The following is a 72,089-nucleotide window of genomic DNA, read 5'->3' on the forward strand; positions in this document are numbered from 1 at the left end:
GAAGAACAGGCAGAAACAAGGTAAGAAAACAATTAAGAAACTGAATATCAATTAAAATCAATCAATACAAGACTTCCTTTAATCAAGGAATTCATACTTAAACGGTAAAAGCTATTTAGGGAAATGAATCAAATAAATATCTTGTGCAAAGTAGGTAATTAGGGGTAAATATATAGGGGTTTTAATTAAGGGAAGGATTTTGAAATACGCGGTTAAAACAAATAAGGTAAGGATCCCCAGTATGCAGTAAATCAAGTGGTCAAAGATTATGTAAGTATTGGTCCATAAATGACCCAGGTCAGAAAAGCTAAGGAAAACCTTTAACTTAAACTCGAGTCACAGGGAAATCGACAAACAAGGAAAGAAATCAATCAAACATATACAGAAGGAAGTCTGAAACTAATCAAAAATTGACAGCCCTTTAGAAGGGAAGTTCAGCACAATAAAGAGTACACAAGTATCAGACATGCGAGGCTGAATTTAGGACAAAGAAAGGTGTCATGCAATTGCAAAATCAGTGAACTATAGGAGCATGGTAGTCACATAGTAACTCAGCAAGAGAGATTATCAAATAACATGCAGAGGGTCCAGTAGAAAGACCTTAGAAGAGTTTAGCAGGGAACCAGAATCATATAAAGAAACAAAGGTCAAAACAAAGATTTCGAAGCTCAATCGAGCAGTAGCTGAAACAACTTCAGAAACTCGACTAGGTCCAAAGAAGTTTAGGGTTTTGAAATTGAACAAGTTTAGAGATGAAGAACAAGCAAATCACACAGTAAATGGTCTCAAAACTCAAATGAATCCCTAAATTTTAGGGTTTTACCATCAATCGAGCGTAGAGATTAAAGGACGAGTAAATCAGGCAGCAATACTAATGAAATAAGTTCAGAAATCCCAAAAAGGGAACTAAGACTCTTAGTATGCGTATTCCAGTAGAAGAACATAAGAAACACAGTAGGGAAGCAACATAAGAAACATGATAGAAGAATCAACATAAGAAACATAGTATAAGAAACACATAAGAACATAAGAAATACAGTAGGGAAGCAACATAAGAAACATGGTAGAAGAATCAACATAAGAAACACAGTAGAACATGCTAAAGATCATAGAAACTTCTAAACAACTCAACAAAACCCTAGATCGGAAAAGATAAAAGTTTTGAAAGCAGAGTTTTGAAAGAAACTTTGAGAAAATGTTTGAAAGCTTAGGGTAAGCATAGATCTACAACGGATCTAAAAGAATCAGAAAAACCTCGAAGGTTAGGGTCTCAGAAGAAACCTAGAGGGTGAGAGAGGCTTGGAAATCATCGATCTAAGCAGAAGAGGTCGAGATCAAGCTCGAATAAACATAGCTGGCCGGAACAAGGTCGAAAATGGCCGGAGATAGCCATAGCACTAAAAGCATCCGAGGTCTGGACCAAGCTTCTTCATGGTCAGACCTTAAAACTAGAGCGACCAGGCGTCTAGGAGTTATAGGAGGCCAGTATAGGGCTTCAATGGCCTTGGAAGCCATGGATTTTGGCGATTTTAGGGTGGAAGCATAGGGAGGCAGCTAGGGTTTGATAGGGGAGTTGAGAGAGGAGGGAGTTTGAAGGCGGCTACAGGTGCAAATGACTAAGGTTTGGGGGGTAGGTCAGGATTAATTTAGGAAAGGTTAAATGGTGGTCGTTGATCATTTTGATCAACGACCTGGATTGAATATGGATCCGTGCGGGTTATTCAAATGGGTTATGGGTCGGGTAGATTTAGGATTTAGGCTGGGTAATTGGATTTGAGATTGGGTTCAATTAGGGGTTCAAATCTGGCCAAAATTGAAATACAAATGGGCTATCATTTAAATAGCCATTTTTCCTTTATTTATTTTATAAAAAAATAGAAAAATGATTTCTATAAATAAATTAAAAGCACTAAAATAATTAATAATACATAATTATCACATTAAAAATACTAAAGTTAATTTTATAAATATAAATACAATTAAATCTTAAAAGAGGCCAATATTACAATTATATGCAATTTAGATTTAAAGATGACAAATAAATTTATAAAACATATGCAGAAAATTATGTTAGCTATATTTAGTATAAATATGAGAATCCAATAAATGAATCACCAAAATGATAATTTTGGGAATAATTACTGGGTTTTTCTTGCTAAAATAGGGCAATAAATTGATTTAAAAATCCTTAAAAATTAAGAAAAAAATATTTAAACCTTGGGACATACTTACATATGCATATGCATGCTATTTTGAAAGGTATTTTGTACATAAAAATACAGGAAAAAATTGGGTATCAGCACAGCGTAGGTTGGAAAGGTTTGGTAGACTTCAGCCTCCGACTTTCAGTGGTGCAGAGGGTGAGGATGCCCAGGGTTTCTTGGAAAAGTGTTAGAGGATTCTTCATACCACGGGTATTCTGGAGACCAGCGGGGTCTCTTTTACTACTTGTCAATTTTCTGGAGCTGCCTTCACTTAGTGGGAGGCTTATGAGAGGCGTAGGCCTATTGGTGTAGTACCCCTTACATGTCAGCAGTTCTCCATTCTCTTTTTGGAGAAGTATGTGTCACAGTCTCGCAGAGAGGAGCTACATAGGCAGTTCGAGTGATTGTGTCAGGGAGAGATGACTGTGACGCATTATGAGATGAGGTTCTCGGAGTTAGCTCATCATGTTGTTTGGTTGGTTCCTACGGAGAGAGAGAGAGAGGATTAGGAGGTTCGTTGATGGCCTCATATATTAGCTTCGTATTCTCATGACCAGGGAGAGGGTGTCTAGTGCTACTTTTGAGGAGGTTGTAGACATTGCTAGCGAGATTGAGTCAGTTCGTCTCTAGGAGCGAGATGAGAGGGAGGACAAGAGGCCTCTGTGATCTGGTAGTTATGGTGGTGCTCCTTTGAGAGGTCAGTTTCAGCACGGCAGAGGTCGTCCATTCAGGCATGCTCAACTAGCTCGCCCAGGTTATCGTGGGGGTCATCGGGTCATGGTTCTCACAGTTCTCATCAGGGCCAATCATCACTCAGTACCCTTCCAACCCAGAGTTCATCCTGTGCTCCATCAGTTCAGGTCTCTTCTATGCCAGGTGCATCTGCTAGTCATTCTGGTGCTAGGGGTTCCCTTCAGTCCCCATCTCCAGCACTAGGGAGTTGCTATGAGTGTGGAGAGTTTGGTCATATGTGGAGGTAGTGTCCTCATTGTCTTGGGGGTTTATCTCAGTAGAGGGTCAGCCATCGGCTTCAGCGCCAATTACTTTACCACCACTCACCCAGCCAACTAGGGGTGGAGGTCAGTCAACTAGGGGTTGCCCTAGAGGGGGAGGTCGATCAGGTGGTAGTCAGGCCAGTTTCTATGCACTTCCAACTAGACCCGATGATATTGCTTCAGATGTTGTGATCACAAGTATTGTCTCAGTTTTCCACAGAGATGCCTCTATATTATTTGATCTCAGTTCTACTTATTCTTATGTCATCATACTTTGCTCATCATTTGGATACTCCCCATGAGTCTCTTATTTCATCCATTTGTGTATCTACTCTGGTGGGCGATACTGTTGTTGTAGACCGTGTGTACCCGTCGTGTGTGGTGACTATTGGGGGTCTGGAGACCTGAGTAGATATTTTGTTGTTATATATGGTAAATTTTGATGTTATATTGGGCATGGAATGGCTATCTCCGTGTCGTGCTATTTTGGACTGTCATGCTAAGACAGTGACATTGGTTATGCCACGTGTGCCACAGATTGAGTGGCGAGGTTTGACGGATTAAGTTCCCAGTAGGGTAATTTCATTCTTGAAGTCCAAGTGGATGGTTGGGAAGGGTTGTCTTTCTTACTTAGCCTTTGTGAGGGATGTCGGTGTAGAGACTCCTAGTATGGATTCTGTTCCTATTGTGAGGGATTTTCCCAATATGTTTCCTGCAGACCTGTCGGGCATGCCACCGGACTGGGATATTGATTTTGGTATTGATCTGGTGCTGGGCACTCAGCCCATTTCTATTCCACTGTATCGTATGGCACAGCGGAGTTGAAGGAGTTGAAGGAGCAGCTTCAGGAACTCCTTGATAAGGGGTTTATTCAGCCTAGTGTGTCGCCTTGGGATGCGCTTGTTCTATTTGTGAAGAAGAAGGATGGCTCGATGAAGATATGCATTGATTACAGGCAGTTGAACAAAGTAACAATCAAGAACAAGTATCCTTTGCCTCGTATCGATGATTTGTTTGACCAGCTTCAGGGAGCGAGAGTGTTCTCCAAGATTAATCTCCGTTCAGGTTATCACCAATTGAAGATCAGGGACTCAGATATTTTTAAGACAACTTTCAGGATCCGATATGGTCATTGTGAGTTCTTGGTGATATCTTTTGGGCTGACCAATGCCCCAGCAGCGTTCATGCATTTAATGAACAATGTGTTTCGGCCTTATCTCGACTCATTTGTCATAGTTTTCATTGATGATATTCTGGTGTACTCGTGTAGTTAGGAGGAGCACGCGGAGCATTTGAGAGTTGTGTTGCAGAGATTGAGGGAGGAGAAGCTTTATGCAAAGTTCTCCAAGTGTGAGTTTTGGCTCAGTTCAGTGGCTTTCTTGGGGCACGTGGTGTCCAGTGAGGGTATTCAGGTTGATCCAAAGAAGATAGAGGCGGTTCAGAGTTGGCCTAGACCGTCCTCAGCCAAAGAGATTCAGTTTCCTTGGTTTGGCAGGTTATTACCATCGGTTTGTTCAGGGATTTTCATATATCGCATCACCCTTGACCAAGTTGACTCAGAAGGGTGCTCCATTCATGTGGTCGGATGAGTGTGAGGAGAGCTTTCAGAAGCTCAAGACTACCTTGACCACAACTCTAGTGTTAGTTTTGCCATCAGCTTCAGGTTCATATACCATGTATTATGATGCTTCGAGAGTGGGTATTGGGTTTGTATTGATGCAGGAGGGTAGAGTTATTGATTATGTTTCTCGTCAGTTGAAGCCCTATGAGAAGAACTACCTTGTTTACGATTTGGAGTAGGCTACCATTGTTCACGCGTTGAAGATTTGGAGGTATTATTTGTATGGTGTGTCATATGAGGTGTTTACTGATCATCGTAGCCTCTAGCACTTGTTCAAACAGAAGGATCTCAATTTGAGGCAGCGGAGATGGTTGGAGTTGCTAAAGGATTATGATATTACTATTTTGTACCATCCGAGAAATGCTAATATGGTGGTCGATGCCTTGAATAGGAAGGCGGTGAGTATGGGGAGTTTAGCATATATTCTAGTTGGGGAGATACCTCTTGCAGTTGATGTTTAGGCCTTGGCCTATCGGTTCGTGAGGTTGGATATTTCGGAGCCTAGTCGGGTATTGGCTTGTGTGATTTCTCGATCTTCCTTATTTGATCGCGTTAGAGAGCGCCAGTATGATGATCCTCATTTGCTTGTCCTTAAGAACAGAGTTCAGCACGATGATGCCAGAGATGTGACTATTAGTGATGATGGGGTGTTGAGGATGCAGGGCCGGATATGTGTGCCCAATATATATGGGCTTCGGGAGTTGATTCTTGAGGAGGCCCATAGCTCATGGTGTTCTATTCATCCAGGTGCCGCGAAAATGTATCAGGATCTGGGACAGCATTATTGGTGGAGGATAATGAAGAAGGACATTGTTGGATTTGTAGCTCGGTGTCTCGATTGTCAGCAGGTGAAATATGAGCATCAGAGACCAGGTGGCTTGCTTCAGTAGATGGATATTCCAGAGTGGACGTGGGAGCGAATCACCATGTACTTTGTAGTTGGGCTCCCATAGACTTTGAAGAATTTAGATGCTATTTGGGTGATTGTGGATCGGCTGACCAAGTCTGCGCACTTCATTCATATGTGTACTACCTATTCTTCAAAGCGGTTGGCAGAGATCTATATCCGTGAGATTGTTCGTTTGCATGGTGTCCTAGTTTCCATCATTTCAGATAGGGGCACGCAATTTACTTTACAGTTTTGGAGGTCTGTACGGCGAGAGTTTGGTACTCAGGTTGAGTTGAGCACAGCTTTTTACCCTCAGACGGACGGGCAGTCCTAGCGCACTATTCAGATATTGGAGGACATGTTGCGCGCTTGTGTCATTGATTTCAGAGGGTCATGGAATCAGTTTCTACCACTTGCAGAGTTTGCTTATAATAACAGTTACAAGTCGAGTATTCAGATGGCTCCATATGAGGTTTTGTATGGGAGGCGGTGTAGATCTCCAGTTGGATGGTTTGAGCCGGGTGAGGCTAGACTATTGGGTACAGACTTAGTTCAGGATGCTTTATACAAGGTGAAGGTGATTCAGGAGAGGCTTCGTACAGCGCAGTCGAGACAAATGAGTTATGCTGACAGGAAGGTTCGAGATGTGTCATACATGATTGGTGAGAAGGTCATGTTGAAGGTTTCACCCATGAAGGGTGTTATGAGATTTGGGAAGAAGGGTAAATTGAGTCCTCGATTCATTGGGCCTTTTGAGGTGCTTCGGAGGATTGGGGAGGTGGCTTATGAGCTTGCTTTGCCACCCAACTTATCGAGTGTGCATCCGGTATTTCATGTTTCTATACTTTGGAAGTATATTGGTGATCCATATCATGTTTTTGAATTCAGCACGGTTCAGTTAGATGATGATTTGACTTATGATGTGGAGCCAGTAGCTATTTTAGAGCTTCAGATTCGAAAGTTGGGGTCAAAGGATATAGCTTCAGTGAAAGTGCAGTGGAGAGATCAGCCTATGGAGGAGGCTACCTGGGAGACCGAGCGGGAGATGCAGAGCAGATATCCTCACCTATTTGAGGCTTCAGGTATGTTTCTTGACCCGTTCGAGGATGAACGTTTGTTTAAGAGGGGGAGGATGTAATGACTCGGCCGGTCGTTTCAAGTGTTACCACTCCATTTTCCCCATTTCTGCTTCTTATTGTCTTGTTTAGTGGTATTAGGTGTTATCAGGTTGGTTGGCTTGGGTTCGGAAAGGTGTCGGTAAGGTTTGATACACTTACTCTCTTTTGAGTAAGCTTAAGTTAGAAAAGTCAACTGGATGTTGACTTGTGTGAAAAGGGCTCGGATGTGAATTCTGATGGTCCGGATAGCTTCGGAAGATGATTTGGGACTTAGGAGCGTGATTGGAAGGTATTTCGGAGGTCGGTAGTAGATTTAGGCTTGAATTGGCAATGTTGGAATTTTGGCGTTTTTCGGTTGATTGGTGAGATTTTGATATAGGGGTCGGACTGGAATTTCGAGAGTTGTTGTAGGTCTCTTGTGTCTTTTGGGATGTGTGTGCAAAATTTCAGGTTGTTCGGGCGCGGTTTGATAGACTTTTTGATCAAAAGCGGAATTTGAAAGTTTTTAGAATTCTTAGGCTTGAATCTGATGTGATTTGGTTGTTTCGATGTTGTTTGAGGTGTTTTGAAGATTAGTATAAGTTTGGATGGTGGTATCTGACTTGTTCGTGTTTTTTGGTTGAGGTCCTGGGGGCCTCGGGGTGATTTCGGAAGGTTGGAGGAAAATTTGGAGTTGAGTTTTGGCAGCTGAAGCATTTTCATTGTTGTCATAACCGCACCTATGGTTGGGAGGCCGCAGGTGCGATTCCCGCAGAAGTGGAAGGCAAGCCGCAGATGCGGCCAAGAGGAAAATCAGCTGGAACTGCGGAAGTGGCTAAGGGAGCGCACCTGCGATAGCGCAGGTGTGGGCATTGCATCGCAGATGCGGAAAATGGGCTCATAAGTGAAAACCGCAGATGCGGTATCTTGGACCGCAGATGCGTTGTATGGACCGCAAGTGCGAAAAGCCTGGGTCAGAAAGTATAAAAGATTTCCCTCGCGATTTTTGAGTTATTCTTCACCATTTTCATGCGGGTTTGAGCTTGAGGGAGCTATTTGCAGAGGGATTTCAAGGGGATTTCATAGAGGTAAGGTTTTTGAACCCTAAACTCGTTTCCATGGTGTTATTTCACTGATTTTGCTTGAAATTAATGGAAATTAAGGGTTAAAAATTAGGAATTAGGGCTTGAGATTGGAGATCTTTGAGTAAGGGTTTGAGGGGTGATTTGTAGTCGGATTTTGGTACTTTTGATAAGGATGAACTCGTGGGATGATAAGGAGTTTATTGATGTAATTTTATCGGATTTCGAGACGTGGGCCCGGGGGTCGGGTTTTGGCTAATTTCAGGATTTATGTTGTAAATTGATTATTTTTGCATGGGCTTTGTTCCCTTAGCATATTTTGACATCATGATTCTGATTTTAAATAGATTCGACGCGAGTTGAGGCTGATTCGAGGGGCAAAGCCATTGCGGGCTAGAGTTTGGACCGGATAATGGTGACTAATAATTGTAAATGTTGTCCTGAGGGTATGAAACCCCGGATTTCACATTGTTGTGCTATTTCGAGGTGACGCACACGCTAGATGACGAGCGTGGGGTCGTGTACTGTTGGGGATTGTGACTTAGTCTGTCTCGAATAACTGCTTTACTGCGTATTTGATTGAAAATTGTTTGTTATCATCATGTTTTAGGTTGAATGCCATATTTGGGCCTCGTGCCAACTGTTTTGGACACTTAGAGGATTTTTACTACTATTCCTCACTGTTTTGACTTTATACTTGTACTCAGTCATGCCATATTCTACTGTTTTCATAACTCAGCCATGTTTACTCTGTTTTAACATCTTAAATGATATTTTGAGCTGAGCATCATATTTTACTGTGTCCGAGTGGCTTTTAGAGATTTCTGACTGAGTAGAGTCGAGGGCCTGTGTTGTGAGGTTAATATGGGACCGGGTTGCGCACCGCAACGATATTGTGTTGATTCATAATTATGAGGTCGAGGGCCTGAGTTGTACACCACAAGGTGGCTTGATATGAGGCCGAGAGCCTGTTTGATTATGCCACGAGATGGCTTGTTATTGCGCTTGGGCCGTAAGAGGCCCCTCCCGGAGTCTGTACAACCCTAGTGAGCGTGGGTACCCAGTGTGAGATATGTTATGGCCCAAGGGGCTGATGTTGTTCCATGCTATTGCCCGAGGGGCTGATACGAGTGATTGTGAGATAGCCCAAGGGGCTGATTCTGTTGGTACTTTGTCTGAGGGGCTGGTTTTATGTGTATATCTTTTCTCACTGCTTTTCATTCACTCGTTTAACTGTTAAAAAATGTTTTAAAGAAGCTTATACTGAACTAAGGTGTTTTTATAAGTTTTCGTTGTTTTATTGCATTGTATTGGTTTTACACTGCCTCTTTGTAGCATTTTGCTGTGTTTTACGTGTTTTCTTATCGCTCAGCTGCCTTTACTTTTATTACTCACTGAGTTGGCGTACTCACATTACTCCATGCACCCTATGTGCAGATTCAGGAGCTTCGGGTCCCGCTAGCGAGGGCTGATTGCTTCCAGCAGGCTGTTCGGAGTTCACTAGGTAGTTGCTCGGCGTTCGCAGCCTAGTGTTTCTCCTTCCTATCCTTATTTTTATTTGTAGTAGACTATGTAGTCTCTTCCTACTCTTAGACGGATGTTTAGATGCTCATGACTGGTGACACCCCGATGTCGGGCTGTGTTTATTTTCGCACTTGTTCTATTTTACTGTATTTTGGGGTTTATCACTTATTAACGACTTAAATTGAATTATTATAACTGTTTAAATGGATTGGGGGTTTATGTCGGCTGGCCTTATTTTACGATAGGCATCATTACGACCGGGTCAGAATTTAGGGTTGTGACATCATGAGGTCAGTGGTCGAAAAAGGCCATGCCGAGATAAACTCCACAAGCTTGACCTGGTATTGGAGAAACAAAGGAAAACTTCCCTTAGATCCAAAGGAATCGAGGGCCCTGTGCACAAAGGATGCCCGATTTAGCTTGTCTAAAGATGGAACCTTAATTAGTAGAGCATTCGACGGTCCGCTAGCAATATGTCTGGGACCGGGAGATACCGAACATGTTTTGAGGGAAGTCCATGAAGGCACATGCGGGAACCACTCAAGCGCTTAATCATTGGTCCGAAAGGTGATCAAAGCCGGCTATTACTGGGTCGATATGGAAAAAAATGCGAAGGAGTTCGTGTGAAAATGTGACAAATGTCAAAGACATACTCCGATGAATCATCAACTCGGGTAGCTTCTGCATTCGGTTCTATCGCCATGGCCATTTATATAATGGGGGATGGACATGGTCGGCCCTCTTCCATCAGCCACAGGTAAGGCTCAATTTGTTTTATTTATGACTGACTATTTCTCTAAATGGGTTGAAGCACAAGCATACCAAAAGGTCAGGGAGAAGGAATCATCCACTTCATTTGAGATCACATCATATGTCGATTCGGAATACCATCCGAAATTGCATGTGACAACGGAAAAACAGTTTATTGGCAACAAAGTGACCAAATTTCTCGAAGACCACAAGATCAAAAGGATCTTATCAATACCTTATCACCTTAGTGGGAATGGACAAGCTAAATCAACCAATAAAACCATAATCCAAAACCTTAAGAAAAAGTTGACTGACGCCAAGGGAAAATGGAGAGAAATTTTGCCCGAAGTCCTTTGGGCATATCGCACAACTTCGAAGCCCAGTATTGGGGCCACCCTGTTCTCTTTGGTTTACGACGCCGAAGCTTTAATACTAGTCAAAGTCGGGGAACCGAGCATCAAATTCCGATATGCGACAATGGAATCGAATGACGAGGCAATGAATACGAGCCTAGAGCTAATAAATGAACGGCGTGAATATGTTTTTAGTTCGATTGGCTTCCCAGAAGCAACGGATTGAAAGGTATTACAATTGAAGGGAAAATCTTCTATATTTTAATATCGGGAACTTAGTGCTGAGGAAGGTCACGTTAAATATCTAAAATCCAAATGAAGGGAAATTGGGACCGAACTGGGAAGGGCCATACCAGATTCTTGAGATCACAGGGAAAGAGTCATATAAACTCGGAACGATGTACAAAAACCAGGTACCGACCAATTGGAACGTAACTCATCTCAAATGATATTACTGCTGAGGTACGAATCTATTTTAATTTTTTCTATTTTTTGACTAATACTTGCATGTTAATCTACAAAGAGCGGCATGAAGCCTTTAAGTCTGAAAGCTCGCGTTGCACTCTTTTTTCATTGAACGATTTTTGTCCCAATTGGGTTTTTCAACAAGGGTTTTAATGAGGAAATAGTGGATCGTGCTAACTTAGAATTGAAGGCCGATCACGAATCGGTGTCAAAGAAAGCATTAACAATATTCGAGGTTCTTTTACAATCAACCTCGAATACTGGGGGGGCATTGCCCTCGGATATTGAATTTTTCTAGCAAGGAAATTATTTCGAAATGGAAGGGTCTCAATAGGTAGGATTTATTGTAAGGGCCAAACGGTCAAAATGAACCGTGCCCACATAGATTGCTCGAGCCATGACATAAAACATGTACACATGTATGACTATTTTTGACAAGAATAAAGAGAAGTACTTTCCTTGCAACTATCTTATGTCTTGGAAAAATTTCCACTTTACGATCCCATACTTTCGATCTCTTAAGAAAATGGGCTCAAGGACCAATTATAAACCAGAGTTCGGATAATCACTCCCATACTCAGGGATTGTCGTCCGAAAAATAAAACTAAAATAGATCGAACTACTAAGCTTTGGGGACGAAAGACCTAATAGGCAGCTCCCCAATCTCTAAAGGCCATGGCCACCCCATTCAGGGATTGTTATCTCGGGCAAGGCCAGATAAAAATAAAACGGGAAAACTAGCCCAATGGGCAGATCCCGAACCAAAGGCTGTGGCCAATTTAACAAAGTTCAGAGACGTCCGAAATTCGTAACAAAAATAGGCCTTTGAAAAAGAAAAAATTCTTTCACAACCGATTCTAAAGGCTACCCTCGGTAGAATCTTAAACTTAAGATATTTTTGGGAAAACCGTCGATAACATCAAACTCCGATAATGCCTTGAACAGAAAGGCAATAAAGGCTAGGGTTTGTTCGACCCCTTGAACACAACTTTATTATCTCATGCTAAGTCATCCCAAACCTTTACGAACACGAATGATAAAATAAAGGAAAAAAGTTTTTTGAGACGAAAAGGGTAAAAAGCCTTATATATATATATAGACAATCTTTTTACAAAGTCCAGATCGGCCAAATACAATATTTACAACGGCCAAAATGGCCTCAAAAAAGATACAAAAGAAAGAAAAAATACAAAGGCTCAAGGGCTACTTTTACTTCAAGTTCGAGAGATCATCCTCGCTCGATCATAAAGCTTAAAGGCTACTTTGATTCGGATTTGAACAAATCATCTCATTTTGTATCTACATATAAAGCCTAAGGGCTATCTTATTTCGAGTTCGAGCAGGTCCTCACTCGATCATTAAGCTTAAGGGCTACCTCAACTCCAGTTCAAATAATCATTCGGGGTCCATCGATCAGACACAGTCGAGGGCGGTATTTATTATCGGTCCTTACCATCCCAAACTATGGACATTTGAATACAACTTCATAATTTTATGCTAAGGTGCTCTGGCACATACATAAATTAACAAAAAAACAACAGATTCAGAAGCCATGGAAGGGAAAAAGGTTTCATATATGCATCAAAGCCTTTTTACAAGGGCCATATGACCCGATTGAGGGTTCTTTACAAGGGCCAATCGACCTCAACATAAAAGCAAAAAAACTACAAAAATTAAAAGCCTAAATGGCCTGGTCATCTTCGAGAGTGGCATCTCCGTCCTCGGGGTCTTCTGCACTTTCAGATCCGCTCAAATTTTCATATTCGTCATCATCGGGATAAGCTAATTTCTCAGCTTCAGCCTCAAGCTTCTTAGCGTTCTCGATCTCGGTTGAAAGATTGAAGCCCTGGGCATGGATTTCCTCGAGGGTTTACCTTCGAGATTGACATTTGGCATGCTCGACAATTCTCTCTGCTCGAATCTGAGTGGCCTCAGCAACCTTCTTTGCTCAGACCTGAGCAGCCTCGGCATCAACCCAGTAGATAGCCACCACAACATCAATGTCAGCTTTGGTTTTCTTAACCTCCAATTTGGCCGCTTCAACCTCCGTGAACACGTTGACCCGAACAGAATCTGCTGAACCCAACTGGGACTGGAGTTCATCAATTTTCTTGGCTTGCACCAAGGTCCTCTCTTTTATATTTTGAAGCTGTATTTCAGTCCAGGCTAGCTGGGCCCCGGCAATCTCCTTTTCTAAGGCCAAGTGATCCATGTTCTTTTTCCACTTTTCGGCCTCAGTCTTTACAGTTTCTACTTCCTCGTGGAGTTGCAAGATCATATCGAGCTTTTGTTGGACCTACGGATTCGGACCATTAGTCACCATGACCGAGTCATCGTCACTAACTTCAAAGATTCTTCTTACCTACTTGGCCAATTCAGTGTGTTCTTTCTGAACCATTTCTAGCTCAGCACGGAGGCCATTAGCTTCCCCTTCTCTTTGCTCACTGAGAATCTTGAAGGCATTTTTCTCCTTAGTAAGCCCTTGGACCTCGACCTCATACTAACTCAGATCCCCTTGGGATCAGAGAAAAGCCTCGTGATGAAGCATCGAATCGTACAAACATAGAGAAAAGAGTTATATAAAGGGAAAAAAGTCTAAGTACAAAAATTACCATCGACAAAGGAAATCTGGGATTACCCGGTTTAGAGCCTGTTGAGCTTTGTTGAAAAGGCAGGGTGTTCCCACCTCATCCATCCTAGTTTGGTCTTCTTAGGTGACCAAGCATCAGAGATAGCTAGCAACCCCTACGGGGGCAAAAAGAACCCGATCATCCTCCGGGATCGAGATGATGATTGATCGCTTACGCTCGGGGTCGACACTAGGGGCTGGGAACTAATTGGTCAGTTTAAGGCTTGAGGAAGTCCCACAAGCTTTGTCTCGGTATCTCTAAATCACCTAAGCTGGTGACATCTTCCACTCTGATGAAGTAACCATGAAAAGGGTCCTCTGTTTCGTGGACCCCTTCATCGTGGCTAGTCTCCACCGCCTGAGCTTTCTTGATCATTGATTTAGTAAATGAAGGAAACAAAGGGTAATCCTCGGCATCTATCACCCCAGGAAAACCCTTTAGGGCATCGACTTCATCTCGTGAAGCTCGAGCATAGTTTATATATCAGCATCAACCGCCTTCTCGATAGCTTTGCCTCGAGGCTCAGGGACTTCGACCAAGGCTTCCCCCTCAATCTCATCAAGTTGAGGTAGAGCAGTTTCAGCTCCCACTGGCTTAGTAGTTTCTCAAATCTCGGTGTCAACTCGCACACGGGCTACTAGCTCGGAGTCTTCTTCTTCTTCTTTCTCTTCGGGCTCATCCCTTAGCCGTTGGACCGACTCCAAAGGCAGAGGGATGATGTTCCCCTTGGCTTTACGGGTTGCCTTCTTTTTGGGCTTTTTGCCCTCGGAGTTCGTTGAATCCAAAACCCTTTTCCTCTTTTCCTCCCTCACCGGCTTCGAAACGGATGGTTGGAGAGGGATTTCTACATCATCAAACGGGGGCCTCATTGACCCGTCTTTCCCGAGACCTACAAAAGAAGGAAGATAAGCAAGATCAGGAAGGAATTCAAATAATAACAAAATCATAAAGTCAGAAAGGAAATTTTACCATGGCTACATGCCTCCCATGGACCCTTTGCTAAATCGCCCCATGCGCGCTCAACATATGTTTGCTGTGACACGAGGCCCATGACCCAATCCTCGAGTTGGGGAACCGCACCCGGCATCTAGGCAACGACTGCATCAAATAAAACACTAATAAGAGAGGGGGAAAAACAAAGTCAATAAACAGAAATTAAGGATGGAACTATACTTACAATTCATATTCCATTTCTCAGGAAATGGAATACTTTCAGCCGGGATCAGGTCCGAGGTCTTCACTCGAACGAACCGGCCCATCCAGCCACGATCTTTAATCCTCATTAATGCTCGAGAAAGGTGCCCTGGTGGCCCGCCGTTGAAGCTTTATTAGTCCTCCTCGATAAAGTCGAGGACTATATAAGCGTATAAGATGATTGAGGGTGAAAGGACACCCGTCGTTTGCTTACTAAAAATAGAGTAATAGTACTATCCTCCAGAATAAGGGGTGGATCTGACCAAGGGTCACTTCATATTTTTTACAGAAGTCTATAATTATCGGATCCAAGGGACTCAACGTGAAGGGATAAGTGTAAACACTTAAAAATCCCTCTACGTGGGTAGTGAATGACTCATCGGGATCAGGCACCACCACATGTTTATTACCCCAATTGCAATCTTTTTTAACCTAGGAGATGAGGTTATCAGATATCGAGCACATGTATCTCGATATCGGCTCGCATCAGCCCAGAACCGAGGAAGCCTTTTCAACCTTGAAGTCGGAATCAATGACGCACCCTCCGAGAAAGAACTCTCCAGGGCGTGGCCCCGTCACTGATTCCTCGTCGACCGGACAGGACGAGGAAGAGTTTCCTTTTTGTGGAACGGTTTTTGATGTTTTAGACATTTTTACTTTTATGAGTAGAGAAGAATAGAAATTGAGAAGAAGTACTTGGTTTGGTGATAGAACACGCAAAAAAACACAAAAATCTGAAAACACAAGTCTTTGAGGAAGGCAAAGGATTGTGGAGATTGGAGTGTAAAAGATGCGAAAGTAAAGTTTGAAAAAGAAGAAGGAGGGTATTTATAATGACTCAATGACGGTTCAAAGCCGGTAATGGCCGACCATCGATTGATGCGTATTAAATGCCTGGGAAACCATACCGACAAGACATTTAGATTACCTCAGCTGCTTGCGTCATAAGATTTCGAGGTAAAGATCAAGGGCTCAAAATCGTTTCTTGTCATTACTCTCCAAAAAATAGGGGACTATCTGTATACGGTCAAAATTGGGCTTGCTTTTTTTTTTTATGATTAATCGAGATCGGGGCGTGGTAGGTCGAGGTTCGACCCCATGTCGTACCGAACCTTGACACGAAGTTAGGATGCCGAGCTCGAGACCCTGAGACTGATTAAGATCGAGACCAACCAAAATCAAGACCGACCAAGATTGAGATCGGTCAAGATTGAGATCGAGTAAGATGGAGATCGAAGGAAGCTTATTGGGTCGAATAACGGAAAGATGAAATATTCGCAATCGGGCGAGGATCACGGCGTAAATTTTGGCACGTATCAAGAAGAGGCCGATTAATTAGCCAATCATGGAATTTCTTACTATATTTAGAATTGTAACAAGAGTAGGATTCCCCTACTATATAAAGGGGGTCTGATCATTTGTAAGTCATCATATTCACGTCACATAAAGCAATATATTCTCTTTTTCTTAAGCTCTCAATACTCTGTTACTTTGTTCATTTTTTCCAGTGAGATACTTGTTTGGTTTATTACTCTGTTACTTGTATCAAGTGAATCTTCACTTGGTTCAAGGGTGATCAAATTCGAAGGCCAAGGCTACTTGATTTATTTGATTTGCTTTAATTCCTATTTACTGTTAATTTCAATATCAATTTACATTTTTCTCATTTTATGCTTCACATATTCTTAAAACCACAATACAAATTCAATTGTTATCCATTTTTAGGATAAACATATTTGAAAATGTGAAGAGATTTTGGTTATTTATAAATTTATATTGTTTGTGAGACTGGTAACGAGAATTGAGATAAATAGTCAATTTACATGTAAATTGGTTGTTTACCTGGAGTTCATACACAGGTGATTGTACAAGAACTCCATAATTTATAATGTATTTAAAGATTAATCAATTTGTTCAAATTTCAGGTCTAATCATTCTAAATTTTTGAACTCCTAATTTGAAATTCATGACTTAGTGTCCCGATTTTTTGAGTTGCTAATTTGAAATTCAGGACTATGTATCATAAATTTCTAAACTGCTAATTCAAAATTCATGACATAAGACTAGAATTTCTGGACATAATTTTCGAACTTTAGGACATGATGTTTTGAGTTTGAACTTTGAGGTTTAAATTTCAAGACATTGTATTCTGAAATTTGAGCGAATTAGCTAATCTATAAATACATTATAAACCATGTATATATGCTAAACGAGATGCTTAAAAGTGGTTACCTGGTGTTATTTTCACCTTCATCTCTGTTGTTGGTGAAAATAGTACGGGCTAACCAATTTTCGGACTGGTAATTGAAAAATAGACAGTGTTTGCAAAGTCATTAAAAATAACCATTATTTTGTTGCAATATGGAAAGTTCCAACGTAATATACTAAAGATTGGTGCACATGTGTATGAACTTCCAGCATATTATGCTGGACCTCCAACACACGTGAAGTTACAGCATAATATACTAGAGATTAGAGCACCTGCGTATGAATCTGGACTAATATATTATGCTAGAACTCCAGTATATTATGCTGGAAGTTTACATGTAAAAAATTCAAACTCCAGTATATTATGCTAGAATATTTTTTGAATTTTGAATAGTATTTTCGTTCAAATTTATCTTTACATGAAAAGTGGCTAAATTTCTATTATTTTTTAAATTGTGACTATTTTTTGTTAACACTTGTAAATTTGTCTATTTTTAAATTTCAACCGTGTATTTGTACTTGAAACCGGATCCGACCCGACCCCTTTCTCTCTCCACTCCTCGATCTCTTTTCACCTGAGAGCAAGAAGAAGAAGAAGAAGAAGAAAGAAAAAGGTCAGGTGAAATGGGTATTAGGAATCCATTCATTTTCTTCTTTTTCTTGTTCACATTGCATTTTAGTTCAGCTGAATCTTTGAATAAAGAAAGAGAGGTAATAGAATTGAAAGGAGGACCAAAAGATGTAGCATGGGTGGTTCAATTATCTGATCTTCATTTCAGTGTTCATCATCCTGAAAGGGCCCTTAACTTCTCCAAAATTGTGGGTCCCTCTCTTTCCATGATCAATCCTTCTTTGGTCTTCATCACTGGTGACCTTACTGGTATTATTCCCTTTTTTTTACAATTTTATCTTACATTGTCTTTTATTTGATATTGGGATTTATGGGTTTTCTATAAAAAAAAAAAAAAACAATTTTTAACAAAAAAAATTGTTCTTTTTGTTTCTTGAAACTTTTGGGTTGGAAATTGAGGTTGGTGGGGTTTGGGGGGAGGGGGGTGTGTAAGGGGGTAGGAGTGGATGTTAAAACAAGTTGCTCCTTTTTCTGGAGAAAAGATTGAATTTTTATCAATGTAAAGTAGAAAGAGAATTTATGATGCACTGGTGCTGGTGGGAGCTAGCAATTGTATGGTAAAGTAGTTGATATGCGTGCATGCTGGCCAGGACCCAACTATTATAGAAAAATGGTGATTGAGGCTTTTCCTAGAAATTGAGGAAAAGGGAAACTAAAAAAGTGATCTTTTTGTTTCTTGGAGGAAAAGGATGAATATTTATTCATGTGAAGTAAAGAAGAAGAAAAATTGACTGAAAAGTATATAAAAAAAGAGTAAAGATTGTCGTTACTGCAGGTTGTTCTATAAATTTTAGGTTGAGCTCTGCACCTAAAAGATATATTTTGATTATTATATTTGGTTCTGATTGATTTGTAAGTCATAATTGAGATGATTGACCACTGGTTAGAGTTTCTGAACTGCTGTTTAAGGTAGATCTCTGATGTTCTCACGTCTTACTTTGTGTTGTGGACCAGAAAATGACCTGTAAATTATTCAGATGCTTGCTAGATTTTTCTGGCCTCCGTTGTTGTTACTATTCTATTGTTTCTTTTCATCTTCTTGAGTTGAGGGTCTATTGGAAACCTCTCTGCTCCCAGGGTAGGGGTAAGGTATGCGTACACACTACCCTCCCCAGATCCCACTTCCGGGATTATACTGAGTTGTTAGTTGTCGGTAGATATAATGCATTTCCACGCTAAAGTACTTTCCAATTTGTCGATTGCTAATCATGTTATAATAAAGTTTCGTAAAAGTACTATGAGGAGTTTCAGTGCTCTTTGCTCGTATACCACTGATAATTTGAACTGTCACCAGATGGAAAGAGCAAGGATTTACTAACAATGAAGCAAGATGAAGAGGAGTGGCTGGAATACCAGAAAGTCCTTGAAGATGTCATTAAAAGGAGTGGACTGAAGAAGAACATGTTTTATGATCTCCGAGGAAATCATGATGCTTTCGGTGTACCTGCCTTTGGGGGGAAATTTGATTTTTACTCAAATTATAGCATTAACGGGCAGCTAAAAAGAAGTGGACTGGTCAATAGTGTCACTATTCAGGTATCTGTTAGCTTCTTTTGTTGGATACACACTATTTTTCTTAACTTTTCAAGCTTACAATAACCTTTCAAGTGAAACTAATTGGAATGGAAAACCAAAGGAGTAGAAAAGATGCTTAAGAAATTTCCATAACAGGGAACAAGGTAGAGGGAAACTCTTTAACATTGGCAACGGGGAAGAGTGTAAAATCCATGTAGGGAATAAGCATATCTCTGTATTCAATATTTTATGAATTCTATTTTGGTACCTGTCACAAGATTATATAAAGGAAAATCTTAACGATCAAAGAAATTCATAAATGCTATTATAAAGTTTGACCCAATTTTTTTTTATAATCTTTTGATTCCGTGTGTTAGAACTTTCTCCTTATTAATGTAATCTCTCCAAATAAAACCGCTATCAGCGTAATTATTATTATGTTATCACCATCATTATTAAGACACCCGTAGCCTTCAGAATGAAGGTGAATTATCACTGAACTATCATATAGATCAGTCAGCTAAGCATCGACCTAAACATCACAAACTATATGATGCGGTAATTTGAGCTTTTTCACTTAATATCTCATACTATCTGCTTCAACCTCTTACGATGACTATTCACTCTTATGATCCAGACTGGTGAACGCAGTATTCTGTTCGTTGGATTTGACAGCTCTATGTCTTTAGGTCTTCGGGGACCAACCAATCTATTTGGTCATCCCACTGATCAACTATTAGATGATATAAGCTCTGAGCTCTCGGCACTAGATTCTCAACCCGTAAAATCTGTTATCAAGATTGCTTATGGGCATTTCCCACTTTCATTTTCTGCAGCATCACATTCTGGTAGAACCCTGAAAGATACATTTCTGACGCATAACTTGTCAGCTTACTTATGTGGGCATCTGCATACAAAGTTCGGTAAGAATTTAAAGCGGCGTCATGAGTCAAATCAACATCCCTTGTACTCTCACAATTTTTTCCAGTTGAATGGACATGGATCACATCCGGGTAATTTGAAAACTTGTTCAGATGGGGCAACTGAATTTAAAGAGTTCTGGGAGTGGGAAATGGGTGACTGGAGAAAAAGTCGAGCAATGCGCATATTGGCCATTGATAGAGGGTGGACGTCTTTTGTTGATGTTGACTTAAGATTGGGAGCTAAGAATGTTATTTTATTGCCAACATTTCCTCTGGACTCTCGCTTTACTTTGGAGAGGTCGTTTCACAAATGCAAGATGGATCCTTTATACTTCAACAGTGTCAGAGCTCTTGTATTTTCTTCTTCGCCGATTGTATCAGTCGTGGCTAGGATCTACGACTCAAGTCCTGGAAATCTCGTTATGGTGTTGGAGACTCCTATGAAAAAAAATGGGGATGCTTCATCTAGGGCAGACCTTTATACATGTCCCTGGAACTTTAAAGCATTCGAAGATCCATCTCCCGATAGATTTTTATTGCAAATAGAGGCAGTTGATATTAGAGGCAGATCAACTTTGACTGAACTAAGGCCATTCTCTGTTGGTGGTCTTCGTGCTAGGCTTTCATGGAATTGGAAAGAGTTTATGGTTATGGGTTGTCAGTGGGACGCTCTATATTACCCCATATTATGGTCCTTTTATTTGTTAATTCTTTCCATCCTTCTCATTCCAAAAGCTATCTCTTTAGTTTCTAATAGGCAGTATACTTACAAGAATTTCATTAGTAATAAAGGACTGGTAAGTTGTGCTGCGTGGATTCTATCGGAGCTATACAATGTTCCATTAGTATGGCTCTCAATGATTGTTTACTTGTTTTACCTCATTTTATGTCCTTGGCTTTCTGGCCAAGTTTTCACCGAAGGAGGAGAAAGGGGATACATGACCTACAGGGGTTGGGTGCTGAGATTAAACAAGAGGGCGAAGCTAGACTTTCACGGATATCCAGATATAATGGTGGTTGTTCTTCCGCATCTTTACTTAGTTGTGTTGCCTACAGTAATTGTAATTGGGGCGTTGGTGGCTGAGAGGGCAATATTCCAAGATCATCTTCGAGCTCTTTCTGCAAAAAAGGAAGATGATTATTTGGTGACAAATAAGGTATCTGCATCTACTCATGGAAGAAATAAGACACTGACACTCCTCCATAGGCGGTGGATTAGGAAAATACTCCTGTTAATTTCTTCAGCAATTTGTTGGAAGCATTTTTTGGTAAGTTTTCAACTGTTCAATTTGATGTCCATCTTTATTCTAATTTAATGTGCCTTTTTCTTACACAAAATATGTTTATTTTACTTAATAGACTGGAGAGCTGTTTCTGTTCCAAGTTCCCACCGTTCTTTTTCCGCTCCTTACCTTTCACTTAGACTGCACTATCTTTAGTGAACTCATTTGAAATCACTTACATCCTTCAGATAAGGTCTCCAGTTCTTTTCCAAATTATGGGAAGTACTTTCACAAAGATAAGAGGAATGGTCAAAATCCTTCATATTCTGCTTGTTTAGTTATTCAGTTTTATTCATTCACGGGTTCAAGCCGTGGAAATAGCCTCTTGCAGAAATGCAGGGTAAGGCTGCATACAATAGACCCTTGTGGTCCGGCCCTTCTCAGGACTCCGCGCATAGCGGGAGCTTAGTATACTGCGCTGCCCTTTTAGTTATTAAATTTTATGTTAAACATACATGGTCAACAGAAGAGGATAAAGGTTGTTTAAAATATCCCATTTCCAGAGTTTTACATTCTGCCAATGTCTTTTTCAACGAAAACTATTTGACCATCATCGCATATGTTAGGACGTTTTGTCAGATATCCTCTTACTTATGTTTATGTGGAATACATAGCCTCCTGATTGTTCCAACCAAGTGCCAATAGTTTCAATTTGTTTCCAGTAAACATACAGAATAATACCTTTAGAGCGTTGCAGGATAATGTGTTTTTTTCAGTTCTTCGTTTTCATTGCCTTACCTTGCTCAGATCAGCATACGCAAAGCAAAATACTAGTAGCTTTTTGTGGTTCACTTTTTAACAATCCATTTCTTGCTAATTTTGTTCTTTTACGATGCAGAACTGCAGAGCTCTTATCAAAGCTTATGCAATGAACCCATTAATCCATTTCCCAATATATAGCATGTCGATTCCTCTCTTTTTGGCCTATACTATCTACAAAACCAGCAGAGCTGAGTAGAATTTTCGGAAGTGAACTGCATGTAAAGCCATAAGTTTACTACAGAAGCCTGCGAAACATCCACCGGCTTATTAGTAAAGAAGGCATGAACAGATTGCAGCTCTCTTTAGTATCTAAAGCATCTCATGAGGGGCAATATGAAAGCTTCAAATTCCAGTTCATAGAATAGTGGGAAGCATTAAACATGCTTTGTTATAGACATGGAAATGCTGGTACTAGAATTCAGTCGTTATGTCTGTGTTACAATTTTGTTGAAATGCAGCATCTTGTTGCAGCAATGTAAAACTTCAGATCCATGTAAAAGTATTATACATCATATGAGCTAATTGAGGAAGTTAACAAGCAACAAAGAGAAAGTGATTGTTGAATAGATTGCTGGCTAAAGCTTCCTATTTTATTCATTGCACATCTTGAAATGCACCAATCAAAAAAACAGAAGTCAAGTCAATAAATTTCCCTTTGAAATTATTAAAAGGTGCATGTGTTTGTTGGAAGCAGCCACTAATCTTCTCGGCCTTTCCCCGGATCCTGCATGAATGCGGGATGTCTTGTGCACCGGGCTGTCTTTGAAAGCACAATCTAGAATCTGAAATAAGATTCAGCAGCTATGATGTCCAGCTTATTCGTGGGGTGTGATGAATGATCTGCTATCTTTTACATTAGAAGAATAAATACCATGCAAAGTAAGATGAACCAATGAGAATGAGTGTAAGCTTTGTTTTCCCTTCCTCTTTTCTTCTTCTGTTTAGTTTAACCATCTGGTATCCTAAGCCAACAGGACCAACTACTCCGGATTCAGTGTAAACATTGTCGTCTTTTCCTCTTTTCTTCTTTCCCATCCAATATTGAAGCCAACATGGCCGACTAATTTAGATTCATGTCAGATAATCCACTGAGATAGGAAAAAAGCACTCTTTACCATATTCCATTAGAGGTGCCAAAACCTTGGGAGGATCCCAACATTTGCACCACAATCCTAGGTGTTCTCCTTCCTTTTTTTCACTTATTTCCTTGACAACAACATCTACAATAACAGCTAACTCAGTATAATCTTACAAGTGAGCATAAGTGGGAATCTCAATCGAAAGATGGATTTCACTTATTTCCTTATATAAATGAAATCTAGCTTTGGAAACTTTCCCTAAAAGCTAGAACAATGCAAACAATTGAGAGTGCAATATAGTAAATGAAACAGATACTATGGAGATCGATTTAATGGTGAATTGCAAATGTTCTTTTAGTTATATGTGTTACATCTCGCGATTTCGTACGTTAAAGTTTCGTCTTCAGATAATCGACGTAGACTCGGGATGAGATTATCTTAAGGTTATAAGCATTTATGCCATTTACAACAAGCAATAAGTAAGTGTCGTGAAGGTTAAAAGGGTAAACGAATCAAAGAAAATGAGTTTCATTGAAGGTTGTCAATTTGGGATATAATACGATCCAAGCCGTAATATCCGGTATTTATGGACTAATATCATACTAGTGCCATAAAGTGTATTAAATGAGTAGTATTTTAAGTAATTTGAGATAATTCTTAATTATGTGAATAATTGATTAATTATTGCCTAATGGGGGAATTTACAAGTTAATTAAGGATTAGTGGGGGCTTAATTAAGGCTTTGGATAAGCCTTAACGTGGTAGCTCCCCCATTTCAAAATTGGGACTCTTAAATTATGATTGAGATGTGGCACACCTAAGTAGATTATGTGGCTTAGTCATTAGTATGTGGAGCCACACCATATAAAGCATAAGACCTCTCTAATTCAAAGAGAGGTGCTTATATCAATTGGTAAGAAACGGATCTTCAACAAGAATTCAAGCAAAAATGTCTTATCATCTTAGCAACGTGACATTTCTGCAATTCTAAAGAAGTCCGGTATAATCTTTCTCAAGAATATTATACGGATTTTTTTCTACTCCGATCTTGTCGTTACGTGTTTTGTATTGTCGTGGGTTAGAGGGATTGTCAAGAAAATCGATTCAGGTATGTTAAGGTTATCCCTTCTTTCTTTTTGGCATGATCCATACAATACAAACAAAACGAGCAAATGCACAACTTTCATAAACGACTCTATTCATAGAATTACTAAGGATGCCTATGTTCTTGATTTCCCATGTGAATTATCATTATATTATGTTCATGGGTCTCAGAAAAATACTTAGTTGATAAAGTTATCTGAATGGTATAATAATCTTATAACATTCCGAGAAAATCTTATTAACGTATTTCTTATGTATTTCATTCATTTATACATGTACATTGACCCATAACCAGATGGTGTTATATATGCGTATATTATATGTATATGGGATATGGGAAAAGGTTACGACGTTATATACGCACCACCACCTGATCAGCTGGTATATGTTGATGATTTTGCCCACAGTGGCCGAGATGATATGATGGGATGCCCTCAGAGGCTTGATGATGTTATATACGTCTATACATATGCATGACACGACATTTATACGCACGTGCATGACATTATAAATGTTTCAGGATTTACAAAGTTATTTAGACTTGCATACGAAATTCTTTATTTCATGTTTCATCTATGTCTTTTATATATTGATATGCCTTACATACTCAGTACATTATTCGTACTAACGCCCTATTTCTCGGGTCCTGCATTTCATGCCCGCAGGTGCAGGTAGACAAGCTGACAGCCCCCTTTCTCAGGATCCTTGATCAGCGAGAGTTGGTGTGCTCCATTTGATCCGGAGCTGCTTTGAATTTTGGTACGATATGTTTGTATACATATATGGGTAAGATGGGGTCCAGTCCCGTCCTTGTATAGTTGTATATTCTGTTAGAGGTCTGTAGATAGTCGTGTATAGTTGGGTAGTATGTGGCCTTGTCAGCTTCTAGTTTTGGATATATAGTTGTCTATAGTAGCCTTGTCGGCTCGCCCTACGTATTTTGCACGTGTATGTATATACGTCTTTTAGACAGTTTTCCTTCACGCATGTTATTCTCGTAGTTCAACAGATGTTATTCATGTTTATATCTTAGGCGCATGCTTAAGGGTGTTCGACATGTAGGACTCGGGTACTCGACATGGCCCATTGATTTGGGTCGTGACAATATGATTATGTTCACATGATTGGCAAAATAATACACATGAAATCTTTGTCGGTTCACTTTCTTCTAGGATTGTAACTCATCATAAGAGATCATTTCTTTAGAGTTACTAGCATTATGTAACAACAATAACAACAAATACAGTGTAATTATACAAGTGGGGTCTGGGGAGAGTAGTGTGTAAGCTGACCTTACCCTCCTCATCCCCCCCCCCACACACACCTTGAAGGTAGAGATTGTTTCGGATAGACCCTCAGCTCGCGAAAGATAAAAAAAAAAGTAGTAGCACCAAGCAGTAACAATGACAATATAGCAAGAAAACAAAGTGAAAGGAACAACAAATAATACTAAAAAATATCTGACAATAATAGAATACAAGACTAACACTAATACTCCCGACTACCTACTAGTCGTCTACCTTATTCTCGACTTCCACACCTTCCTATCAAGGGTCATATCTATAGTAAGCTGAAGTAACGTCATATCCTGCCTAATCACCTTTCTCCCCAATACTTCTTTGACCTACCTTTACCTCTTCTCAGCCCCTCCAGCGCCAACCTCTCACACCTCCTTGTTGGGGCATCTGTGTTTCTCTCTTCACATGCCCAAACCATCTAAGCCTAGCTTCCCGCATCTTGTCCTCCAGCGGAGACACTCCCACTCTAGCCCGAATATCTTCATTTCTGATCTTATCCATCCTGGTATGCTCACACATTCATCTCAATATCCTCATCTCTGCTACTTTCATCTCTTGACATGCAGTTTTTTGAATAGCCAACACTCAGCCCCATACTACATAGTCGGTCTAACCACCACTCTGTAAAACTTGCCTTTAAGTATAGGTGGCGCAGTCTTATCACATAAAACCGGATGATAGCCTCCACTTCACCCACCCCACTCTAATATGGTGTGTACCATACTCGTCAATCTCCCCATTTCATTGGATAATAGACCCAAGGTACTTAATATTATCTCTTTTAAAGATAAATTTGTGTATCAAGCTTCACATCAATGTCCGCTTCACTGGTCACGTTGCTGAAGTAGCATCATGCAAGATCAAGAAATGGTTCAATAAGCTCCATCGAATCCTTCCCGGTCCTTTTCGCGAAAACAAGAAATGCATGAGCAATAATCGCATATCTTGCTTGGTTGCAGGTTTTTACAAGCTAGCATGGGATCATCTTATGTAAGTCACGTCCATAGAGAGGAAATCAAGTATTCATTCCGTCTCATTTTATGCGAAGTTGGTTGATTGGACATGAAATTTAAGAAAGAAAAATTTGAAACTCTGTGATATTAGAAATGTCAGTGAGTATTTTTGTGACTATAAAATCAAGTCATTATGGGTGAAAAGAGAAGTTAAACGTTACATTGATTCTAAATATTGAAATGTGTCATTCTTTTTAAGATAGACTGAAGAGAGCATGTATCACATAATATGAGATAAAAGAGTAGCAAAATAGCTCAACCAAAAGGAGCACAATGGTGAATGTTTGATGACTGTGTATCATATAAACTGAGAAAGAGGGGTAACTAATAGATAAGCCAAAAGGAGCACAATTTTGAATGCTTACCAAGACTACATTTCCTTTGAAAAGGAAAAATAGAAGGACCAAGCCTCAGACTCACAGCTACGGGGCCTGGCCAAGCTTCTTCACTTATGTGTACCGCAAAGTCAGTAGAATGCTCTGACCTAGTCATTAACTGTATAAGCCAAATTTTCAGCAAAACAACCTGTTCTCCAGAGAGATCACCGTAAAGTTTACGCGATTTACTAAAAGGAGCAAGCGTAGCAGCCGCCTAAAGTAACACTTTACCAACACAACAACTTTATATAATCAGGGAGTTGAGTATTAAAAAACATTTTGTTGCACAAGTCAGATACAGGTTACAAAGATGACAGACAACAAACATATGTACATTTCATCTTGGGAGGTATGAAGGCTTTCCAACTCATGGCCATCTTTCCATGCTTCTCCATCATATTTCTCGACTGTTGGTTCCGCCCCATTCCAGCATGTCTCCAGCTTAGAAACCCGTATCTTCATCTGGATCTGGACCTCAGTCATAGCAATCAGCAGATAATGAGGAATTTCCAGACTGAAGCAGTAGCAACTCAAAAAATGGCTTCAACGGCGCTGCTGGCACATCTGGCACGCGGTAGCAGACCTAACATTGGCATATGTACAATACTCACAAGACCAATGTCCTGAATCATCTATGTTTCTGGAACTGCTTGACCTCGATGTGGTTCCCTTCCCTCTACCGCCTTTTGCTTTGCTGCTCCCACCACCCAGGCTTTTCGAGCTAGCTGCCCTGCTGTAAGCACCATGAGCGTCCACATCCGCGAGACCATTTTCTAAGGCTTGGACCAGATTCTCAAAATAATTTCTAGTCACGCTGTCATCATTCAAACAGAATAAATTATAAGAGTACTCTCCTTACTCATCTCTACAAATAAACTAGAATGGATGGAATATCCCTGCATTTCAGCAAAGATGCTAAGTAAAATGAGGAATAACCTCCACCTGGTAAACAGTTCAACTAAAGTTGGAGGTTAGCAAAGGACAAGCACAGACCCTAAAGCTAATCAAACCTTGATTGAAAGGATTCGTTAATGCAGTACAACAACCATACTAGTTTTCTCTTACTGAAAATATGAATCACAAGAGATTTTGCCAGCTCTGATGCTGGAAACATTAGCTAACACCAGAAACCCCAGATTGAGTGTGACTCTCAATAAACTAGGTTGCTACACTAGCACTAATCCAATTTAAATTTTGTTGCATAATCCTATACGGGTAAGTTCCCTAATTGGTGATAATCTAATCAAAAAAATAATTTGACACATGTTGCATTAAAGAATGCTTACTCTATTGACTTGCTGATCCCACTGAGAAGCAGGTCTCCAGGTCTCAAATTTTCTATGACGCACTACATAATGGGTCGTGTAATAGAATAAGAATTTTGTGAATGGAAAATTTAGTAAAGACAGAATAGTCGCCCATTCAACTTGCCTTCTCTATTAACTGATCCCAAACAACAGAACCACTAAATTTGGTCTAAGCCGTAAAAAGGGTTGATCATTTTAATGGAATATCATAAACCCTCAAGCAAATGCAAAAACTTCTAATTACTATTCCAATAAAAAGAAGCGCAGGAGCCTCTCCTAGTTCGAAAGAAACTTGCAACCATTGAAACCTCGTCTGCTAAAAAAGTTAGTAATAAAATGTTCAGCAAGCTTTTAGTGTTTCTTAAGGAATGTTAAAAAGATATCCTACTGTATTGCTACAGCCTCACTTCAGTAGGGAAAAAAGTAGTGTCTTCCTATAATAATCAAATGCTATAGAATCTGTTCATCTGCTCCTACCGATTTGAAAAGCAAGAATAATTTTGTTCTTCTCCTAAATCCCGGTAGAAAAACTGGTATAGCATAAATGATTTATCCAACTAACAGTCTTCTACTCATCATTTTAAGAGACAGAAATCTCCAAATCTCTAGCAAAGAAAATTTACAGAGCAACACTTGAACCATCATATTCACCAGCCACTTACAGAAATAGACTAGAGCTCTAGGTTTAATTCAGAATCTAAATACCTTGTAAGCCCGGCAAGCTTTGTCCGGAACTCATTAAACTCTTTTGACGGGCCTTCTGCATCGAGGTACCCCTGGAGTTCCTTCTCCGCACACTGATGAAGCCGTTCAAGTCCAGACTCAGCCTCACCTACGGCATTAATGATAAGTGCCTCAATACAGCAAGGGAAGCATCTAAATGTGTTTCTGAAGGGAAGCTAATTCTGAAGGGAAGCTAAGGCAAAACCTTGTAAATACTCAAAGAACTGCCTCTTGGCATGTTCATGCTCGGGTAAGTAATAACCATATGCATATGTCCATTTTAGCACACGCCTACATTCAACTATCTGCAAAGATTTAGCCGTCATAATCAGCATATATATACATGAACCACGAAAGAGTAAGAACGTTAGATATTGATGTAGAAATTAAGATTACCTGCAACCAGGCCTCTATAATAAATTTGAGCTGTGATTCGGGTTGACACTGTTTGTCACTCAGCTTCTCAAGCTGCAACGTGCAATAAATATAAATGCTTTCCGGAAATTCAGAGAAATAATTAGCTAATGACAACTTGAAAGAAAAAGATGCCTGAGTCCTCTTTCACACCCAATCTTGTATGTGATGACTTCTGTGGGTTGCTGGTGATGAATATGCAATATAGGGAATATGAAAGATAACAAAAAGCTTTTGTTTCGCCTCAAATGAAAAAAGCTTTATATCATCACAGTGAGATATACGAAAAAGGCTTTATATCATCACAGTGAGATATACCCCACACACAAAGATCAGGACAGAACACACCGCTCGTGCATGAACATAAGTCGGGAGATAACAAGCAGAGACAGTTAAAACACTTCCAGAGGAGACAGACTAAGAAGAACAATGAATTTAAACTCAGCAGCTCAGTCTAGAGAAATGGGGACAAGACTTCCCAGGGAAAATATTCTGCACATATAATGATAAATCCTTTTCAATTAATCTGTTCATCTGAATCTGCATTCTTCATAAATTTAATATGATCATTTTTCCTCTCTTCAAGAAAGAGAAACAAGCACTTTAATCAAGCAGTTTGTTAGTTAAATTTAAAAGGTAATAGCAAATAGCAGAAGATTGTTACATGTAAAAGAAAATTTCCTTACATGTACTGTTTGCATTTGCTGAAGATCTGCAAGTGCCTTTTGCCGAGACTGAAATGAGACATAAAGAAGACATTAACATTCAGATAAGCAGTTAAACAAAGACCATGCAGTATTATGAGTAAGACTTCTCCCGATAAATAATAAAGCATCAGAAACAAATGCAACCATATTCTGCGGCAAGAAAACATAATTGTGCTTAGTCTCTATCCCCATGATGCAGTCTTTGCCCAGTTCCAGCCGGAAATGTATGCAGGGCTATGAAGACACATAAAGAAGTTTAACTGCTTGAACAGATAAGATAGTAAGAAAGCCATCTCCAAATGCGTTCATGATTTTGAAATAAAAGAGATTTTTTTCTGGATCATTGCTTCTGAAACTTTCCAATTCAGACCCACGAAAGGGCCATGCTTCTAGTGCGTGCATACTGCACAAGATGATTTGACAAGACAGCAGGAAAATTCATTCACTTGAAAGAATAATCTCTCATGAGGAGGATCCAAGCCCCAGGTTCCCAGTTCTGAAGGTATCTAAGATAAATATCACACATAAAGATGACAAAAGAAGTTATAAATATGTCTTTCTGGATTGGGGTGACTTCGCTACTAAGGAAAGAGGTCATATTTTGGGACAAATTAAAACAGAAAGCAGGCACTCTCTTTTCATCCCATTAGATTATGTAAAAACCAATCTCAACTGTACACGTCCATATTGAATGAATGGTTGGAACTATCGAGATGTCCAATCAGGTCAACTTCATGCTGACAATTGCTTAAGAATATAACTTAATAGTGCTAGTATTTTTTTAAAAAAACTGGTAATGTATTATATGTATTAATAACAGAAATCTGGTACTAACTACGAAGTTGGTACCAGAGAATTACAATGATTGGAACCTTTCTACACCAAACTAAAAGAAATGGTTCCATATATAATAAAGTTCTAATCCTGCAGTGAATCTAAGAAATCAAGCATGCTAATCTCATCTCTAACATCCTGTAGGTTGCACCAAAAAGCCAAAAGCCATACGCATGAGTATTTCATTTTCTGTACAACTTGGTGCTAGTACATCATCCATCTATATTTCTCATAATGCATCAGTGGCTCTTTAGATTGTTAATAATAGACTCCCATTAAGAGCAGAAGTCATGCAGCATCTACCACAATTTGACACATTACCATGGACATTATACTCTGTTGCTACTATATGTGATGACACTAAAAGCAAGATCATGTGCAGCAATTTCATGTGAAAGTAATTTTATCAATCATCCATGCAAGAAGCCATCACCTCATGCTTAGGATACAAATTTGGGTCTGTGTAAAAATTACAATAGTATCTGGAAAGAACTCGAGCAAATACCAATCTTCTCTTTCTATCTTGTTTCTCCTAACGGTTGTAAATTTGAGATAGCTGATAATGAGAAAGCAACCAAAATACGGGTGTCATAAACCTCTACCTACCGACTGGTTGGTGGCCCATCTTTCGTAGTAGTGTGTATACCTCTCTAAAGAATTTTTTGCCATTTCTCTCCTCTTTTCAGATTCATCAAACTGGAAGCAAAACGTCAGTTAGTTAATGACTAAAAGAACTGAATTGGCAGACAGATCTTGAAATAGAAAATACTAAAAGAACAAAGATCTTACCACCCCCTCTTGCTTTGCTGCCTCGTAACGGTTGCATGCATAGAAGCCACCTGTTCTCTCACCGTGATCCGTCCAAGGGCCAAGGCAGAGCCTGCAAAGATGTCGTCTTAGGAACAAAGATTCACAAGAATCACAATGAAACAAGATTTGGTGGATTTTTTTTTTTTTTTGTGTGTGTGTGTGTGGTGTGGTGGGGGTGGGGGTGGGGGGGTTCCTGCTGCTTGGTGTGTATGATAAACGAAGCAGATGTAAAAATGGAAACATGGATGAAAAAATTCTATTTGCACACCCCATACAATATGGTGCAAGTAGCATAAGCTAGGAACAGGAACAGAAATTTCATGTATAGCTGATACACTTACCAGCAAAACTCAAATTTACAGGGTGGTGTGCACGTGATATGCATGCACCCTTGATTTTTCTCAATTGGCCGCTTGCATTTTGGACAAGGCTTAGAATTAGCTAATATCCTGCAATATCACCAAGATAATGATGTTTAATGTCACACACCGGAAGTGGAGTATATACCCACATGGGTATCCAGAAAATGCAGCCTTAATTTGAATGGAATTTATGCTTACATGAAATACACAAATATAATAGTATAGAAAGTTAGGTCATGGGGAGTTGAGAAAACACAAAAACATAGTTGAACACCAAATATATGTCTGCTTGATGCATCTAATAACACCAAATGTATATGAGAGCACGCCGCCAGCATTCATCCTGAGACAGGATCCTAACTGAGATAAAAAAAAAAAAAAAAAAACATAGAGTACCACTGGGCCAAATAAAAAATTACAGCCCTTTTGGCTATTGATCAAGAAAACAAAAATTATACTCTTATCTTCATTGGATGAGCAGAACCCTATAATAATTATCATGCAATGCTACATTAATTTTCCTGGGTAGTTAAGCTGTTAGGTGAGTTATATGTGGATGATATAGAACTGATCGACGAGACACGAGGCGGTGTTAACGCAAGGTTGGAGATTTGGAGACAGACCCTGGAGTCTAAAGGTTTCAAGTTGAGCCGGACTAAAACTGAATATTTGGAGTGCAAGTTCAGCGACGTGACTCATGAAATGGACGGGAAAGTGAGGCTTGATACACAAGTCATTCTCAAGAGAGGGAGTTTCAAGTACGTCAGGTCAATAATCCAACGTAATGGGGAGATTGACGCGGATGTCACACATCGTATTGGAGTAGGTTAAATGAAGTGGAGGCTCACTTTCGAGGTTTTATGTGATAAGAATGTGCCACTAAGACTTAAAGGTAAATTCTACGGAGTGGTGGTTAGACTGACTATGTTATATGGGGCGGAGTGTTGGCCTGTCAAGAACTCTCATGTCCAAAAGATAAAAGTAGCAGAAATGAGGATGTTGAGATGGATGTGTACACATACCAGGAAAGACAAACACTAGGAAATGACGATATTCGGGTCAAAGTGGGAGTAGCCCCTGTGGAGGATAAGACGCGGGAAGTGAGGCTGAGATGGTACGGGCATGTGAAGAGGAGATGCATAGATGCCTCGATGAGGAGGTGTGAGAGGTTGGCCATGGCGGAATTGAGGAGAAGCAGAGGTAGGCCTAAGAAGTATTGGGGAGAGGTGATAAGGCAGGAGATGACGCGGCTTCATCTTACTGAGGACGTGCTTAAGTGAATGTCGAGAATTAGGGTAGAAGGATAATAGGTAGCAGTTGTGTCTTCTTTTCGTGTGGGTAGTTTCGGTATTAGCCTTGTTTCCTAGTATTTTCTCTTTCGTGCGGGTAGTTTTGGTATTAGTTTCGTTTCCTAGCATTTTCTTATCCACAGATTTCTTTCACTGTATGTTGTTTCTTTCGCCTCGATTACTTTATTCATCCTCTCTTGATGTTGTTACTGTTTTGTTGTTTCGGTTTCTTTATTATCTCTCCTTGAACCGAGGGTCTATCAAAAACAACCTCTCTACCTTCACAAAGTAGGGGTAAGATCTGTGTACACACTACTCTCCCCAGACCCCACTTGGTGGGTTTACACTGGGTTTGTTTTTGTTGTTGTTAAGTTGTTTGGCCAACTTTACCAGGGACTTCCAAGTAGTAACAATATCCATCACTAAAGGTCACATGTTCAAATCAAAAGGACATATAACATTAAGCATATGTTTCTCTTCCCAACAAGCCTGGTTAAAATGTTCTGCTTCTATGTTCTCTTTGAGACCGTTCACAAGAACAATCCCTTCTTTGGATTAAGATAAAACCTCCTCCATACTCCCAGATGAATTCAACATTCACCATGACACAAAATCTACCAACAGGGAGAAAACAAGTTGGAATTAAAACTTAGACGAAAGAGCAATAGGGGATCTTTTCTTAAAAGTTCCAAGCAGGAAAATGGCTGCAGCTTCTTAGGAACATCAGAGTTTTTATGCTCCAACTTTACCTTTGGAACTTTTGGTCCCACAAGCACTATTTTCCCAATAAAAGGAAGATATTCAGGATTATAGTAAGTTCCAACCAAAGGTATGAGCCACTTCCACCTATGTTTCCAAGATGGTTGAACCCCCTCTATGGAGCAACAATTTGATCAGGGAACTTACTAACTTAATAGCTCCTTCACGAAGTTACTATCTCTCTTCCACGACTAATATACCAAAGTCAGCTAAACCAAGTAATACAAAAGACAAAAAGAGAGGATTACAAATTCTGATATTGCATACCAATTCATGTTTTCAGATTCAGCACTGTTCTTCAAAATCCACTTGGACACAGTTCCACAATCAACTGGACGATGAGTTTCCTCGGTACACTGCAAATAAATTCGCAAATCATAGTGACTACAGAAATGCAGAAACAGAACAACCATTAACTAAAGTAGTTAAGTTTAAACATTGCAACTCACATTCCAGCAGAAACTATATGAGCAGCCGCAAGTAACATCATAGCTTCCGCTACCAACAATAAAGTCAACTGCATAATCACATCCTGGAGCAGGACACCATTTTGTCTAAAGAAGACCAGAACAACCTTTAGGAACTTAATAGACACACAAAGCATATACTAAAGATTCTTCTAAAAGAAAAATAACAAAAACAACTCAAAATATCACTATAGGAAAGAGGGAAAGGGGAAGAGGGGGGGAGGAAGATTTAGAAGGCAAATAGCAAAAGCTTTATGCAAACGATTACCTTTCTATTGTCCTCCACAAAGGACCTGATAAAGTAGTGCTTATACTTCTTTTTATCATCGTCACTAGCCAGTTTGTTTATCATATCTAGACCTATAGCAGCACTACAAGATGGATCAGGACAACGCAGCATCAAACATCCAGGACCATCACTGATGGCCGTGCCAATATACCCTGCACCAAATAAAGAAAAGATGAGAAGCTCCGTGGGATGCCTAAACAGAAAAGTAGGAAAACTAACCATACCACGAACAGTGAAAATATTACTTCGGTCACATGAGAGATTTAGGAAAATATTTTATATCAATCTTCTCAATTATACTTCAACATTGTTCTATGATGACAAGATTAACCACAAAACATCTCAGAGAATGTAACTGTAATTTTTTCTCTCTAGCTCTGCATATCCATAAGTTCTGAGATCAGCTTTGGCACCAATTCTTTTCTATTTAAGTGGGAAAAGTCTCCGTACACAAATGGTATCAGAAAACCTAGACAAAGCATCCCTCCATGAAAGCCACCAAATCAACTATGCCAATAGGAACTTCATGGGTGAGTCAAAAATTAACCAACAACAAGAGAGCTTAGCTATACAAAACATTTCCCAACCCCTCAAAAGCTCTATTGTTCTATTCCCCCAGACTAACAACATAAGAGCAAAGGAGTTGCCTATAATATAATTCAGAATCAAGAACAGCCCTGAAAGGAGGATAAGAGGTTTAATCCTCGCATTAGTATAATGTTGTCTTTTTCTTCTTCTTTGGGATCGGTAAAGATAATTAATTTGATTCATAGCAAAAAGAATATGCTGTGAGAAATGGACATCCAAAACCATAGTTGCACTACAAATTGTGTCATGAGCTCAAAACCATGGTCTCTACATCCTTTATTACCACCATGTTGCACCAAAAAAGTAAAAAAGAAGGGCAACTAGACTTCACAGTAATTACAGATTCCTTTTTGCTTTCAGAAAAGCTAGCAGTTCTTTCTATCCAAATGGACAACCATGTAGCTGCTGGAATGAAGTTCCAAATTTTGACATTTGACTTCCCGAAATCTATCCTGGACCAGCACTGAAGGAACTCTGGAGTACTGTTATCTTCTTCATCCCAACATCTTTTAGTTCTCAACGAGCTGGATGAGCTCCAAAGGAAGCCTCAACCACAACAGCAAGATAACCAGCATGCGTAAGACAGTAGAAATAACTTAAAAGAATTGGGTAATTTTGACTGCTGAGATAACACTAGTTTCATGAAACATAGAATGCCAGATTTCTCAAGGAGAGCGAATATTTAACCCGAACACCTTTCATACATTCATTAAAAAGTGGCACTTCTCCTAAGAGACTAACCTTGCCAACAGGTGAGACAAAAAGGATGACCACAAGCAGCAGCAGTGATCTCATTACGAGGATAATCATCAAAGCAGATCCCACATGTAAGCTGCAAGAAAGAAAATTTGCATCTTGAATTCAAGGAAATAGTAGCGATCAATGTTAAGACTCTAGTTTTCATCCAATCTAAAGGAAGAAAACGCTCTTCCTCTATGAAATTTAATTACCTCTTCTTCATCAGGGAGCGGCACATGATTCTCTAATAAACCAACAATCCTGCGGACCTTTCCTTCATCTGCAAACCATTCATCATTCACTTTGCTGACACTCCTGTCAGTAAAGGCTAGGATATTCAGCATATAAGCCCCAAAACCTTCCCAGTTTTCTACTATGTTGTAAGTAAGAGCAATGTGCATCAGACTTTAAGAACCTAGATGCCCAAGCATTCTATATGACTAGAACAATTTGCATGCTCTACAAATTTACTGATGGCCACAAAAATTAACTGAGGACAGGGAAAACTTCTAGCTCAATACCCATTCTATATCAACATCTAGTATATATAATCATAACTACAAAATAATGCTTATGTCTTATTAAAAGAATTTACCAGTTATAATGGCGAAGCAGAATACCAGCAGCTACCCTTGAAATGGAGAGCACTGTAGATATCTTTGTAATACTATCCTCTTGGCGTTTGTGAATATCAGCTTCATTCAAGATGCTAAAATTTGACTAAAGAAAAGGTAAATCAAAGTATCAGCCGAAAAAGTTTTTTTTTTAAATGAGAACTTGTTGTAACTTGTAAGCAAGCATTTGGTAGAGAAAATAACTTGATAAAACCCATGGGTGTGGCCTCATGGTCAATGAAGTGGGTTAAGAACTATGAGGTCTCAAGTTCAAATCTCAGCGGAGGCAAAAAGATTAAGTGATTTCATCTCATCTGTCCACGCCTTGGTGGACACAGTTACCAGTACATGCACGGCAGGTAGCATGTATCCCGTCGAATTAGTCGAGGTAAGCAGAAGCTGGTCCGAACACCATGGTTATCAAAAAAGAAATAGCTTGTTAAAGATCACAACCACTGGATAACCATGGTTACGCACTGGGAATTCAATAGTTAATTCACTTTATCAAAAACTAGAATAATTAAGCAAAGTTTAGTAGTAGCTAATGTACTAAACGGCTAAACCTAGTGTTTTCCAGATTTATTATCAGATTGCAACAAATGTGTAATTGTATTTGGCTTAAAGAGATCCATATGATAACTTAAAGCTTATTAATCATAAGCATACAATTTCTCTAGAATTACACTATAATTATCAAATGAGATTCCATTCCTATTCAAAATCTCGTCCCCTGTCTCTCTTCGAAGTCCACATGAATACTTGCAACATCTTATGGCCATTCACAAGACCCAAATAATTAAGTCCCTTCCTTTGAAGAAATAAACTTCACAACGGGGCCTCCAAAGGAGCGGGAGGACCACACAAGTCTGAGATTTGTTTTAGATCTACATAACATGCAGACTCAACCGAAGTGGACGAGAGCAGCATCAAGAAATTCCCTGCTGTAAACAGAACTCATCCTTAAAGTCTTTTTATTACACTTACTCCACAAGTTCTTCTGCTCTATCCTTCTATTATTTCTTTTGGATCTATAATCCCTCAGGACATTAGGTGATTCAGGTCCCTTGTCAAGGTATTACTCTTCAATCTTAAGAATATATCCAGAATCTCAGAATTCAGTAATGGAAGTGGTAAAAACATCAGCATTAAGAATCAGAAACAGCAGCCAGACTATCACTTCCCTGCCTAATCAAATCTATAATACCTCCAACCCGAAGGTGCTTCTTTTCCACAACCTGTTCTTCTAAAGTTTTGGCATCAAAAAAGACATAATGTGCAACTTGGTTTAGCCAGTGGTATTTCTTACCAGGCACCACACAGAAAATGTTCCTACACTACTCGAGCATTCCTTGGAGCACCCATATTCAGCCCAAATATACTTACTTATTCCTTCCACAATCCATGATAAATTAGGTTTCAGTTTTCACAGCATGCTGGACCTCTAATTCTACTTGGACTGCCACAAATACGATACTTAGAGCCCGTTTAGCCATGAAAACTTTTCACTTTTTTCCGAAAAATTTTCACTTTTTTTTTAAATAATGTTAGGCCATAAAATTTCCAATTTTCACTTTTCGAAAATTTGAAAAACTCCAAAAAGCTGTTTTTCAAAATTTTCACTCAGATCATTCATAAAAATTCAAAAACAACCCAAAATTATATTCATGTCCAAACACAACTCTAATTTTCAAAAACCATTTTCACTTGAATTTTTTTTTTACTTTTTTCGGAATTTTACAATTCTTATGTCCAAATGTTTACTTGGAGTATCCTTTTAAAATCTTTTCCCTTTTTTTGATAAGTAATTAAAGATATTATAAATTTATGTACTAAGCCAGTGCATCAGGCATAATTACAGGTTGCGCAAACCCTCAATTGTATCTAGCATTCCATCTACATCATGTTCAATTACCAGATTGCACCAAAAAGCTAACAAAAAAATACATCTCTGTTTAAGGTTGTGAATGTTGCTCGTTGTGCCTTCAAAAATTCTATTGTTTCTTTCAAGCCAGACAGTCCACCAAATGGCTTGAGGTATGGTATTCCAAGTTCTTAGAGATTAGCCTTTTAAAATCTTTGAGTAGCCCCATTGTTATTCCATATCAGACTTATAATATCCCTATTTTTTGAGAAAAAACATATAGTATCCCTATTCGGAACATACTTTTGTCATTATGCCATATCAGACTTATAGTATCCCCATTAGGAACATACTTCTGTAGTCGATGCAGGAGGTGAGATATCTTAGTTTCACAACACAGAAGCTTCAAGAGCTATGATTAGAGAAGACACTTGCACCCAATCTTCTGCTCAAAGAAGTACCATTACAAAACCCTTGTTTTTAAAAAAAAAGCATAATGTGGACACTAGACTCCGCAACCTAATAGCAGAAAATCGGGAGAAAAGAGCAAGCACTATGAGTACCAAGCGAAGGCAATGGTTAATGCTCCTGTCTGTCTTCAAGAAACTAAAATGTATTCTTCAGGCAACCCCAATTATTCTTTTTACTTTTCATGACAGTGGTATCCGGGCAACTTGTGTGCGCCTTAACTATTCCACCGGTACCTGCTACCTCCCACTGCACAGATAACGGGTGACTTTGCCTAAGGCTTAGGCAAATACAAATAAAGCAGTCAATCACATTGTGTTCTTTTGCCCTCGCCGGAATTTGAATAAGGCAACCCCAATTAGTCCTATAAAGCTCTTTCCTTTCTTTTCCCCTTCTACTAAATATGGAAGACCACGCAAATCAATTCTAAGCTCGTAGTACAGATATTTCCCCCTGTCGTCACAAATCTAGGTTTCAATTGCCAAAATAAGGATTTGGAAACAACAAAAATGTTAGTTGAGCACCGGAACTCTAGTTGACAAAAAAATGGTTATAAAACCTTAATTAGCAGCTGAAACAATCGTCCATTTAAATTTATTTTACTAACATAAACTATTTCCAGTAATCATAAAAAGAATAAAAACCGCTCCAAATTCAAAAGTTCCTAAGCTTACAGCTCAAAAATGAAGAAACAAAAAAAAAACTAAAAATCATAATTTATTTATATTATATTCAAAGTATGTACCTGAGAACGGTTATGAGCGAGGAGCGTATCGGAATCATCGTCGGATTCGTTGTCGTTGAAATCGTAATCCATGACATCATCTTCGTCGGAGTCATGGGCGTCGCCGCCGCTGTAGAAGTCATCGTCGAATGATTCTCCGTCGTCGGTGGCGTCCTGCATCATCAATTCATCCTCCGATGCCATTTCTCCTTTTTCACCCACCCCACCCCACCCTTCTCGATCTGTATATATACACGGATGGGATTGGATTGTGTGTATGTATAGGTTATGGGTTCAATAGAGAATAGAATGGAAATTGGGGAAAGTGAAAATGAGTGACTTTCTTTTCTATTCACCTTTTGTTATGTTGATGGAAAACGACAGGAATAACAACAACGTTACATGTAATACAACAACAAAGAAAATTAGGAACCAAATTCTTTTCCCTTAGATTGACGTTACATCAACAAATATGCTAGTATTTCTTTTTAGAATAATTAACCTAAATAGCTATTTATTCAATCACTTAAATTTAAAATAGTTGATGGATGAATAATATATAAATAATCAAATATTAATTTTGTATAATTACAAGACAAATAAACAATGAATATAATTGGTTATATAAAGAGTCCCTTTTTTTAATCTACCGATAACTATAACGAAGATGATTCGATATGTAATTAACTTCTTAACATCTCAATGTTTTTACTTGACTTGTCTCGTAATCAATTGCTTGATCTTAGCTTGTCAATACACATTTCTCGATTTATGTGTAGTCGTTGAATCATCTAATTTGCCTTTTCTTTTTATTGTTCTTGAACTTCCCCTTCACTAACAATCTCGATTAAGTTTTAGAAGAACGATTTAAAAGATTATTTTTTTTACTGTTCTTGAGCTTCCCCTTCACTAACAATCTCGATTAAGTTTTAGAAGAACGATTAAAAAGAAAGAGAGATAAATAAGAAAAGAATAAACTTGTAGATGGGCCAAAAATAATTCTAGCATGCCTGTGAAAACAAAGGAAATTACGCTCAATGACTTTGATTTTAACCTCCCCTTGTTCATGGGCAAACTTTTTAATTTATAAGTCAAAATCGTTATCCATGGGGCAGTTGATGGCCAATACTTGTAATGCGCATGTGGCAAGCGGGGTCAAAAAATTAATAGTGGTATCAAAGTGTCCTATTTGTGCAAATCACCCATTTTCAAAGCCCAATCCAATAGAATCGTCCAAGCCCAATACCACTTCCACTTCTTCACACAACCAGTGACTGAATCTGCAATCTCCGAGCTAACTGTGATTCGGAAGCTTCATCATCACACTTCCCTAACGCGCTCGACGAATCTCCTGATGAAATCCTAGAAATTCGAGATCGGAAAAATCATCAAAAGCATAAATCATGGCCGCGATCGGAGTAATGCCGGAGATGAATGGCCTAAAACAGAAAAGCCGAAGGTTTTTCTCTCTCTTTCATCCTCGTTTCAGCTTTAAAAAATTGCGAAATGATCCGTGTTTAAATAATGAGAATAATTGTTCATGTTTTGTTTGTTTGTAGGTCAGCTGTAACACTAATTCTGACGGTTCTCACGAGTTCACAATCGATACTCATTGTGTGGTCGAAGAGAGCTGGAAAGTATGAGTACAGTGTAACAACTGCTAATTTTCTGGTTAGTGGAATGGAAGAACAGTTATTTTGCTGATTCTTAGTGTTGTTTTTAGTTTATAGTCGTAAACTATTCCTCAATTGTTACTTTGCTGTGTAATTTGACTTAAAGCTTCTATGTAATTAGGTAGAGGCATTGAAATGTGCATTGTCTCTTGCGGCATTGGTAAGAATCTGGAGAAAGGACGGCGTTACTGATGATAACAGGTTTGTAACACTATTTTTATTGTTAAATTTCAGTTTCCAGGGGATAAAAAGCTGAAAATGCTAATTTTTGCCCCTTTTTTTCCATTTGTGTTATAAATTTCTACTTGAGCATTGCAAGCATACATTTGGGGATAGGAGAATATATTGAGAACTCATCATACTTTTTGTTTTTATTTTGTATAGTGTTTGCTTGAGATGAATTTAAATGGAGAAATCATATAGCCGATCCTAACTTGTTTGAGACTGAGTAGTTGTTATTGTTGTGATAATGGTGGTGTTTAGACCAATTTGCGCACACCTCGGCTATTCCGCCGAATACCTGCTACTTTCCACCAACATAGTATTCGAGTAACTCTACTTACCATGGCTTAGGCAGATGAAAAGAAATCACCTGGTATTTTTTGCCTTTGCTGGGATTTGAACCCTAGGTTTGTACTCATTTCATTGACCACTAGGCTAAACCCTTGGCTGATGTGGAAAATGCATTTTCACATATTAGTAAACTCAGTTGGATACCCTACCTTTTAAGAACATAGGGGTATTTGCACACAAGGCTCATGGTTAACTTAAGCAGATTTTTAGATCCAAATTTTGATGTTTATTCCATCTTACTATTAGATTTTTCCTATGTATATGAATTAGCTTTGGTTTCATTAAGCCATTTACTATTAGCTTTTAAAATTTTCACTGTAATCTGTATATCAACTTATGACTAATGAATAACAAAATAAGTTACCTCCTTTGGAAGATTGCCTTGGTGGATTAACACTGCAGACCGTCAAACATTTTTATTTAACTTGTCTGTTGAATAAGAATTTGGATACTAAGGTTTGTTTTCTGTTAAAAAAAAGGTTGTTTACTGTTATAAAATGGCTAGTTCTTTTCTCTCATATTCTATTAATCTCTTGCTGTTTTTAGGTTGAGCACTACGTGGGATGAAGTTAAAGTGTATCCCATTCCCGCTGCACTTTACCTTGTCAAGAATCTACTTCAGGCAGGTTCAGCTTTCTCTTTGGTTATTTCTTCTTTTTTAACTCCCAAACCTGATTAGTTCTTTTATCTCACATGTCTATTTGCATATAGTTGATTGAAATTGCACGGGTCTTTGCAGTATTACATTTTTGCATACGTAGATGCTCCTGGATATCAGATACTGAAGAACTTGAACATTATCAGCACCGGCGTATTGTATCAAATTATTCTTAAAAGGAAGTAAGTCCTTTCACTAATTAAGGGTGTCATATTGGACAACACACTGCATAGGAGAGTAAAAAGTTTTCTGTGTTTGCATATATATGGTGTGCATCTGTTTTGTTTAGGGATGGAAACAGGGTAGCTATGTATCCCCTTAGTTTCACTTTGATTTGTCAAAGAAGGAGCAGTTAACACTCACTAAAGCCTATAGCCCTATACAGTTTGTTGCGCCATGTCTGGGAGTTTAGTTGATTCTTGGTAGACTTTATTGTTTATAATATAAGGAGCAGGGATATATCTAACTATCCTGAAACCTTGTACTGCAAGATTGTCCTGCACTGTTTTCTGTACGGTGGATTAACTGAAAAAGCTTGTCCTTTTATGAAGTTTGAATTTTATTCATGTAACGGAAAAAGTGAAAATCTTAAATTCTCTATGAAATGCATTTGTCATCAAGAATATTGTATGTATCCCAAAACTGTAAAAACAGAAAGAGGATTCCACTAAAGACACTCTTCAAGGAAAAACTTTTCTTATAAAAAAGAAGATTTAAAAGACCGCTATGACTATAGGAAGCTGGTAACATATGTGGTTTTTCAAGGTGACTGCGGGTATGCTACACTCTGTCATATTTCTGGATAGTATTTTAAGAATCTGCTCCTAATTGTTTACCTATTTTGATCTTCTATTTTTTGTCACTCAAAGCAAGATTGGCTTACAGGTTAACTGAGATTCAGTGGGCTGCTTTCATTCTACTGTGTGCTGGGTGCACCACTGCACAACTTAATCCTAGGTGATTAACATAGTAGTTTCCGCATCTTATCTCTGGAACTGCTTATATGGATGGATAGCTGTATAGATTTTTGTGTTTCAGCCTGGAGGATAAAAGATGAGAATCATGGTTACTGTTTTGTTCTGTTGATTCTATATGAATGGAGAAATGAAATATTTTGATGGGTTTCTCTAATGAATGATGCTTTCTGTACAGTTCTGATCATGTTCTTCAGACTCCTTTGCAAGGTTGGGTTATGGCTATTGTAAGTTGCAGATATTCCATGGGACTATATAATATTAAGGTTAAAACAAATTCTTCTGATGGTTGAAATGCCTCTTTGTTTGATTTCAGGTAATGGCCCTTTTGAGTGGTTTTGCAGGAGTTTACACAGAGGTACATCTTTTCAGATATGTTCTATTAGATTAGTAGTTTAAAGATATGCACTTAATGACCTCTGAACTGCTTCTGACTGATTTTGCTTTACTATAGTTATGCCTGTTTTCGTAAATTTTGAATTACCATCTCAGGCTTCGTCAGCATAATGGAAAAATGCTCATTGTAATGTTAAAGTAAACTAGTCTCAGATACTATGTGCATAGTTTTGTAAACTAGATTCAGATACAATGTGCATAGTTTTGTTTTATCTTTGCAGGCTATAATTAAGAAGCGACCTTCAAGAAATATTAATGTTCAGAACTTCTGGTTGTATGTCTTTGGGATGATTTTCAATGCTTTTGCAATAATGACTCAAGATTTTGACGCAGTCATGAATGAGTAAGTTGATAGCACTCCTTTCTTTCACTTTACAAAGTACATATTTGCATTATGCGCTGTTTGTAACAGACAATAGCTCTTTTTGATAGGACAAGTATTTCTTCAGATTGGGTTTATATTTTGTGATCTATGTAAAGTTTTACAATTTGACTTTATCTTCTGCAGTGGATTTTTCCATGGGTATACACTGATTACGGTTCTCATGATTCTCAACCACGCACTAAGGTTTGATTTCCTCTAAATCTTCTTAGTGGTAGTTTATACATTTCAATATTATGGATATGTTGTCTAACAATACAAGATCATTGGGAAGTACTCTTTTCTTGTGCTAACTATTTCATGTTACTGAGGCATAAATTTATTTGGAAAATCTCAGTGTTTTGCAGTTGCTTAGTTGAGTCATTTAAGTTGTTCTCTTGATGAGCATTAAGTTAATGGAACTATTGTGTCTTGGTTGAGTTAATTGACATAAAAGATACTACCCACTAGGTAAAAGCTGCCATGCTGCTTTTTTCCTGAAGTGTTTGTTTACTGTATTTGCTCAATGTACTGTCCTTTTAATTTTGTTTTTTTTTGTCCCCGCATGTGGGAATATATTGGGTATGTTGTTGTTGTTGTTGTTGTTGTTGTTGTACTGTCCTTTTAATTTTTTATATTGTGCACACTCATCCTTATTGTGTTCATTTGCAATCCTAGTTAACCATTCAGTATGATTTGCCTATATACTGAAAACCATTTAACTGCCCCTCCAATTTAAGCTGTTTACTGGGTTATGTGGATAGAGTAACTTTGGGTGTAAGCCTCTCATAGTCTGCATTATTCCGTTTTTCTTCTGCGTGTGGTTTTTGATCTAACATTCTGTTATTCAACTGTTTTAGATTGGATTGATTGCATCATGGATAAGCAGTCTTTCTATTATTTACTGACCAAGACTTGTCTCTGCAGTGGTATTGCAGTATCAATGGTGATGAAATATGCTGACAATATTGTGAAGGTAGGGATGACATTCTACATTTTATCTGGTTGTGCATCTGCATTATTTGCGTTAGATGGGTTCATCAATCTAGTGCTAAGTATCATACGCCTGGAGATCATCCTTGAATATCTATGTTGCGAGCACAATGTCTGACATGCTTTATCTTTTCCTAGGCTATGTTGCTTTTCTAATTGAAGAGTAGAGCAATTAAGGTAAACTGGACTAGAGGTCCCACTCCAGAAATGATGCAGACTAAGCTGCTAACTTATTGCTTGATATGTAATTACAGAGAAAACAGACATGCCAAAATATTTAAGATATCGCTAGAAATTTTAGGGCTTGGTTAGGCAACTAATTTTTGGAGTGCTAAGACACTGTTTTAATCAGGCATGAAGTTTAGCTACCATTTAAAGAGCCTCTTAGATTCCTCTTATGAAGTTCTAGGATCAAGGACGTACTCATACACACACGTCTTCAGGGTATAGAAATGCAGTGTGCAGTTGACAATGAGACTTGCTCTTCCTCTTCTTTAGCTTTAAGTTGGCGTGCTTTTGAGGAGGTATAGTTATCCTTTCGGCTAGTTTTTTCTCCCAAGGCCTGTTGATCTGCCGACCAAGAGTGGTGGGCATTTATCATATGCAGGCATCGGACAATCTCACAATAAGTGGCGCCGCAAAGAAAGGACGGAAATTTTAGTCTCTCGCACACACAATCTGCTTATGAACTGAGAGCTTGCAAGATACCATTTTAATATAGCTTGTAATTGTTTGCAGGTCTATTCAACTTCAGTTGCAATGCTCCTGACTGCAGTTGTTTCTGTATTTCTATTTGGATTTCACCTTTCCCTTGCCTTTTTCCTTGGTTCCACGTAAGTATGAACATTTGTTTGTTTTACTTTACCTTATCAAAAAAAAAGTGTGAAGGTTTGTTTTACTGCTTCGTTTTAACCCTTGGGGGAAATTCCACAAATTTGACAAGGCACATAACTGAATAGGAATTTTATGCTTCTTTGCAGCGTTGTTTCAGTAGCAATATATTTACACTCGACTAGCAAAGCTCGAAGATAACAACTGAGTTCACCTTCTGGGTGTTCTCTTCGGTAATACCCAATATGCATCCAACTCCAAGTCCTGTTCGATTTTCTTTCTTGCCAAAATTGTTAGCAGATAACTATATATCCTACAGCAGCTTAAGAGTTGGCCCTGAATTTATCCTTGGAATGGAGTTGCCATTTGAATTAGGGACTGAAGGATACTTTTGATCAACTACTGAAATCCTGCATATGGGCACTTGCAAGGTGTTGTCTCAATTTTGAATTCAAATAGCTGCTTATTGCCCCAGGAAAGGGATTGGGTATATGTTGAAGATGTTATTAGTGCAACAAGTCCTGGACAGCCCACTTTGTAACACGATACATTTGACGCGGTGCATAATTTCATGAACATTTATTTGCTCTTTCAAATGTAATTATGGACTAGTGGTATTGTGATAGCAATTTGGTTTGTACAATGTCCGTTAATGTTCATACTTGTTTTGGTGTTAATTTGCGTAGTTGTGTCACGATTCATCTTACATCCACGGTATTAAACCATCCAAATCACTTGTGAAATTTATTGTAACGTGCAATCGTGCATGAGGTGGTTCAAGGGGAAGGCCAGTAAAACCTTCGCTTTAGCTCCAAAATTTTTTAATAATATATTTTTCATTTTTTTTCTCGCTTTGATAATAATGAAGTAGATTAAAAAGAAAAAAAAATATGAAATCTTTATTTAAAGAGAGTATTTTCTTTTTAACAGTAAAATATATTAAAATTTCAAATTAAATTACTCAAATATTCATATTAATAAATAAGACTTTTTGTAACAATATCCAAGATAATATATATTACAAATAAATGGCTAATATCTTATTAACATGAATTAACCTTCATTATTATTATTTTAATAAAATTATTATTACTATGGGAAGTTAAAGGCTCAATGTCTTTTAAGACTACTATCATATAATATAAAATAAAATAAAAGGCAACATTAAATTTTGTATATTTATATTCAATTAAAAATTTTAAAGCCTCTTATTAAATTTGGGTTTAGGTCGCTAGTTTTAGTGAGTCACCCTTGCAACTAATCTACCGCAGGTCCGCAGCTATGTACAATGCAAATGAAACTTCTGTATTTCAAATCCTAGCCTATTCTATGACGTACATTAGCTTTAAAATTTTCTTGAATCTGCCTTTTTTCTTATTATATCGATGAAGTCACCCGATTCTCTTTTACTAATTTGAATGATATCCACGGAGGCTAGAAAATCTACAACTCTTTTCCAATACGCGAAGTTAGCCATTAACATGCCATTTACAATTGTTGGATCAGTAAATCGAAATAAAAAGCATAATTTTGTAAAATGCTAAATTCAACAAGCTACATAATACTGTCAAAAAATTTGACCTTTATTCAATCTTCATATATACTGTCATATGTACAATGTACACGATTAAGAGAAATTTTTTTAAAAATTCACACCTTAAAGAATTTACGCAGATTTCTTCAACCCAACAAGAAGCCAAAAAATTTGACCTTTATTCAATGTTCATGTATACTTTCATCTGTACAATGTACATGATTAAGAGAAAAAAATTCACACCTTAAAGAATCTACAAAAAATTCATCAACCCAACAAGAGCAGCCCCCCCCCCCCCCCCCCAATCCCCAAAAAAAAAAAAAGAAAGAAAGCATACAAATGAAAAAACTGTATGCTTTGTCTTACAAGTTTTTGCAATGGAGATCATCTTAACAAGACTCTTCCCTGCCTTCTCCATCCTTTCTTCACAATATCCATATATATATGAAAAATATTGAATATAATATTTGAGTTTTGAACTCATATATTCAAAGAACGCAGAAGTTTGAATCCATCAAATTAAAATCTTGAATCCGCCTCTGCTCGCTTCTCATGGAGATGGCGAAGATCCAAAACTATGCCCTCTACAATAACGTAACTCCAAAGAAATTTGCCTTTCAAGTTTAAGTTGCTTATAGAAATTAGCTATAAACATTTCAGCTCTTTTATCAATATCATCTTCTGATGATGGATAACTCATAGTTCTTTGAAGTCCTTTAAATGAATTAGAACCTGTACCTGAATTATTTGGACTCAAATCATCATTCTCAAAACATATTACATTCAATCCAGTTGGTTGTTTTTGCAACTTCTTCTCTTTGAAATTCAATTGATGTCTTCTTGAAGATGATCCAATCAAAGATGATATTAACTTCCATTTATTCATATCAAGATTCAGCAAAAAAGTTATCTTTTTTACTGCCCTCTTTAGCCTTCCTATTAAAGACCAGCTCTCTGTCCCCATTTTCTGAATCAAACAAAAACAATTATTCTGTTTTTCTTCTTCCTGTTGTTGCAATTGCCTTTTGTTTCCTGTTTGTTTGTGTGTTTTTGTACTTGTTGGAGAAGAATGTAGAGAAATGGATAAAGGGTAGTTGTTTTTTGATATTCTTTTGATTGTTTGTGGGGTTTATATTGTTGGGGTTGGTAGGAGTACAGGGGGGTGTATATATATGTAGTTTGGCAGAGGTAGACACTGACTCAGTCATATTATGTGGCATTTGCAAAAATGACCATTTTTTATGCCACTATTTAAATTATGTCATCAATAATCTAGTGAGCTAAATTTCTCCCCAAGAAAAAAAAATCATCTAACTACATTTAAAAGATATTTGAGTAAGTTTTTGATATTTTAAAAGATATTTTTGATCACTGACTCATAATCATTAAATTTTTAAGGAGTTAGCACGCTTTAGCACGCTAAATTTTATCGCTACTAGCTTATATATCTATGTTAAAAAGACAGTGATGCCCAATTGTGCTCAAATCATGGGTGCCTCTAGTTAGGTATATGCAAATATGAAATGCATGGGGTGGTAGGGAGCAAGTTGGTAGGGTTAAGGAAAAAAATGCGTAGGGAAAAAGACAACCGCGTTATTAAATATGACAACTACACACGTTAAGATGCTAGAGGCCGAAAGTTTTTCGGTTTAAGACTTTCTGGTCAATGCTTTTGTTTTTGAACTATTCTTTGTTGGAAATTTATGTTAATTTTTGTTTTGCTTAATGTTATTAAGGTTTAATTGGTTACATCGAAGAATATTTTTTTACGGATAAATTAATGAAAGTTTTATTAGTTTATGATAAGGATAGAGTCATAGGCAAATGCTTAATGATTTACCCACCTAATCATTTCTTGTCTGGTTGGTTAAGACCAAGTCTTTCTTATTTCTGAAAAAAAAAGTGAAGTTACTTCTTAGTTTTAGGGCTTATATGGTTATTTTAGGTTGAGAATAAATCAATATGCTATTATTATTTAATTAGCCCGATGGATTAAAACTTGATAAAGTTCACCCAAAAAAATGCATCTAATTTCTACTTTTGTTTCTAGGATTAAACCTCACAAATCCAATGAGGTTATGAGTTTTGTTAAATTTTCCGAAGAATTATTTATGTTAAAAAAATGCATTTTTATAATAAAAAAAGTTGAAGTGAACAGGAGAAAATTTGTTCGAGATAAAAATTTAGTTGATTGATCAATTAATTAATTGAATAGACAAAAATGTACTACGTCTTAGTTCTATTTTATACTTCATTTCCCTATCAATTAGTTAAACCACAGTATTGCCTCTTAATGACTAATTATTGTTGATAAAATTTACACTTTTCATTCTTCACAACAGTGTAATGAACTAATGATACAAGATTAGGCCATAAAAAAGTTATATTGCTACCAATTAGATTGTAAAAATTACATGGGGCGTCCTATTTGGTCACCCCCATTTAACTTATACCCTAATTTTGACAACTTCAGATCCTGCGACCTATGCGGTCCTTTCTTCCTCCTCTTCTTCTTCTTTTCTCTTTCAAACATGGTATCCTGTAAGTTACACATGTTATCATTTCTGGAAATTGGCCAAAGCGACAAATCAAGAAGAAAGAAAGACTTGCCACTGCCTCTCAAACATTAATACAACAACACAAAGTACGTAAATAATAAAACAAGAGTTTATTGTCAAAACTCGAAGAAGCATCAACTGAAGTTTGGGACTGCATGGCCAAACTTCAGACATTACCAGGTTAAATTTTGTCTGAAGTTTGCAACTATCATGCCAGGAAAAATTATATGAAGTTCAAATATAACAAGCTGATTTTGTCTGAAGTTTGCACTACAAATTAGTCTGAAGTTTGCACTACAAACGGAAGAACTTCAGACTAATTTGTCTGAAGTTTGCACAACAAACTGAAGAACTTTAGACTAATTTGTCTGAAGTTTGCTGTATGAACTAAAAAAAATTGATTGCTTTTGCGAGTTAGGCCAAACTTCAGACGAAAGTATCTGAAGTTTTACTTTGATAAGGTCACACTTCAGGCAAAAAATTGTGAAGTTCAAACTTTAGACATAAATTCTTGCTACTTCAGGCTCCGTATGTCTGAAGTTACCCGAAAAGTGGGTACGCTTACAATTTTTTTGCAAAGCGGATATAAGTTAAATTGTGACTCAAAAACTGAGTATAAATGCAAATCCCCCAATTAGATTTAACCGACCGGCCCAGTTTTGTATTTTGCCCTACTTTAATCAACCACCAGTTAAATATAAGTTTGTTCGCAAATGGTAGTATATTCTCCTTTTTGAAATTATATGACATTATTTTCATATTGATATATCTTTAAACTTACTTGGCATCCTTCTATTTCAATAAAACTTGTACAATTTTCAAAAACTCAAATTTATTAAACCAATCAAATTCTAAATTTTAATTTGATATTTTCTCTATCAAACTAACTTTCAACCATATTTTGGTTTTTTTTTTCCCTCAACTATCACTACATGAATAATAAATATCATAACTTTTTTCGGTCAAATCATATAAAATGTTGAAATAACATATATACAAGTACATATCTTTCGCACTACTGCAACGTTACATGATAATTAATAAATGTCTAGAATATAATGGGGGTCAACGAATTCAACTTTGACTAGTGGAATAAGAACTAAAAAAGCATATGCCTTACAACTTTCTGGCAAAATGAGGGGCAATGATAAGCTAATTTCCTCTGAATTTAATATTATTTTGGATTGATTAGCTCGGTACACAAGGTATTCTTGTTCACATAGGGTCCGGGAAGGGCTACACCCTAAGGGGTGCGATGCAGACAACCTACTTTAATGCAAGCATTAGTGACTGCTTCCACAGCTCGAACCCGTAGCTTATAGGTTATACAAAAACAACTTTACTGTTGTTCCAAGACTCCCCTATATTATTTTGAATTATGCTTCAAATACTGAGCATTCAAAGCTATGCAAAAAAGCTGCACAATGGATTGGGAAATGCATGTAGAATTATGAGTCAATATTCTAAAACTTGGATGCCAAGTCTCCTACGTTCATTATAAATTAAGCACGTGAGACAATTTTACACTTTGAAGCTTCATTTTGAAGTATTCCTCAGGCTCATTAATTTGACCGTTTCACCAAATGAATTGACCCCTTCTTTGTGATTCAAGTTCTTAAGAATAAATTATAGTATTTTAAGCCTATCAAATTCAACAGCAAAAACTTATTTATATTCAATATTTGCATCAATTTATATTCATTTAATAGTGATTAATATATATATAGAGTGTGTGTCACGCCCCGAACCTGGGGGCGAGATCGGCACCCAGTACCTCACTTATCCTTGCATACCACTTGCGACTAAGAGACGCTAAACATGTAATGTCATACTTTGGCTGTGGGCCACATTGCAAGATAATGTGCGATGCAAAATATAAAACTGAATAGAGACTAACGTTGACTAAATGTCAACATAAAGCTGGGCCGGCAAGGCCGGCATAATTACTACAACTGACAAGTCAGCAAAATATACGTACAGGGCCACAAGCCCAACATACTGCACTAACTGACAGGATATATCTACAAGCCTCTACTGATAGATATACGGTGAACGGAACAGAGCCCTGACATACCCTTAACCTATCTACATATATGCACAAGATGTACACCAAACTACTAGACCCGGCAACTCCGAAAGACGGGGAGCTTACCGATAAGTCTGAACTCGGGCAAACACCTATTGAGGAGGTCTACCCGTCTGTATGTCTGAACCTACACGCATGAAATGCAGCGCCCCCAGAAAGAGACGTCAGTACGAAATAATGTACCGAGTATGTAAGGCAGTATATTGAAAGCTGAAACTGAACTGATAACTTGAACATATGCTTAGCTATCGATACTGACTCAATTCTCTCAATATAATAAGTAAAATAGTTGTTCATCCCTATAAGGCTCGGTATATATATATATATATATATATATATATATATATATATATATATATATATTACGGTAGTAGGCTCGCTCATAGGCGCTCGGCCATACTAGGCTCTGTATCTCGGCCAACTGGGCTCGCTCATAGGAGCTCAGCCACAGTAGGCTCGGTGTATAACTTACCATCTGATCAGAGGTTTCCCAATAGGGGCCTGCCCATCGATTATAGCTCGATGGTAATGAAAATACTTTAATACTGTATATATAAAGTCTCTGCTCTCTTGACTGGAAGAAGAAAATACTCAATTGAATATGAAGTCTCGATAAGGAGAATATTGTAACTAACAAAACTAGGAAAATATACGTAATTTACGAGACTAGCAAAATATACGTAAATTCCGGGATACTAATTTTTCTTTATGCCTCGTTATCAAACTTGTGTAATGACGAGATCATACAACATGAAATAAGGGCTTAGCCTTACATACCTGGAGTAAGGAAAAATACGTATGATATCCTTGGAAAAAGTTACACCGTACTCCCTTAGAACCGCAAGATTTTACGTTGCTAAAATTCTAAAAATCTTCGTTGAACTGTTGAAGATTTACGATGCTACAAGATAATCACGTTACTTCGTGATCAAAATCTGATTTTTGGAGTGTCTTTTGAGAATGAAATTTAAGAGTGTCCAACGTTTCCTCCTAAGTTAATTCCTTCCAAAGAGTTTCAATAATGATTCACGTTTTTGGTTTGGTATTGAAACTTTTGGAATAAGTTTGCAAGGTTTGCTCTTAAATGTTTTAAGGTTGAGGTGTCTTGCTACTATTTTATGAAGATGACACCTAATGTAAAGTGAGGATGAGTCACTTCCATTGTTAGTGGCTTGTTGTCACTTGGGGTGGGGTGGGATTTTTATTTAATCTTTATCACTTATTAGGTAATTAGGTAATGTCCCGTTACCCGATAATTAACCAATTACCCGTATAATTAAAAATTATCTCAAATTACTTAAAATTCTATTTATCTTTAATATACTTTATACATCATATTATCACGGTCATATGGTACCTTGTATGGTACTAGTCCATAAATATCGGGTAATATCGATCTGCCCGTATTTTAACCCAAATCGACAACCTTCAACAAAACTTATTTTCTTTTATTCATGAACCTTTATCATTCATGGCCCTTATTTATTGCTTGTTATAAATAGCATAAATATACTAATCTCAAGATAATCTCATCCCCGAGTCTACGTCAATTAACTGAAGACGAAACTTTAACGTGCGAAAAACACGAGATGTAACATTCTTCCCCCCTTAGAAACATTTGTCCTCGAATGTTTACTCTTAGATACCTTGGAAATTTTTTTACCAGAGTCTCCTCCGTATATTAGACTGAAACTAACCTGTACGCAGCCAGAAAACTTACTATACACACCATACATGGCCACTGTCTATACATAGCAACACTTGGCTTCACACAACTGTTCATCATAAATTCTGACAGTCAAAATGAGAGCTTACCTGATGAGACCTACTGGCCTAGGTAGAGTTCTGCTGAGGTATCCCTTAAATCTCGAGTCATATCTCCAGTTTGAAATAGGTGGGGGTATTTAGACTTTATTTCTTCCTCCGCTTCCCACGTCATTGCTTCCACATTCTTGCTTCTCCATAAGACTTTCACGGAGGCTACCTCATTATTCTGTAACTTGCGGATTTGTCGATCTAGGATGGCAACCGGAATTTCCTCGTATAACAAGTCCTCTGTAATCTGTACATCATCCGTGGGCACCACTCGGGTAGGATCGCCAATGCACTTTCGTAACAAAGATACGTAAAAAATTGGATGAACAGACTCCAGTTTCGAGGACAATTCTAACTCATAAGTTACTTGGCCCACTCTCTGAATGATCCTATAAGGTACAATATACCGTGGGCTATGTTTGACTTTCTTGCCAAACCTCATCACACCTTTCATAGGTGACACCTTTAAGAATACCCAGCCATCAACCCCGAACTCTAAATCCCATCGCCGCACGTCAGAATATGACTTCTAACGACTCTGAGCTGTCATCAGTCGCTCCCGAATAAGCTTTACTTTTTCTATGGCCTGCTGAACCAGGTTTGGCCCATGTAACCCAGATTCTCCAACATCAAACCACCCTATAGGAGATCTGCACCTACGCCCATACAAAGCCTCGTACGGAGTCATCTGGATTCTGGAGTGATAATTGTTATTATATGCAAACTCGATAAGAGGTAGATGTTTATCCCAACTCCTTTTAAAATCCATCACACATGTTCGTAACATATACTCGAGCGTCTGAATTGTGTGTTCGACTTGTCCATCAGTTTGTGGATGAAAAGTTGTGCTGATATTCACCTGAGTCCCTAGACCTTTCTGAAATGACCTCCAAAAATGTGTTGTAAACTAATCCCTACGGTCAGATATAATAGATATTGGCACTTTGTGTAGTCGCACTATCTCTTTAATATAAAATTTTGCATAAGCTTCTGTTGTATATGTAGATCTGACCGGTAGGAAATGAGCTGATTTTGTGAGCCTACTGACTATCACCCATATGGAATCGAACTTATGTTGAGAACGAGGTAAACCCATGATAAAGTCCATATTTATCGCCTCCCATTTCTATGTCGGTATCTCTATAGTCTGCATTAGCCCTCCGGGCTTCTGGTGCTCTATCTTCACCTGCTGGAAACTAGGGCATTAAGCGACATACTCAACAATGTTCTTCTTCATATCATTCCACCAATACACATGAAAGTGTTGGTTTATGTTTAGTCAATAATGGTATGTCAATTGGAAGAGTTGGTGTGGATGATAGGAGGAAGCTTCCTCCTTTGATGTTGTGAGCACATGATTTTTGTTTTGCGCGACAGTCGCTCCAAAAGAATAAAAATTGGTCCTGCTGTACAATTTTTGGATTTCTGTGCGGCACTTTGTCGATTCATTTGTGACTTTTGCCCATTTTTATTTATTTTTATTTAAAACAAAATACAAAAAATGTGTGGGTCATGCATAATTCGAACCGTAATCCGGTCGTTAAATAGAAAATCATAAATAGGCATCTTCGTCCGTGATTTTGATTTGTTTGATTTTACCTGTTTTGAAATATTTAGTGTGTGTGCAAATAATTGTATTGAGTGTGTGTTTAATTTTAATTTGATTTTTTGCTTAGTTTTGTTTTTAAAAATAAAAATAATAAAAAAAAAAAGAGAAAAAATCTTTTCTTCTTCCGGATTGGGCCAATTTATTAAAATTGGCCCAAACAAGCAATGCCCAAACCAGGCCTGCCTGGTCCAGTCCAACCTGATACCCAGGGTGTCCAAACGACGCCGTTTTAATCCAGCCTGATCTGGGCCGTTGATCTCAGATTGATCAACGGCCAAGATCACCTCCCCCATAACCCACTAATGCCCCGACCCGTTTCCACCCGGACCGACCCAAACCCCTTCAGGTTGAAACGACACTGTTCCCCATCAGCATAAAAATCCTGGCCCTTCATCGCATCTCATCCAACGGCCAAGAATCGACCCCTCACTAACTATATAAGCCTAGGCCTTTACCCTGCCCTCCCCCCTATCCTAACCCCCAGGCCTTAGTCGTCCCCTCCACAGACCTCAGTCCTCCAAACCCTAGCCGCCCCTGTATACTTTCGCCATGAAAGCCGGCGGCATGGACGCCGGTGACCTTCCCCTTAACACCCTAGAATCCCCTTGCCATCCTGAACATGGATCTGTTAACCATGTAGTTCGAATCCCTTCCCACCTTCTCGAATCTTCATTTGAAGATTCGAGTCAAAACTCGATCTACACAGTTTAACCCCAGTTTCACACCAGACACTCCCTAGACCCCCCTCGTGACCAAATCATACTTGGTTTGGTCCGAATCTGACCAGGGAAGCATGAATCCCGGATCTAGTTTTCGAACCTTAGGGTTCCTCGTCACTGGTCCGTGTCTTGTTCGAGCCAAAGAAATTAAGGCCTAATGGACCTTAATCGAGGTGTTCGATTAAAGTCCGTTCAGCCTTAAGAAAGGTCTGTCCAAATCCGAGTTCAAACTTTTGATTTTTCGAGTTTTAAGTTGAGTTTGCTTTCTTTCCTTTACTTGTTTTAGTCCGTGTGATTTGTTTTAAAAGTCTGTTCATGTTTGTTTTAATTTTATCAACTTTTGTTTGTCCACTTTACCTGAACCTCTGTGTTTGTCTGAATCCCCCTCCTATTCTGATAAGGCATATGTATTTGTTGTGCAATTAGTTTGAATTCCAAATTTGTACTGATTAACTGATTCCTCGAAGTACAATTCTGTTTAATCAGTATAAGTCGAGTCATGTGTCCTATACTTTTGAATGTCTGATTTTTTGGCTACGATTGTATGTGTTAATGCTAATATAGTCGAGTCGACATATGTCGTCAATTAGTTTCAACTGTCTGAACAAAATAAATCGATTTGCTTCTGTTGAACATTGCCTGAATCAATTAAGAACTAAGTTCATTTACTTATAGTTGTTAATGTGATTTCAGAAACCTAATGTTTAGTCTGTAATGGTAATCTGAACTGGAGGGCATGTGCACAACATGGGCATAAAGGCCCTTTTGAATTAAATAGTTTGACAGCATGTGCTGTCAGACTACATCCTGCTGCCCATGCTTGCTTTTAGTTAATAAAATGGGAAAGATAAGTCTGCCAGGGAATGTTGATGGGATTTAATACTTAATTAGCTAAAGTGGAACTGGAAATGGAAGGCACATGGGAGGGGTATGTTGATATATTCTAAACAGGCTGTTGAAAGGGGTAAGATTAAGGCTTATAAAAGGGGGAAGACATCTGATAGAAGAAAGAACCTGGAGGATTAGAGGTTAAAAAACACATACAAATATATACATACAGACATAGAGGACACACTGGGGGAAGGATATGGAAGAGAAGAGAAAAAACACAGATACAGACAGAGGGACACACACATTGTAAGGATATAAGAGAAAAAAAGGGAGCTGATAGAGATACACAGACAGAGATTAGAGAAAAGAGGGCACAGAGATATACACAGACAGAGAGGATTGAAAAAAGATAGAACTGATTTTAGGAAAACACAAATAGAGAGATGTTAAGAGATAGAAAGTATACAGTCAACAATCAGAAACTGTTTCTTCCTATTGTTGTTTGGGTTTCATTTGTTCAACTTGTTCAAATCAATTCTGATTCTTTGAAGTTCCAATTGTGTCTACTAGTCGAGTGTTTTCATTGGTTTACTACTGGTTTTGGTCTGCCTGGAGTTCTGATTCTACTCCACTGTGTGTTGCTGTCATTTGGCTACTTCTTATATCGTCTATAGTTGCATTCCTGCACTCGAGCCTGTTCTGCTGGGTTGTTTTGTTTGCTGCTATTCTGTCCTGCTGCTATTCTGTCCTGCTGCTATTGCTAGTCCTGTTTCTTGCTGCTGCTGATTTCCCCATCTTCTTCCTCTTCTCCTTTGCATTTTCAGTGTTTCCAGGTACACATTTCAAATCCAACTTTGGTGTTAACTGTAATAGTTCAAAAGCATGAAATGAAAGGAGTTCTTGAAGAAGATTTAGATGTCTGTTTTGTAATGCTTGTGATATACTGACTTCAGTTGTATAAATTGATTAGTGTGATTCAGTAATGAAAGATTAGTTAGATAATACTTAATCAAGTTTAGCCTCTTGCATCTTAGTTTATAGTTGTTTGCTAGTACAAGATGTAATGATACAATACATAGAAGGCATGGAGAATTGGTATAGATTTTTTGACTGGATTCTCGTTTAACTGAATGACATGCATAGAATAGAATACTTCCACCTTACACAAATGTTCCTTGTTTATTTTTAGTTTTCCTTTATCATAACCCGCTAGGCAGCATATAGAAGCGCGTTCGAACCCTCGCAAGTAATGAGACATAGTGGTTAATTCCCTTAAATTCAGCTTCAATAAGTCTAGTTAAATTCAATTCAAGAAACGTTAGGACGCAAGTATAACATTGGGTCAATCTCGAACGTAATTTCTTTGTCCAATTAAAGTATGTTTCACAAGTTATGACATCCCTCCACTTTGTAAATAATTAATCAGTAATTGATAAGAATCCGGATTAGGCAAAAGCATATATAGTTTATATTAGCACGTCCCTTTTCTTTTAGTTTTAGGGACAAATACATTAGAAATGTAGCCACTTTAGGATATCCTTTCTAAAATAGAGACGAGCCTCGCCAAATAAAAATGCAAATTGCGGGGCCCTCAATAAATAATCATAATATTTCGAATTCAGGATAGGTCGTTTTAGCGAATTTTACGGCCTTCCCAAAATAACAATACGCTAGTTGCTTTAGGCGCGCCTTTAATAAATTATATTCTTAAACTTGGGTGCGCATTGATGTGACCCGAATCCAAATCTCAACGGAGTCGAAATGTGTTTAACAATTACGGGTGCATTGATGGCGACGTAGTTCAAGATACATTTTCACGATGTTGTAATTCTATAAAAATAAATGATAATAATGAAAGCAGTTTAAACTTAATGAAAGCACGTAAGTCATAACATGTATTTAAATCAGATATTTAGCCATTATAACAATTTAAGCGACCGTGCTAGAACCACGGGATTCGAGGGTGCCTAACACCTTCCCTCGGGTCAACAGAATTCCTTACTTAGAATTTCTGGTTCGCAGACTTCATTTGGAAAAGTCGAAAATTTCCTCGATTTGGGATTCAAGATAAACCGGTGACTTGGGACACCAAAAGCCAAACCTTTCCCAAGTGGCGACTCTGAATTAAATAAATAATCTCATTTCGAATATTGTCACTTAAATTGGAAAAACTCCACCCGCGCATTTAACCCTTCGGGGGCGGGCGCGCAAAAAGGAGGTGGGACAGCTCTGGCGACTCTGCTGGGGAATAAACCCAGAACCACTGGTTCAGGGTTCAAGAATTCGAGCTTAGAATAATTGTTATATTTGGCTTTATTATCTGATCTTTATTACATGTTTTTGCATAACGTGCTAAATGTTGTCTTTTACCGCTTTGATATTATCTGAACTGTATATAAACTGTGCTGAAACCCTTCTCTTCTTACCTCCGGGGAGAAGCTCGCTGGTCGAGACTCCCTATTCTGTTAGTGTCAATACCTGAAATAAGAAAGAGGTCGGACAAGTTACAAAGCCGGACGATCTCGCGGGTCCCCGGTACGTAGCCCCCTCCTCGACTCGAGTTGTCCGCTCGGGTACACAGTCTAGAACAAATACCCAGGTTACGAACCTAGAATAACTTGACTTCATGCCGGATCCCTAGTAGGAACGCTTATTTGCATCATGTTGCATTTGACTTAGGGGACTCAACACAGGGGTTGGGTCCGTCTAGGACAGACAACCTGAAATGAAAAGACCATCATTGCTGCATTCCTATCTATGTTGTGCATTTATTTGCTTCGGTTCCGCATGTTGACCGGTTTCTAAAAAAGGGAAAATAGCAGGGTAGGGAGATAATTACTTATTTTGGAAAAATAAAACCAATGTTCAAGTATTGTCAAAACCTCGCCGGAATTTTTCTAAAAAAAAAATAAAAAAAATTGTCTTCTTAGTTTGAATTATTAAAAAAAAATAATACAAAAAAAAAATTCTTTCATGTCCAAAATCAAAAAAAAAGAAGGTATTTATTTAAAAGTAAAAAAAAACGGAAAGTTCATAATTCAAAAAAAAAATGTTGTTTCTTTCATAGTACCCCTTTTATGAATTCAGACTAATAGTCCAAATTTTTCCTATAAAAAAAATATAATAAATATTTTCTTTAGTCTTTATCTCTTTTCAAAAAATAATAAAAATATGTATTCTTGATTTCTAGGTTTATTCAATTTTCCCTATTTGCGACATGCCCGAACTACGCCGGTTTGATTCTCACCGGATGTGAGATACGTAGGCAACCCTCGTCGGGTTCAACCCCATTTTTGCTAAAATAGCCAAAATCAATAAATAAATAAATAAAAAATGTGTCAAATTTTAAAAGAGTCGTAAATAAATCGGGTGACGTTGTTTTGTCATAAATAGCCGAATGTTCCCGAAAGGGACGCCGGAAGGCTGACTTTGTATGAATAGCCACCTTTGGGTCTTATTTAGCATTTTTACCCAGTAGACCCACACAGCCTTAAAATCTTCGCCCCCGAAGTTGTTTAAAGGCCGTGTTCAAAACTTGATCCCCTCTGTAAAAATATTTTTGAGTCAGTCATTTTTGATTAAAATCACCTTAATAAATGTGCAGGATGAGCACGATGCAAAATGAACATTTTCCAATAATGACCAAAATCCCTGTCAAGTTACGGCTATGGTGGAATGATCTAGGTGTTGAAGGACAAAATGAGGTTAAGAAATATCTGAAAGGTCTTGTGGGTCTGTTGGAAATCCAGCCTCGGGGAGATATCATAAGAGCTTTGGTTACCTATTGGGACCCGGCGCACAATGTTTTCCATTTCTCTGATTTTGAGCTCACCCCAACTTTGGAAGAAATGGCCGGATACATCGGGAATACTGAACTTCCGTTGAGGGAAAAATACTTGGTCGCCCCAAGAGTCGTCACGGTACATCGGTTCCTGGATTCATTGAAAATACCTAGAACAGTCCACAACCCGGATCTAGCAGCCGGATTCTGTACTCCATGCTTCATATATGATAGATACGGTCACGAGGGGGGATTCAATAATCCAATCAACAAACTGTGCAGCAAAGGAGTTCGTCAGAAGTGGGACGAGCACAGACGGGTGGCGTTCATGATAATGTTCCTGGGTCTTCTGGTATTTCCGAGAAAAGATGGAAACATTGATTTGAAGATATCTGGGGTCGTCAGCACTTTACTCACGCAAAGTGACAGTACTCTCGCGCCAATGGTGGTATCTGACATCTTTCGAGCTCTCACAGCTTGTAAAGCTGGGGGAAATTTCTTCGAAGGTTGTAACTTGCTCCTACAGATATGGATGACCGAGCACCTCTGCCATCATTCCGAGATTTTGAGCCATGGTTCCCCGGAAAAGACCCGCATAGAAGAATCTTACACGAGAACCAGAGAGATCATTTGGCCCAAAGGAGTCCTGGCATGGACCTCGTTCTTGCAAGCTCTTACTGCCAGCCAAATACAATGGACGTTGGGATGGTTGCCTGTTGATGAGATCTTATATATGTCGGCGGCTAAAACTCATTTCTTGCTGATGGGGCTTAAGAGCATTCAACCTTACGCACCCGGCCGAGTTTTGAGACAGTTCGGAAGATGCCAGACAGTACCTCATGAGGAAGATCTTAGCGCTCAAGCAGTTGAGATAAGTCCTAACGGACAGTTCCCAGAAGCAAAGATTCGCCAAATCTGGAATGAGGGTCAATATTTGAAATCAGATACTTGCGTGCGGGATCGAGCCAAAGGAGAAACGGCGCCAGGTTACCTTGCATGGTACAGAAGGGAACTTGAGCATGAAAGGCCAGCTAAGAGACCCCACATCCGGAATTTCACCGAGTCATCGCAAAGGCATTGGGATTGGTTAGCAAAGGAAAGAGGCTATTGTGCCGAAATCAGCAGGTTAAAGCAACAAGTAGAAGGCATGAAATACGAGCACAACGTGCAAATTGCTACCGATCTGGGAGAGCGGAACAGGTTAATTCAAGAAAATGAAATGCTCAGAGCCCAGATCAAACAGATAAGGTTGGATGCAGATAAACAGCCAAGGCGTCGATCAGACGAGCACCTGATAAAAAGGCTAAAAAGCGAGATCAGAGAATGGCAAGATGGTTTGGAGAAATCTGAAAACGTCATAGCAGAGCTCAAAGCACAGTGGGATACAAGAGCAGATAAGCATCGTCGATACCTGAATCAATTGGAAGGCGACCACGAGAAAACTGTTGCTAAAATAAAGAGAGAGATGGCTGCACTTGAGATCAAAGCAGCTAATCAGGCCAAGGATTTCCAAATTGAGAGCAGATACTGGTACGACTCAATAGCCCAGATGAAGTTGGAAGTACGGCGACTGAAGCATCAGCATGTACAAGATGCTCAAGTCTTCAAGATATGCAGCGATCAGATAAAACGCCTGCTCGTAGAGAAGAAGCAAACCAGAGATAGGATCAAGGCCATTGCCCATGCCATCACCAGACGATGCCTACGATGTGAGAACATGTCCAGCGTTACCGTCCTCTCGGCAGTAATGGGTTATGTCAAGCAGACTATGCACGAGCTGGAGCAACTTGAGAGGGATCTCACGCCTAGGACCGCGACGAGGCCGAACGATGCCCCGCGGACACCAATTTTCAAAACCATAATGCACTCATAAGTCGAAACTGTATCTTAGCATGTTCTGCCTGTTTTCCATCAGGGTGATTTTAGTCTATGTTGAGTCTAGGTTTATTTTCGAAGTTTGCTTTTTCTTTCGCAAAATGTAGTTTGTAATAGACCACTTCAACAATAAAAAGGTTGCTTCTTTTACGCTCATTTGTGTTTTTCGAACTACGTAATGATCTGATTCACGTAGGCATCGTGATACGTAGGCAATCCTCATCGGATCCGGTCGCATTTCTTTTACTGCAAAATAAAAAAAACATAAAAGAAAACAAAAGAGAAAAGAAAAAAAAAGAGAAGGGAAAAACTAATAAGAGGAAAAATGCCGGAATGACGCATGCTCTCGTAGAAAACATATAGTAATCCACTTGACTGTATAGGTGCATCATGCCCAACGTGAGATTAACTATCTGTTATTTGCTACAAATTAACCGTGTGTTTGTCGTTGAGTCCCAGGGTTTTTGAAAAGACGTCTGGTTTGGTGAAAGTCTGGCCTCGCACTCATATTTCACGAGGTCAAGGAGAAGTGTTCAACTACCTGTTGTTAGGGCCAGAAGCAGTACTCACACTTACTTCACCAGGTCAAAAGGAAGTGTGGAAATGTCTTCAGAAATTCCATTGCAAACAATCCCTGTTTCCGAGGAAAGCTCGATCTCAGCCGTCCTCACACCTGAATCCGCAACTGCGGAGGAAAATAGAATCCTACGGCTCCGCATGTTGGAAATGCTGGACGATTGGAATAATGGGAAAGAGCCGCCAAGTGTCGTCCCCGGATTCCCTGAATTATTCTCCAGGTCAAGTGGGACTTCTAATGTCCCCATAAATTATCCTGCTACCCCATTCGGGTACCCAGCCACCTCAGCCTTCTCTGCTGGATCGCCTTCTGAGCCTCATCCCCGAATGTCATCCACTGATGCAAGCATGAACATCTTTACTGCATCGCCTTGCCCGATTACGGCACAGCCTACCACGTACAAGCCAAGCTTTGACTCATCCTCTTTTACATTCCAAGCACCATCGTTCTCAATGGAACCAACTAGGTTCGCTACCAACAATAATCCTCTACCGCCTCAGTGCGAACTCGCACTGGGACAGGATCAGAACCCCAGGATTGCAGAACAAAATGAGATTGCTAAGAGAATGAGAAGCCTTGAACAAAGTTTGAAGAATATGCAAGGGTTGAGCGGACAAAAGAGCGTCTCTTACGCCGACCTGTGCATGTTCCCTCACGTGCACCTGCCAACGGGTTTCAAGACCCCCAAATTCGAGAAATACGATGGGCACGGTGACCCCATTGCACATCTTAAGAAATATTGCAACCAATTGCGGGGAGCCGGCGGAAAAGAAGAACTGCTAATGGCATATTTTGGGGAAAGTCTAGTAGGGATAGCTTCGGAATGGTATATGGATCAGGAAATGTCCCGATGGCATATATGGGATGATCTCGCCAGAGATTTTGTAAAACAATTCCAGTATAACATCGACATTGCGCCAGACCGAAACTCTCTGTCGAATTTGAAGAAGAAGCCTTCGGAAAGCTTTAGAGAGTATGCTATTAAGTGGCGTGAACAGGCGTCGAGAGTGAAGCCTCCCATGGATGAAGTGGAAATGGTCACTACCTTTCTCCAGGCTCAAGAGTCTGACTATTTCCAAAACATGATGTCAGCCATGGGTAAGCCATTCGCGGAAGCGATCAAGATTGGAGAGATGGTGGAAAATGGTTTGAAAACAGGTAGGATTCTGAGTCAAGCAGCCATAAGGGCAACCTCCCAGGCCGTCCAAAGCGGGTCTGGAGGAACGACAAGGGGAAGAAGAAGGAAGAAACGACTATGGCAGCCTCTGAAGCAAGGGAGTATCGTCATCCCAGGCCACATTTTCCGGAAAGAGCCCCACAACCCTACTACCCCCACTCAAATTTGGCATATGCTCATCAACCTTATATGGTCATGAATGCCCAACCTTATAACCATCCACCACAACAAGCCAACCGAGGCCCAGCTCCACCTCCCAGAAATCAGCCTCCTTACCGCAACCACTATAACCCACAACCCCCGCAGAATAACTACCGCCCCCAGGAGCCACCTCGACGGCGGACTTTCACGCCCATCGGTGAACAATACTCTACTTTGTTCCCTAAGCTAGTCCAGTTGGGTTTCTTGCAACCAATTCCCCAAACGAGGCAAAACCCAACATCGCCTTCTTACAAAGCCGGAGTCAGATGCGCCTATCATTCAGGGGTCGAGGGACATGATACAAATGACTGCTGGTCATTGAAGAAAGTGGTCGAAAATTTGATAGAGCAGGGGAAAATAGTGCTAAAGGACGAAGAGCTCCCAAATGTGACTAACAATCCATTGCCCGCTCACAATAATGGGCCGCTAATCGGAATGATTTGTGAAGACAAAGAGTTCGACCCTGCTCTGAAAGCCATAATTGCCATTGTCGACACGGGGAAGAGGCCTGAAATAGACCAGAAACCAGAAAAGGGGGAGGAGGCCAAGGCTATAAAGAGCAAGCCTGAAAAGAAGATAGAGAAGAAAGTGGTCCCTGTAAAAAATGAAGTTCTTTACATACCACGAGGTCGAGCTGAGAAGACGCAGAACTTCGGGATCAAAAAGACAAAGCCTATGTACGTGCCAAAAGGGGCCTATGTGGTCCGGGGGACGATTCAACCACCTCGGCTGAATGAGCCAGTGGTTATCGGACGCGTGCCACAAAAGCCAATGACCAACCCATCCACAGTGCCGTGGAATTATCAAAAGACTTTGGTAATGTACAAAGGTAAAGAGGTCATGGGAGAACTTCCAGAAAATATTTTCATTGGAAGGTATTCAAATACCCAAGAACTGAACAACGCCACACAAAGGCGCTTCCCTCCAAAGAAGCCCGTGAGTGTTGAAGAAGCGGAAGTGTTCTTCCAACAAATGAAAATGCCGGATTACGAAGTAATAGATCAGCTGCGCAAGTACCCTGAGCAAGTATCCATACTGTCATTATTGATGAGGTCAACCGAGCATCAAAAGATCCTGCTGAAAACCCTTAATGAAGCATATGTACCAGTTGAAACCTCGGTGGAGCAACTAGAGCGGATGACAGAAAGATTCTTCGCCGTTAACCAAATCTCTTTCAGCAAGAATGATTTACCCCCGGAAGGAGCAGCACACAACAAGGCCTTGCATTTAACAGTTAAATGCGAGGACTACTATGTCAAGCGGGTAATGTTGGATGGGGGATCAGGTGTTGACATTTGCCCGCTCTCCACGCTACAAAGAATGGAAATTGGGACAGGAAGAATCCGACCCAACAATGTCTGCGTAAGAGCTTTTGACGGCATCAAGAGAGATACCATGGGAGAAATAGACCTGTTGTTGGTCATAGGACCAGTCGAATTTCGAGTAACCTTCCAGGTAATCGACATGGACACATCCTACAATTTTCTCCTTGGCAGACCTTGGATCCATGCGGCAGGAGCCGTTCCTTCCACTCTTCACCAGATGGTGAAGTTCGAGTACGAAGACCGAGAGATCGTGGTCCATGGGGAAGATGAGCATGCCATTTATCGGGACCCATCCATCCCGTACCTTGAACCAAGAGAAGGAAGCGAACATACGGTCTATCAAGCTTTCGAGGTTGTACTGGCAGAGCAGCACGAAGAGGGAATACCCTGCCCCCAGTCTTTCCTGTCTAACGCCTCGTTTATGGTAGCCAAAGAGATGATCGGGCATGGATTTAGGCCAGGGAAGGGGCTTGGGCGAACCCTTCAGGGAATAATAGAACCCATTACTTTGCCAATCATCAAGAAACCTTTTGGACTAGGTTTCAAACCTACTCCAGCAGACGAAGAGTGGGCAAAGAAAAGGAAAAATGAGGGTTGGAAGTTACCACAACCACTGCCGGATTTATACGCAACTTTCATCAGGCCGAGGTACATCGAAGAACAAGATGATGAGGTCTTCACAGCTGAGGAAATCGAGGAGATATGTGGGGCAATGAGAGAGATGCTCTACGAGGTCCACATGGTTCAACCAGGTGAAGGCACAAGCACTGCTGAGATGCTGTACATGGGGCCGAGCGCCCAACTTCAAAACTGGGAGGCCACGCCATTCCCGACTAGACGGAAGTCCGGGTAGACCTGTCCTGCCACCTTTCCTGTGTCACAAGTTATCTCCAGGACATAACTTGAACGTTTTCTTCTTTTCAATTGTTGCTTTGAATTCCTAGTTGTAAACATTGTTGTTTTCCAACTTTCCAAAGAAAATATATATAAAAAAAAAATCAATCATTGCTTTCCTATTCTTTCTTTTGTTCTGATTTTTATCATTTTTCCTTTTATCTTTCTTTTCAGTCCTAATAATGCGGCTTTAAATATGACATGCTTGCGGACTTCACGCCCAGATCACAATGAGTTATTTAACTGCGAATTAATGAACCCAGAACCAGAATATGATGCGGAAGAGGCTTTTAGGGAGATAAACCGAGAGTTGGAATATTTCGAGAATAAACCTAAGCCAAATCTGAATGACACTGAACCGGTAAATTTAGGAACCCCGGAAGAAATCCGGGAGACCAAGATAAGCATTCACACGGACAAGAAAACGCGAGAGGCGATAATTCAACTTCTTCTTGAATTTAAAGACGTGTTTGCTTGGTCATATGATGACATGCCGGGACTAGGTGTCGATCTAGTGGTTCACAAATTGCCGATTCATCCTGATTGTCCTCCGGTTCAACAAAAGCAACGAAAGTTCAAAACCGAGGTCAGTGACAAAATTAAAGAGGAGATCACCAAGCAACTGAAAACAGGAGTGATCCGGGTAGTCCAATATACAACATGGTTAGCGAATGTGGTTCCAGTACCAAAAAAGGACGGGAAAACTCGGGTATGTGTAGATTACCGAGATCTGAACAGAGCGAGTCCTAAAGATAACTTCCCGTTGCCCAACATCCACATCCTCGTTGACAATTGTGCCAAACACGAGATACAGTCTTTTGTAGATTGTTATGCTGGGTATCACCAGGTATTGATGGATGAAGAAGACGCCGAGAAAACTGCCTTCACCACGCCTTGGGGCACCTACTGTTACCGGGTCATGCCATTTGGTCTGAAGAATGCTGGGGCTACTTACATGAGGGCCATGACTGCCATTTTCCATGACATGATGCATCAGGAAATAGAGGTGTACGTGGACGACGTGATAGTCAAGTCCAGGACGCAGGATAATCACATCCAAGACTTGAGGAAATTCTTCGAGAGATTAAGGAAGTATGACTTGAAGCTAAACCCAGCCAAATGCGCTTTCGGAGTTCCGTCGGGCAAACTTTTGGGCTTCATCGTAAGCAGGAGAGGAATCGAGCTAGATCCAACTAAGATAAAATCCATCAGAGATCTGCCTCCCCCGAGAACAAAGAAAGACGTGATGAGTCTGTTGGGCAGGTTGAACTACATCAGTCAGTTTATTGCCCAGCTGACAAGCACGTGTGAGCCCATATTCAAGCTTGTTAAGGAAAGATGCGGCGATCAAATGGACAACTGAGTGTCAAGAAGCCTTTGATAAAGTCAAAGAATACCTTTCGAATCCCCCAGTCTTGGTCCCTCCAGAACCAGGGAGGCCACTTTTCTTGTATCTGACAGTCTTGGAGAACTCTTTCGGTTGCGTCCTCGGGCAACACGACATAACCGGAAAGAAGGAGCAAGCAATCTACTATTTGAGCAAGAAATTCACCGACTACGAGGCCAAATACACTCTGCTGGAAAGGATATGCTGCGCTCTCACATGGGTTGCTCAAAAGCTGAGACATTATCTCCAAGCCCACACTACGTTCCTCATAAGCAGATTGGATCCTTTGAAGTATATATTTCAGAAACCAATGCCTACTGGGAGACTGGCTAAATGGCAAATCTTGCTTACGGAATTCGACATAGTTTATGTCACTCGCACGGCAATGAAAGCTCAGGCATTAGCAGATCATTTGGCCGAAAATCCGGTCGATGAGGAATACCAGCCATTGGATACCTACTTTCCAGATGAAGAAGTAAACACCGTAGAAGTGATCTCGGAGGAAGCTCAGGTGTGGAAGATGTTCTTTGACGGAGCCGTAAACACCAAAGGTGTAGGGATTGGGGCAATTTTGATCTCGCCTTCTGGTCAGCATTATCCCGCCACAGCTAGACTGCGTTTCTTTTGCACAAATAATACAGCTGAGTATGAAGCCTGCATTATGGGCATGCATATGGCAATCGATCAGGATGTCAAAGACTTACTGATTATGGGAGATTCTGACCTGATCATCCGGCAAGCTCAAGGCGAATGGGAAACTCGGGATGTCAAACTTATCCCATACCGACAACATGTGGAGGACCTCAGCAAGCGCTTTACATCAATAGAATTCAGGTACATTCCGAGGTGTCACAATGAACTGGCAGATGCACTTGCTACTTTGGCTTCAATGCTACCCTACCCGGGCAACGCCCACGTCGATCCTTTGGAAATCCAAATCAAGGAAAGACACGGTTACTGCAGTGTAATCGAGGCGGGATCAAATACGCAGCCTTGGTACCATGACATCAAGAGGTTCCTGAAGACGCAAGAATACCCCGAGCACGCTACTGGAGATCAAAAGAGGACCATTAGGCGACATGCAAGTGGTTTCTTTTTGAGCGGTGAATTGTTATATAAGAGGACCCCGGACCTCAATCTCCTAAGATGTGTCGATATCGAGGAAGCGAGAAAGATCATGCACGAAGTGCACGCAGGCGTGTGTGGACCTCACATGAACGGGTTTGTCTTAGCGAAGAAAATCCTTCGAGCAGGTTATTACTGGATGACCATGGAAAAAGATTGCTTTAGCTTTGTTCGGAAGTGTCATCAGTGTCAGGTGCACGGTGATTTGATTCACGCACCTCCCACGGAGTTGCATCCCATGTTTGCACCTTGGCCATTTGTCGCATGGGGCATGGACGTCATTGGACCAATCGAACCGAAGGCTTCGAATGGACACAGGTTTATACTGGTTGCCATCGATTACTTCACAAAATGGGTAGAAGCTGTCACTCTCAAGTCGGTCACTAAGAAAGCTGTGGTGGATTTTGTACACTCAAATCTTATCTGTCGCTTCGGTATTCCTGCGACTATCATTACAGATAACGCAGCAAACTTGAACAGTCACTTGATGGGAGATGTATGCGAGCAATTCAAGATAACGCATAGGAATTCCACTCCTTATCGGCCAAAAGCCAATGGTGCTGTGGAAGCGGCAAACAAAAACATCAAGAAGATTTTGAGGAAAACGATCCAAAGTTCCCGACAGTGGCATGAGCAGTTACCTTTTGCATTATTGGGGTACCGCACTACGGTACGCACATCGGTGGGAGCGACTCCTTATCTTTTGGTTTATGGGACCGAGGCTGTAATACCGGCAGAGGTAGAAATTCCTTCGCTTCGAATCATTGTCGAAGCAGAAATCGAAGACAGCGAGTGGGTCAAGGCTCGACTGGAGCAATTGACGTTGATTGATGAAAAGCGAATGGCCGCAGTTTGTCACGGACAGTTATACCAACGAAGGATGGCCCGTGCTTACAACAAGAAAGTCCGACCCCGGAATTTCGAAGTAGGTCAGCTGGTACTAAGGCGTATTCTGCCGCATCATGAAGAAGCAAAAGGAAAGTTTGCCCCAAATTGGAAAGGCCCATACATCGTAAGGAAGATATTGCCGAGAGGAGCATTGTATTTAGGTGATATCGAAGGAAATGACCCCGACACAGCAGTAAATGCAGATGCAGTCAAGAGATACTACGTCTAGATCATACTCCAAGTAGTCCTGACACATTTGAAAATGGCGAAGGTTTTATCCCCCACTACTCCCAAACACTACCCAATCCTCTCTACAAAAAAAGAAAACAAAACAAAACATTGATTGAGGCCTGAACTACGTTTGACTTGATTCCGAAAGGATACGTAGGCAGCCTCTCCCTGAGGTTCAGTCACACCAACAATAAAATCCCATTCACCCTGAAATTGAAAACCGGGGCACGTCGAGCAGTTGAGAAGTTAGTATCATCTACCTCTCTTTACCAAGCACAAGCTTTCAGATCAATTACCAAATATGGTGGGGAACCAATAAGCGTCACAAATGGAGACCAGCACACTCTGAATTGAGAGAGATAAAATGAGAGAGTCTCGGCGGTGAAAACCTTCGGGCACCACGAGGCGACGGGAGTAGAGAAACCAAAATGAGAGAGCTTGTTTAGTAAAAACTCACAAAGAGTGCTATCAAGCGATGACAGGAAGAGAAATGAGAGAGGTCAGCCAGCGAAAACCCGCAAAGAGCGCGGTTGGCCGAAAAAGAATGACTCCACCCCAAGGAGGTCTCGGCAAAGTGCCACCGGTTTGGAATCACAGATCCGTTCTGGTTCAGGAAAACGCAAGTTCTTGGAAGGTCAGACGTCCAGTCCAAAGAGCATGTCATGTCGTTTAAAGCCAGCGTTATCTTCCTCAGATAAGTCTTTCTCGTCCCAAAAGGGACACTCCCTTCCTGAATTTGTGTTCTCCTTTCTTTGCTTCTCTTCGAATCCCTTTTGTGTTTTAACCCCAAGTTCAGGACACACCGGAAAGGGCAAGTGGTAGGTTTGCTTGCACGGAATCCCGTCTCATGAAGGAAAGCGCCTCATCTCGTTGGTACGATTGCCTAAGCCTGATGAATCATGACGTTTGATGGTGTTTTAGAGTGAAGAAGAAAGAGAGAAATCTTGAAATCTTCCCCAGCAAGTCCGCCTTCGGACAAATCCCCACAGAGTCTCTCCTTTTGTACGATCCCCCACAGAGTCTCCCCAATATGAAAAAAAAAATCTCCGTTGGAATTTCCTCAGCA

General features: G+C 39.5%; 4 protein-coding genes across 6 annotated transcripts; 2 read left to right on the forward strand and 2 right to left on the reverse strand.

Annotated features, from left to right (window-relative positions):
• The first annotated feature begins 17,539 nt into the window (after positions 1-17,539).
• On the forward strand, positions 17,540-22,692 carry LOC104238982 (putative metallophosphoesterase At3g03305). 2 transcript variants are annotated; one of them, XM_009793514.2, is made up of 4 exons: positions 17,540-17,892; positions 18,938-19,179; positions 19,796-21,349; positions 22,203-22,692. In XM_009793514.2, the coding sequence occupies exons 1-4, from the start codon at positions 17,637-17,639 to the stop codon at positions 22,320-22,322; spliced, it is 2,172 nt and encodes a 723-aa protein (XP_009791816.1). In that variant the 5' UTR covers positions 17,540-17,636; the 3' UTR covers positions 22,323-22,692. The 2 variants fall into 2 exon arrangements, with proteins under 2 accessions (XP_009791816.1, XP_009791817.1); XM_009793515.2 differs by lacking the exon at positions 17,540-17,892 and adding an exon at positions 18,426-18,552.
• Positions 22,693-27,223: 4,531 nt separating this feature from the next.
• LOC104238981 (probable E3 ubiquitin-protein ligase ARI8) lies at positions 27,224-40,288 on the reverse strand. Its single transcript, XM_009793513.2, has 15 exons — positions 39,973-40,288; positions 36,880-37,004; positions 36,497-36,599; positions 36,288-36,378; positions 34,938-35,110; positions 34,652-34,756; positions 34,470-34,558; positions 32,134-32,241; positions 31,772-31,862; positions 31,589-31,678; positions 30,128-30,175; positions 29,424-29,495; positions 29,233-29,332; positions 29,010-29,136; positions 27,224-27,811 (listed from the first exon to the last, which is right to left on the reverse strand). Exons 1-15 carry the CDS (start codon positions 40,153-40,155, stop codon positions 27,541-27,543), a joined length of 1,776 nt encoding a protein of 591 aa, XP_009791815.1. The 5' UTR covers positions 40,156-40,288; the 3' UTR covers positions 27,224-27,540.
• An 858-nt stretch (positions 40,289-41,146) lies between these two features.
• LOC104238980 (CMP-sialic acid transporter 2) lies at positions 41,147-47,087 on the forward strand. Of its 2 annotated transcripts, XM_009793512.2 has the most exons (14): positions 41,236-41,410; positions 41,511-41,622; positions 41,746-41,825; positions 42,744-42,819; positions 42,937-43,037; positions 43,741-43,812; positions 44,008-44,056; positions 44,146-44,187; positions 44,447-44,568; positions 44,734-44,793; positions 45,514-45,562; positions 46,318-46,412; positions 46,560-46,643; positions 46,733-46,819. In XM_009793512.2, the coding sequence occupies exons 1-13, from the start codon at positions 41,355-41,357 to the stop codon at positions 46,609-46,611; spliced, it is 966 nt and encodes a 321-aa protein (XP_009791814.1). In that variant the 5' UTR covers positions 41,236-41,354; the 3' UTR covers positions 46,612-46,643; positions 46,733-46,819. The 2 variants fall into 2 exon arrangements, with proteins under 2 accessions (XP_009791813.1, XP_009791814.1); XM_009793511.2 differs by having other exon boundaries at positions 41,147-41,410; positions 46,560-47,087.
• A 1,407-nt stretch (positions 47,088-48,494) lies between these two features.
• LOC104238979 (uncharacterized) lies at positions 48,495-48,908 on the reverse strand. Its single transcript, XM_009793510.2, has one exon. The coding sequence runs from the start codon at positions 48,906-48,908 to the stop codon at positions 48,495-48,497; it is 414 nt and encodes a 137-aa protein (XP_009791812.1).
• Positions 48,909-72,089: the final 23,181 nt, after the last annotated feature.

This window comes from Nicotiana sylvestris, chromosome 5 (genome assembly GCF_000393655.2).
Source record: "Nicotiana sylvestris chromosome 5, ASM39365v2, whole genome shotgun sequence".
Taxonomy (NCBI): Eukaryota; Viridiplantae; Streptophyta; class Magnoliopsida; order Solanales; family Solanaceae; genus Nicotiana; species Nicotiana sylvestris.

Coding starts and splice junctions, on each gene's coding strand:
- LOC104238982 (XM_009793514.2), top strand. CDS start 17,637: ATGGGTATTAGGAATCCATTCATTTTCTTCTTTTTCTTGTTCACATTG. Junction 17,893..18,937: donor CATCACTGGTGACCTTACTG/GTATTATTCCCT, acceptor AACTGTCACCAG/ATGGAAAGAGCAAGGATTTA. Junction 19,180..19,795: donor TCAATAGTGTCACTATTCAG/GTATCTGTTAGC, acceptor CTTATGATCCAG/ACTGGTGAACGCAGTATTCT.
- LOC104238981 (XM_009793513.2), bottom strand. CDS start 40,155: ATGGCATCGGAGGATGAATTGATGATGCAGGACGCCACCGACGACGGA. Junction 34,559..34,651: donor CATATAGTTTCTGCTGGAAT/GTGAGTTGCAAT, acceptor ATTTATTTGCAG/TGTACCGAGGAAACTCATCG. Junction 29,496..30,127: donor AGCAAATGCAAACAGTACAT/GTAAGGAAATTT, acceptor TGCACGTTGCAG/CTTGAGAAGCTGAGTGACAA.
- LOC104238980 (XM_009793511.2), top strand. CDS start 41,355: ATGGCCGCGATCGGAGTAATGCCGGAGATGAATGGCCTAAAACAGAAA. Junction 41,623..41,745: donor TAACAACTGCTAATTTTCTG/GTTAGTGGAATG, acceptor CTATGTAATTAG/GTAGAGGCATTGAAATGTGC. Junction 44,569..44,733: donor TTTGACGCAGTCATGAATGA/GTAAGTTGATAG, acceptor TATCTTCTGCAG/TGGATTTTTCCATGGGTATA.
- LOC104238979 (XM_009793510.2), bottom strand. CDS start 48,908: ATGGGGACAGAGAGCTGGTCTTTAATAGGAAGGCTAAAGAGGGCAGTA.